Below are 72,089 nucleotides of genomic sequence, written 5' to 3'. Positions count from 1 at the left end.
AAACTACGAAAGATCAGAACGTTTTGGAAGACGAGACACCTTACCGATGCTTTTAATGAGTCTCCTGATGTTCTTAGTCAACTTAGATCCCCTACTGATTGTACAGAACGGGTTGCAAACTTTGACTAGAAGAAGACATACTACGAAAGCACGGGACGTTATACAATCCCTGATCCAGCTGTTCTTAGTCAACTTTTGTTTTGTTGGTAAGAGAACCGGGTAGGACACGAAGTAACGGGTTTAAACTGGATAAATTCAGATTCAACAGGGACATAGGCAAAAATTGGTTTACTAATAGGGTGGTGGATGAGTGGAATACGACAGCATGGGACGTTTTAGAGTGCCAATACAATTGTCACATTCAAAAATAGACTAGATAAATTCATGGACAGCGATATTAGGTGGGGTTAGATACACGGGAGCTTAGGGTCAAAGGAGCTGCCTCGTACAGGCCTACCGGCCTCTTGCAGACTCCTGCGTTCTTATGTTCTTATGTTCTTAACTTTGATCCCCTACTGATTGTACAGAACGGGTTGCAAACTTTGAATAGAGGAAGATATAATACGACAGCATGGGACGTTATACAATCCCTGATCCTGCTGTTCTTAGTCAACTTTGATCCCTTATTGATTGTACAGAACGGGTTGCAAACTTTGAATAGAGGAAGATATACCACGAAAGCACAGGATGTTTTAGAGAGCGAGACACCTTACCAATATATACAATCCCTGATCCTGATGTTCTTAGTCAACTTTGATCCCCTACTGATCGTACAGAACGGGTTGCAAACTTTGAATAGAGAAAAATAAGCTATGAAAACCACAGAACGTTTTAGAGGACGAAGCAACTAATACTTTTATGAGGCGAAGTTTATATTACACTCGCATTCCTTACTGAACCAAACAAGGTCATGAATTCTGAATGAAAATAATATGATACTACGCAAACACAGGGCATTTTTTAAGGACGAGACAGCTTACTTAGACTTTATTGAGGCTTCTGGTGTTTACATTGCTCTTAGATTTCTTATTAACCAAACAGGAAGGTCATGAACTTGATAAAAAATCATTGAAAAATATGATACTAAGCAAGCACAGGACATTTTCAAGGGCGAGACAGCTTACTTATACTTTGTTGAGGCTTCTGGTATTTATCTTCCACTTAGATTTCTTATTAACCAAACAGGAAGGTCATGAACTTTAAAAAAAATCAATGAAAAATATGATACTTCGAAAGCACAGGACATTTTTCAAGGGCGAGACAGCTTACTTAGACTTTATTGAGGCTTCTGGTATTTATATTGAACTTAAATTCCTTATTAACCAAACAGGAAGGTCATGAACTTTAAAAAAAATCAATGAAAAATATGATACTTCGAAAGCACAGGACATTTTTCAAGAGCAAGACAGCTTACTTACACTTTGTTGAGGCTTCTGGTATTTATATTGAACTTAAATTCCTTATTAACCAAACAGGAAGGTCATGAACTTTTAAAAAAATCAATGAAAAATATGATACTTCGAAAGCACAGGACATTTTTCAAGAGCAAGACAGCTTACTTACACTTTGTTGAGGCTTCTGGTATTTATATTGAACTTAAATTCCTTATTAACCAAACAGGAAGGTCATGAACTTTTAAAAAAATCAATGAAAAATATGATACTTCGAAAGCACAGGACATTTTTCAAGGACGAGACAGCTTACTTAGACTTTATTGAGGCTTCTGGTACTTATATTGCATGTAGATTTCTTATTAACCAAACAGGAAGGTCATGAACTTGATAAAAAAAACATTGAAAAATATGATACTAAGCAAGCACAGGACGTTTTCAAGGGCGAGACAGCTTACTTATACTTTGTTGAGGCTTCTGGTACTTATATTCCACTTAGATTCCTTATTGAACTAAACAGGAAGGTCATGAACTTTGAATAAAAAAAGATACTACGGGAGCACAGGACATTTTCAAGGGCGAGACAGCTTAATTATGCTTTGTTGAGGCTTCTGGCGTTTATATTGCGGTTAGATTTCCTATTAACCAAACAGGAAGGTCATGAACTTAAAAAGAACCAATAAAAAGTATGACACTGGGAAAGCACAGGACATTTTTCAAGGGCAAGACAGCCTACTTATACTTTGTTGAGGTTTGAGGCTTCTGGTATTTAAACTGACCTTAGATTTCTTATTAACCAAACACTTACACTTTGTTGAGGTTTGAGGCTTCTGGTATTTAAACTGACCTTAGATTTCTTATTAACCAAACAGGAAGCTCATGAACTCTGAATATAAAACATGACAGAACGAAAGCATAGAACGTTTTCAAGGGCGAGACAGCTTACTTATACTTTGTTGAGGCTTCCGGCGTTTATATTGCACTTAGATTTCTTATTAACCAAACAGGAAGGTCATGAACTTAAAAAAATCAATGAAAAATATGATACTGGGAAAGCACAGGACATTTTCAAGGACGAGACAGCTTACTTATACTTTATTGAGGCTTTTGGTATGTATATTCCACTTATATTTCTTATTAACCAAACAGGAAGGTCATGAACTTTGAATACAATACATGATAGAACGAAAGCACAGGACGTTTTCAAGGCCGAGACAGCTTACTTACACTTTGTTGAGGCTTCTGGTATTTATATTGCACTTATATTTCTTATTAACCAAACAGGAAGGTCATGAACGTATAAGCTTTAAATGAAAAAAATATGATACCACGGAAGCACAGGACGTTTTGGGGACGAAACAACAAATTATTACTGTTATGAGACTTTCGTATTTATATTGCACTGAAATTTCTGTTAACCCGCCCGCTGCGATTGGCACGGATTTCCCCTTCACTGGTAGCCTGGCAACACATACTCCCAGGTCTTTCTCTGCCTCTGTGGTGGATAGTGGAGTGTTTCCCATGTGGTATTGGTGTGCTGGATTTCCCCTCCCAAGGTGCATGACTTTATGTTTTTCTTCATGAACTGTAGCAGCCACTTTTTGTTCCATTCCTGTAGCTTGGTGATGTCTTCTTGTAGGATATCCAGTCAAGAGGTTAAGCAAAGAAGAGAGGTTATTTTTCTTGCTAAACCATTACCAATTATACTCCTGCTAAGTCTTCATTCATTCTTGCTAACTCCTCCTTTATTCATGCTCAGCTATTATCAACTTTATTTACGTCACAATTACTGGCACAAGTTTTTTTATTGATTTTCTTGACTTGAATTTTGAGTAGATAAATATGATACTGCAGAACCATAGGACGTTTTGAGGGACGGAACAGCTAACTAATAGTACTTATAAAAGGCCTCTGGTGTTATAATTCCACTCAGATTCCTTATTACCCAAACAGGAACAAACAGGAAGGCCCATGAACAAACAAACAGGAAGGGTCATGAACAAACAGGTAAGGTCATGAAACAACAAACAGCAAGGGTCATGAACAAACAGGTAAGGTCATGAACAAACAGGAAAGGTCATGAACAAACAGCAAGGGTCATGAACAAACAGGTAAAATCATGAACAAACAGCAAGGGTCATGAACAAACAGGTAAGGTCATGAACAGACAAACAAGAAGGGTCATGATCAAACAGGTAAGGTCATGAACAAACAGCAAGGGTCATGAACAAACAGGTAAGGTCATGAACAAACAAACAGAAAGGGTCATGAACAAACAGGTAAGGTCATGAACAAACAGCAAGGGTCATGAACAAACAGGTAAGGTCATGAACAAACAAACAGAAAGGGTCATGAACAAACAGGTAAGGTCGTGAACAAACAAACAGCAAGGATCATGAACAAACAGCAAGGGTCATGAACAAACAGGTAAGGTCATGAACAAACAAACAGCAAGGGTCATGAACAAACAAACAAGAAGGGTCATGAACAAACAGGTAAGGTCATGAACAAACAGCAAGGGTCGTGAACAATCAAACAGCAAGGGTCATGAACAAACAGGTAAGGTCATGAACAAACAAACAGCAAGGATCATGAACAAACACCAGGGGTCATGAACAAACAGGTAAGGTCATGAACAAACAAACAGCAAGGGTCATGAACAAACAGCAAGGGTCATGAACAAACAAACAGCAAGGGTCATGAACAAACAGAAAGGGCCATACATAAACAAACAGCAAGGGTCATAAACATACAGGTAAGGTCATGAACAAACAAACAGGAAGGGTCATGAACAAACAGCTAGGGTCACGAACAAACAAAAAAGGACCATGAACCACCAGCAAAGGTCATAAACACACACAGGAAAGGTCACAAACAAACAGTAAGGCCCATAAACAAACAGCAATGGTCATGAACAAAAACAACAAGGGTCATGAACAAACAGTAAGGCCCATAACCAAACACGAAAGGTCATAAACAAACATCAAGGGTCATGAACTTTGAACATAACATTTGGTGCAGCGGAGGAGCACATGACCTTTTCAGGGACCGGGCTTACTGCGGCTTAAATGAGATTTCCTGACACATGAACTTTTCTGGTGCCTCATAAAGTTGACAGTCCGCTCGGCACTCAGCAAGACCCTCACCGAAGCTACACAAATTCCCTCCTCTCGGTTCCTGGTTGGTATGATCAGACGCTTCCGCCCCTCACATCAGCTACTTCCAAAAGCCAAAAAGGAGATCAGTCGGGTTCTCATGAGTGGTATTTCAGGTGTATGGTGCAGAAGAGGGGTCACACTGCCACCAGGGTCATTAAACTACCCCTGGAAATGCCCACAACTCCTACGAAAGCCTTGTCAAATATGTGTTCTTGGGCGATGAAAGGTTAAGGAATATGACCCTTTGTCTTCAGGGGTATAGGACATAGGTGGAGGATATGGACGTAGGACATGGGTGTAGGACATGGTTGGAGGAAATGGGTGTAGGAAATGGGTGTAAGAAATGGGTGGAGGACATGGGTGTAGGAAATGGGTGGAGGACATGGGTGTAGGAAATGGCTGGAGGACATGGGTGGAGGAAATGGGTGGAGAAAATGGGTGGAGGAAATCGGTGGAGGAAATGGGTGTAAAAAATGGGTGGAGGAAATCGGTGGAGGAAATGGGTGTAGGACATGGCTGTAGAAAAAGGGTGGAGGAAATGGGTGGAGGAAATGGGTGTAGGACATGGCTGTAGAAAAAGGGTGGAGGAAATGGGCGGAGGAAATGGGTGTAGGACATGGGTGTAGGAAATGGGTGTAGGAAATGGGTGTAGGAAATTGGTGTAGGACATGGGTGTAGGACATGGGAGTAGGATATGGGTGTAGGAAATGGGTGTAGGACATGGGTGTAGGAAATGGGTGGAGGAAATGGGTGGAGGACATGGGTGGAGGGCATGGGTGTAGGACATGGTTGTAGGAAATGGGTGTAGGAAATGGGCGGAGGAAATGGGTGTAGGACATGGGTGTAGGAAATGGGTGTAGGAAATGGGTGGAGGACATGGGTGGAGGGCATGGATGTAGGACATGGTTGTAGGAAATGGGTGTAGGAAATGGGTGTAAGAAATGGGTGTAGGACATGGGAGTAGGATATGGGTGTAGGACATGGGAGTAGGATATGGGTGTAGGACATGGGAGTAGGATATGGGTGTAGGACATGGGAGTAGGATATGGGTGTAGGAAATGGGTGGAGGAAATGGGTGGAGGAAATTGAGTCTCTGCACATCCTAACTAACTTTCTTTACTTTTACTCGTATGTACTAAGCCCTTCTTCATTCTTGTAAGCCCTTCTTTATCCATTTTGCCCTTATTAACATTCTTTACTTCTACTAAGCCCTTCTAATTTGTGCTACGCCCTTCTTTATCAATGCTAGGTCCTTATTATTCACCTTCTTTACATTTACTAAGTCCTTCTCTATTCTTGAACCCCTTCTTTTATTCTTCTTACCCTGAACGCTCTTTACTTTTGTTATGATTTTCTCTATTCCTGTAAGCCCTTCTCTCTTCTTTCAAGGCTCTTATTAACTTCCTTGACGTCGAAATCATTGTCACATGTTTTTTTTTTAATTCTTGGCAAGCTCTTATCAACTGGTTCTGCTTAACAATTATTGCCACAAGTTTTCTTTACGTTCTTTCTGAGCCAATAATAACTTCCTTTACCTAACAATCACCGCCACAAGAGTTTTTTTATATCCATTCTTGCCAAGCCCTTATCAATTTGACGTAATAGTTATTGCCACAAGTTATCTTTACGTTCTTTCTGAGCGAATAATAACTTCCTTTACGTAACAATCACCGCCACAAGATCGCTTCAGGGTCGGTTCTCTTGCTGCTTCAAAAGAGTTAACGTGGATTTGTAAAGCCTCCGATTATACAGTTTCCTCCGCGGCCTCAAGAGCCACTCCACGATGATCAATACGAGTCCCGGGAGTCGAGTCACTATTTTTAAGACACTTGCCACTTGACTTTGATTCGAGGGGGCTGAAGTTGACTCAAGGACTGGCGGACTTGATCTGAAAACCGCCGTTATTCTGAATGCGAGGATAACTTTTGTCGCTGAGGTTTTACTGATTAATTTATTTGGGGTATCAGAGAAAATAAGTTAAATGGGAAGTTATTATAAACCAAAAACATAAAGGCTCATTACACCGCAGAACAACAACAACAACAACAAGAAAATTTGATAACGATAACAGTAAAGAAATCAAACTAAAATCACATCAGAAAACTCAACCTCTTTATTTTTTTTTCCTTTCCACCTCTTTCTATCCCATCTTTCAATCTTTTTTTAGCATAATTAAAGAGTATGTAAAATATCGGCATATAAAAAAACAATTGCCAGAATCCGATACGCATTGGCCGAGACTGAGTAGGCGATGCTGTTTACGAAGCTCATTTTTTAACAGTACAGAAAACAGCTCAAGGGCAAAAAAACAAAGAAAATAAAACAAAACCCCGCCAGGCGCTGCTCCTACAAAAGCAAACAGAAGGAGTGGTCAAAAGAAAGGTCAGTTTCGGATGGAGAGGTCAAGTTTGTTGCCGGCCGATTGAGCAACACTTGGGTACTGAAAAACACAAGCACAGGCGATTGAGCAACACTTGGGTACTGAAAAACTCAGCACAGACGATTGAGCAACACTTGGGTACTGAAAAACTCAAGCACAGACGATTGAGCAACACTTGGGTACTGAAAAACTCAAGCACAGACGATTGAGCAACACTTGGGTACTGAAAAACACAAGCACAGGCGATTGAGCAACACTTGGGTACTGAAAAACTCAAGCACAGGCGATTGAGCAACACTTGGGTACTGAAAAACTCAAGCACAGGCGATTGAGCAACACTTGGGTACTGAAAAACTCAAGCACAGACGATTGAGCAACACTTGGGTACTGAAAAACTAAGGACAGACGATTGAGCAACACTTGGGTACTGAAAAACTAAGGACAGACGATTGAGCAACACTTGGGTACTGAAAAACTCAAGCACAGACGATTGAGCAACACTTGGGTACTGAAAAACTAAGGACAGACGATTGAGCAACACTTGGGTACTGAAAAACTCAAGTACAGGCGATTGAGCAACACTTGGGTACTGAAAAACTCAAGTACAGGCGATTGAGCAACACTTGGGTACTGAAAAACTCAAGTACAGGCGATTGAGCAACACTTGGGTACTGAAAAACACAAGCACAGGCGATTGAGCAACACTTGGGTACTGAAAAACTCAAGTACAGGCGATTGAGCAACACTTGGGTACTGAAAAACTCAAGCACAGACGATTGAGCAACACTTGGGTACTGAAAAACTCAAGCACAGACGATTGAGCAACACTTGGGTACTGAAAAACTCAAGCACAGACGATTGAGCAACACTTGGGTACTGAAAAACTCAAGCACAGACGATTGAGCAACACTTGGGTACTGAAAAACTCAAGCACAGGCGATTGAGCAACACTTGGGTACTGAAAAACACAAGCACAGACGATTGAGCAACACTTGGGTACTGAAAAACTCAAGCACAGACGATTGAGCAACACTTGGGTACTGGAAAACTCAAGCACAAACAGGCAACTCAAGCACAAACAGGCAACTCAAGCACAAACAAGCAATCATCCCGTCTTGTAAGAGTAACAGGAAACCGCTCTCCGTCCCTTCAAACATGCGAAACGTCTAGCTAATCCGACCACGATCCATATACACAATAGCGTGACACCACGACCCATATGTAGGTTAAGGAGATAACTAGCATGTCTCTGTTGTCTCTCCTCGAAGCAGAGATGCTGGGAGGACTGAAGCATCTTAACACACACACACACACACACACACACACACACACACACTGCAGATATCAAACTCTCCCGCTTCCCCATAACTCTTTTTTTTTATAATGCATCACACACGTTAATTTACCAGTTTGAAATCGAAATGCGGAAACTCTCTCTTCCCTGTATATATAATCAGCTGTAAACCACGACTAAACACATGCTCCAAACACCCTTTTGTAATTCACCAACTTGCAATTATCCGTCTACGCACTTTGGACTAAATAGTACAGTTATCATTACTTTTATTAGTATTATAAGTCATTAGTAGTAGTATTTCCATTATTACTATTATCATTATTATACCCGCGCGTACGTTACAAGACAGTGTGTTATTACTTGCTGTCCTGCATATACTGTTAATCTTCTGTAACGCATTTCAAGGTTAATAAATCATGAGTCATCAAAGTGATACAGTAATGTCACTAACTTCAGCTCGTGGCAAGATTGACAATAAAGACAGAAGTTGCCACAAGTACCTTAAGGGAAATCAATGACCACTAAACTCACAGAAAACAAAAAAATAAAGTGAATGCGACTGGCTACAAACAGAGGACCGCTGTTTCGAAACTCGTCGCCCCTAGCCGGTAACTATTCATCTCGCCCACGCGCCATTTCGCCAACACTTCGCCTAAAGGTCAATACGCCTACATACACAGAGGATGCATCTCGCCTACATTACATCACATTCGTCATGCTTCAGCTATAACGAAAGGCAAACAAATAAACTGTCGGAATAATCACATGACAGAGAGGCAGTTTGAAGCCTCAATGACCGAGTTACCTGCCCATAACATTATCTTACGTGTCAATACGTCAACAGGCTTCGAAACTGATCATGTGGGTAACCTGGGTAACACTCTAAATTATGACCACTGCACTACAAAAGCCGAGTAAGGTCAGGGCATTACCTCAGCAGGACACAATACTGATAACCTATGGGCATTTTGCAAGACTGGGAGAGAGACGTAAAATCAAACTACGCAAGATACATTATCCCACCAAGCCGCTCTCATGACTGCAATATCAAAGAGAATGGTCACTGCCGTCATTCACAAGCCACAGCAACAGTCACACAAGCAAGCAATCAAGATAATTGTATATCTATAAAGTCTGTAGAATATGTTATCAGCACGACAGGGACGATAATCTGCCTTAGTTACCCCCATCCTAGAATAATACTCGCAATGGGGCACTAAAATGAATCGAAAAGACGAAGGCAGACCCCAAATACGTGTTTCGAGAGGAGTAGAAAGACCTTCACTACATGACAGGCTTATATAAACAAGTCTGCATATATTACTATCACCTGGCATGGACGTAAATCTAACCTAACTTACCCCGTCCTAGAATAATACTCGCCATGGGGTATTAAAGTGAACCAAGAAAACGTGGAAAGTGAAAAAAAAATGTTTCGAATGGAGTAGAAAGACCTTCACAACATGGCAATCTTACATAATCAAGTAGGTATGCATATATTACTGTCACCTGCCATGGACGTAAATCTAACCTAACGTACCCCATCTTAGAATAACACTCGCCATGAGGTATTATAATGAACCACGCAGACGGAAAACGCCCCAAAAAGTGTATCAAGAGGAGTAAAATACCTTCACAGCATGACAACCTTATCTGCATATCTTATCATCACTTGGCATGGACGTAAATCTAACCTAACTTACCCCACCCTATAATAATGCTCGCCATGGGATGCTATAATGGACCGATAAAACGTAGTAAGCACCAAAAAGTGTTAAAATGGAGCATAAGACACCTCACTACAAGATAAGCATGGACAATACCAGCATCTCTTATATACACCTGACAGGGACGCTAAGCTAACCTAACTTACTCCATCCTAGCACAACACTCGCTATGGGATACTGTAGTGAACCGATAAGACGTAGTAAGCTCCAAAAAGTGTTTAAAATAGAGCATAAGATACCTCACTATACAATAAAACCTGCATATCTTATAATCACCTGGCAGGGACGCTAATCTAACCTAACTTACTCCATCCTATCACGACACTCGCCATGGGGTACTAAAATGAACCGAACAGACGGAAAAACTCCAAAAAGTGCTTCAAATAGAGTAAAATACCTTCACATCATGACAAGCTTCCATAATAAAGTCTTAGAATAATACCCGCCATGGTTTAATAGCCTACCAATCTAATCTAACTTGTCCCATTGAAGAATAATACCCACCATCGTTTAATAGCCTACAAATCTAAACTAACTCGCCCCATAGTAGAATAATACTCACCATGGGGAAATAGCATAGCTGGGCACGATAACAGAAAACCTTATTCCCGATAACCGGTAACTGATAATGGAAAACCTTATCGGTGATAACCGATATTCGTTAACTGGAGACACAAATATAGGCGATAACCGATACCCGATAACCGATACAAATTCACAATTCCGATACTAGCTAGCGATAAGTCCGATAGGCGAAAACGATACTATATTGATATTTCAAATAAAAAAAAACATAGATGAATTCTAATTTTCATTATCTGTATTTTAGAAAACTTACAAAACCTGAAAACCACACGTTGACACGTACCTATGGACGGTAATACTACAAACGCCTGAACCGGTGTTGTTTTATTTGGCGTCCCCACCTAAAGCTATGTCAAAAGCGCTTTTGTTTACAAACACTGGTCTCTCGTGAACTGCGCATGCTCAGCCCAGCAAGCGTAGACCTGAACAGTCTCACAAAGCTTTTTAACCGTAATTGAGAGTTGCTGGAAGGCTGAATCAGACATACAGTACAGCTACCACCATCCCCGCTGTTTCTACAACGACACTGTACGAGTTGTATTTATATGTACAGAGTGTCGTTCAAGAAACAGCGAGGATGGTGGTACTGTATGTCTGATTCAGCCTTCCAGCAACTCTTAATGCGTTAAAAAGCTTTGTCAGAATGTACAGGGCTACGCTTACTGGTCTGAACATGCATAGTTCACGAGAGACCAATGTTTGTAAACAAAAGCGCCAGCTTTTGACGATGGGACACCAAATAACACAAAACCGGGTGCCTTCAATACCATGGCATGCTCACACAAACGAATATGGAATATCAAATTTGAGGCAGTGAATAATCATTTTGGGGGCAAAGTTAAATGATTGTTCTCTTTGATATATTGATTTTTGAGTCTAACATAAAAAAATAACCTAGTGTTTTAATGTTGATCTAAGTATGAAATCTCTTCACCGAAGATATTCCATACCCCGAAGTTTTTTCATACAACACCGGGCGCCCGGGCCACGCATGCGCAATAGGGAGGAGACTTTTTTCTGAGAGGCGGAAAAAAGTAGCGATTATCGCTAGTTTGGTTACAAAAGTAACGAAGATACCGATATATATTTAAATAAGTAGCGGATGGCCGATAACCCGATTTTGTTATCAGCGATAAAGTATCGCGATAACTTATCGCGATAACGCCCAGCTATGGGAAATAGCCTATAATACTACTCTCTATGGGGTATAACAACCTTAGATTTAATAATACTATGGGATAACAACCTTGAATAATACTCGCCATGGGGAAATAGCCTATAATAACAATGAGATAATAACCTATAATGATACTGGCCACGGGTTAATAGCCTATAATACTCGCTTTGAGGTAATACCCTATAATAATGCTTGCTGAAGTAATAGTAATAGCCTAAGAACCATTTATTAGGCTGCGTCGAGGTCTCCAGTAGCCATATTAATTTACTTTACCTCCCCCCCCTCCCCCCCCCTGTTTCGCCTTTCAACAGGTTATGCAAGGAAAAAAAATAGAACAGAAAGACCCCAAATATAATTAACACGCTATAAAGGAAATAAATATATACCGACATGTTATTTACCTTTCATTAGATTTCGAAGTGATGATAAAGGAATATATACAGAAAGAAAAACACCAGAAATAAGAAACAATAATAAAGAAAATAAACACCACAAACAGAGAGGAAAGGAAATAAAGGAAATAATTAAATACCAACAAGTTATTTACCTTAATTAGCGTTCGAAATGGTGATACAGGAATAAATACAGAAAGAAAAACGCCAGAAATAGGAAATAACAAAGAAATTCCACTCCAAAAACAGGAAGGAGAGGAAATAAAGGCAAATTGAACGTGTTACTTACCTTGGTCTCCTTCTTGTCATCCTTCATCCTGAGTGTCCAGTTATTTTCACCTTTTCTCCTCTTCTAAGCACTAACACGCATCCAGTTCTTCACTACAGTATATATAAGACCTAAAGATTCACGTGGTTCATAAATAATAACTGTCATTTTCACCGTCATCGCATAATACCAAAAAAACATGAAAATAAACTCATCCTTCATCCTGAGTGTCCAGTTATTTCCGCCTTTTTTTCCTCCTCTAAGCACTAACACGCCTCCAGTTCTTCACTACAGTATATATAAGACCTAAAGATTCACGTGGTTCATAAATAATAACTGTCATTTTCACCGTCATCGCAAAATACCAAAAAAACATGAAAATAAACTTTGTCATCCTTCATGTGTCCGGTTATTTCCGCCTTTTTCTCTTCTTCTAAGCACTAACACGCCTCCAGTTCTTCTCTAAAGTATATATAAGACCTAAAGATTCACGTGGTTCATAAATAATAACTGTCATTTTCACCGTCATCGCAAAATACCAAAAAAACATGAAAATAAACTCAGCCTTCATCCTGAGTGACCAGTTATTTCCGCCTTTTTCTCTTCTTCTAAGCACTAACACGCCTCCAGTTCTTCACTACAGTATATATAAGACCTAAAGATTCACGTGGTTCATAAATAATAACTGTCACTTTCACCGTCATCGCAAAATATCGAAAAAAGTAGCGAAAATCTTAACACTCCCGCCGTGCACCCGCCATGAAAAGTGTTGCCAACTTCCCGCTGACCCTTCGTTATCTTACTTTTTTTCTTAACTTAGAGAGACTTATATTTGATTTTATTGGTTGGTTTTGTTGTAGGGGATAGACGAGTATGTTGTTCGAATAGATTTGTGAATGAGTGAAGAGATATGTACACGATTGAACGTTTTAAGAGGTTTATTTTGTTTTCTTCTTAACTTAGAAACTTTTATGTGGTTTTATTGGTTGATTATGTTGTAGGGAGTTCTAAAGTATGGTTTCAATAGGTTAGTGGATGTTTGGGACAAATTAAGCAGATATATAGTTGATGAAGATACGATTGTTTTAAAAAAGGAGGTTAAGCTCTCTCAACCATTTCGGGGCTACATACCTACACTTGATAAGGCTTTCGTAGGTATTGTTGTTAATTTCATGGGTTGTTTGGTGACTCTAGGGATAGTTTGTCAAGGCTTCTGCACCGTCAATGTGAAAAACACTCATGAGAGCCCGACTCTTCTCCTTTGAGGCCCTTGGAAATAGTTGTTGTGAGAGCCGAAAGCGTCTGAGAATACGGGATAGGATGCCTGACCTCTTGTAGTCTTATATTCGTGTGCATCGCTGTGTGTGTGTCTATGAAGATCTCAAGCCTGTAATTCATTCTTGCCCCCATCTTCCCCTCCGCTAATCTTGCACACACCTCCCAGCACACCTGTCTTTGGTGGGCGCCCTTCAAATGCAGCCTCTGTGCCTGTCAGTCTAATTCGTTCATCACTCTTTCCACAGCTGTGTGTAACGCCAAGCTTCAGTACACCAGAACCTTGATAATTCAGCATCTTCAACACAAGCCATTGCTCATGAAAAATTTTGTGACAGAAAAAACACATATATAGCCTACATAATATTAACTTCATATGAAAAAGACTGCACATTAGATTTGCTAAAAAAAAATTTCAATGCATTTTTTTTCATTATATCTATCTATCTTAATATATATATATATATATATATATATATATATATATATATATATATATATATATATATATATATATATATATATATATATATATATATATATATATATATATATATATACACACATAACAGAACTACAAGACATTCAACCCCAAAATCAGGGATCAGATTGCAGGTAAATGTCTAAATTCAACATAAAAATTTTCTATTTATTAATGTAGTATGAATATACCTTACACCAAAACTGAAAATCATTAGTTACTGCCTTCATGAACTTAATAACACTCAACTTTTGTAATAAATAAACATTTTCCCGATGGCACAGTGTTACAATGCATTCTAGTGAATCCAATGTCAACGTGCTGTGAACTAGGGTTCAAAGATTATGAAATACAAATATGAGTGTTTCTAAGTAAGGTTCATCAGTGCATTTTGTCACTACAAAGTTCATCAAAACTCTTTAACAAATAACATGAAATGGTTAAACAAACAGACAGAAGGCTCACTGCAAGCAGACACGTCTATCCGATGAAATCAGAACACTACGCAAAGCCTCGAGCGTTGGCACATGGAATGAGAGACTACACTACCTGTGGCCGCCTTCCCCGGCACACAACACAAAGTCACAAGCTGTGGGAACACTTATATCTCTCTGGTTTTCCACCAGAAAGTCTTAATTTCACTCCTACAGAGTACACAATAATAAATTAGTTTTCCATTAATAAAAAATAATCTTAATATTTCATTAGACCTAGAATTCCCTTTCACTGGGAATGGGATGCATTCATTTATCATGAGTCATTCACAACATAACACAAAAATGTACATCAAATCCTACCACAACAGGACTTTTGATATTCTATTCAACTATTTTCAGGGCATGAACTCTTACAGAACCTTTTGTGTCTCTGCCAATGCATTGTAATTCATATTCACTACACTGACCACTCGGAAACATTACAAATTCATACCATTGTCAGCTCTGTATTTAGTAATTTATTCTATTGCTAGAATAAACTGTGTTATCAAATGTTTATATGTAATTCTGTGAATAACTAAAGGAACAAACACACCACTAACTGGGTACTTGTTGTTTTCCTGAGTCTGCACTCGCTGGCCGGGCTACACTCCACACTGGGACCATCATGCTCCTGTGGCCAGACAATGACACCTTCCCTAGGCAAGACCTCCTTTGCTCACTATTCATAAATCACAACACAAATATTTTCTGACGAGGTTAACATGACTTCCAGCCAAGATTTTTTTTCTTCTTTTTCTTATCATCAAGACAGATCTCAGTTCCCCCCGAAGAGAACACATCCACCATGACTAGCATCACCCGACCCCGCCACCAGCAGCTGTGTCCAGCTCTATCCCAAGTCATTTATTACAAAAGGATGTGCAGCCCACAAGATGCCGGCCAGTCTACATAATTACATTCTATGAATCTATACAACCTACTCCCGAAACGTTCATTCAAATTTGCTAAAATCATCCAACGATGGGCTTGTTCCACGTATCTACCATTTTTTGTAAAACATTTCTTGCTTGTCTTCTGGAATCTAAATTTATCTAACATGCTGCTGCTTTCTTCATACTTTTGTCAGGATCCTAAAAAATTAAGAATGCAAATTCTTCTATGTACATCATCCTGCCTACTAAACTTATCTTAACATTTTCACGTCTACTAAACTTATATTTTATGAAAACTTTGAAGTGTGTTCCAACCCTTCTTTGGTATGCCTTGGCAAGCAAAGGTGAAAGGAAAGTAGATATAAATGACAAAAAAATCAAAATGCTATTTATCTAACATCACCTACACTTCTATGAAGTCTGGCATGCGTGTCACAAAACAGAATGGTGGAAGGAGATACTAAATGCTAAATGGGTGTTGCAGTTTGTTTGCCAAGCGAGGTAGAGGAGCACCACCTAAAGAAGCAGATTTGACTGAGCCTGGTGCATGCATTGCCTTGCTGTGGATGGAATGAAATGCACCACAGGACAGCTCAAGTCTAGCTTATGAACAGGGAAACAAAACACATGACATTTGTAGGTATCAAGTATGTCTACAGCGTTCTAGCACAACCATGGTACTGGAACTCAGCCAGTGAGGTGTACTACTTGTTCCTAAAAGCCTGAGAAAATAATATTTAGAGGAAAAGTCATCAGTGTTAGGAAAATAGACACAAGAAGCAAGTGATAACTGTCCTAGATAGCTCTGAGTTAACCTTCCCTTAGTGCACAACCCAGAGAGATACAGTTGAGGGGGCAAAGGTACAAGGGTAAGGCTTTGCTCCGAGAAGCCTGTGGAAATCAAGTGTGCAAGAGAGTGAAACAATGATTATAAGGATTGGTAGAATGTTCAGGTCTTGTTCTCCTGCCTGTAGCATCATCAGAAACGATCACAGCATCAGCATGCTTCAAAAGACAAGTGTTTTACTTTCCCTGACAAGGAAAGTCTTTTCTTAGGAAATAAAAATCATATGTCCAGCAGCCAGCAACAAGTTTGAGTCCTGCCTTCCTTTTCCGAGTGGGTAGTTGTGGGTTTGGCAGCACTGCTCACCACTCACTGCCATCACCACAGTGGCTCATCCTTCTCCCAATTGTGTTTAAGGTCTGCCAGCACTCAAAGCCTTAACATATATTCTTGATGTGATGCTGCACTAGTTTGTACTTTTCAAAATAATACATACACCTCAGAACTATCTAGTTGTCTTTGCACCAGCTGCAAACAATATCTCCTTACATTTTTGTGAAATTTTGCAAGTTCTTAATATCACAACAAAATCACCATTCAGTGAGGTGTCCTTCTGCTCTTGGTTAATTATGAGATGAGTTAGATATAACTTAAGATTTATCACTGCACAATCTTTTAACTAATCTAAATAAAAGTCTTAATAAGTTTAATGTTGACTGGTAGCATGCTTTTTTCCATAAAAAATATTAATCATATAAACTTATCGGCAAAACTAAAGTCTAAAAATGAAAATTGAGATTTCCTCTCAAGGCAGTAAAATTCTTCATGTTTATCTTATGATGATAACCAACACAAGATGGTGTGAGCCTCGGGATGAAGATTGCAGATGCTGCCACACACGATCCACTGACTTGACCTCAGAACTAAAATATTTGAAATACAATTTACTTTCAGTATCTCCAAGACTAAGGATATAACCTGTGAGTGTTTCTTAAACACAATGCACTTACACCCCAGGAAATGTCACCAAATAGCAATGGCACAGAGAATGTCATGAGCTATTACCCATCACCGGGCCAGACGGCAGCTTCCACTGTGCCATTACAGAGAAGCCCTTCCTGAGTGTCCTCAAGAGCTGGGAACAAGTCTATGTTTGCCAGAGGTGTCCCCAGGCTTTGGGTAAACCCGAACCCTTTGAGACCTGCGTTGACGGCCAGAATACACTGACCTCCATGTGCATGCTGCTACCCACGAGGTGCTGTGTGTTCCCACAATGCAGGAGGGAGTGTGGCAATGCTCCACTTTTGGTGTCTTGTTTCCACATCACTGAGCCTAGACCCTGGAGCCATGCCAGGGGGGATCCTGCATAACTAGAAAAGCCAAACTGGTGACTGCATGTATAGACTGGGTAAATGGACCATTTCACAAAGGCAATCTTTCCCTTTTTAAATACTTTAAACATGGACAGCCTTACAGCTGCTTACAGGAAGTATAGCAGATGAAAATTATATAGGTGAAAATCTAAAGATGCAAAATATCCATGATAAAAAAGTATAAATAAACATGAAATGTAAATGAATAACTCAAGAGTATTAAGCAAAACAAGACACACGTGCCAGCTACTGAATCGCTAGCAGGAGTGGGTATGTTAATCATTGTGCTCATTTTGAAAAGGTAACAAGGACACCACATGATGGAATACTTGTCCACTCAGGCTGCCGGTGTCCCTGGGAAGTCCTCTTAACACACAGCATGTACTACTTAGCTCGCACAATCCAGCTCAGAAAACTATGATCAAGGTAAACATAAAAGGATGTTAAAAAGGTCTGCCATGCAAGTCAAAATTTCTTTCTTTTGTAATTAGAAGTCGGTACATTCACTCACCTCCTGCTTTGGACAACAAGGTTCACACATTTCCTCTATCCCTTGCATTAGACATAAAATTTAGAACACCACTTTTGAATAGCACTGTGCTCAAGACAACCAGACCCATCCTCCAATGTTACAAAACCAATAGAAGCTTGTCATAGCATCACATGAAAGAAAGGTTTGGAAAAATTTCAGTTTCAACAAGTTATTCAAAACACAGCATTGAGATTGTTACTGCTGACATGCACATCAGGTAGAGGAAAGCAGTCCATTTCAATAAATCATTAAGTTATTGTAGGTTATTTATAAACAAAAACTTAAAAATAATAGTGGCTTTAAGATTCTAGACTTCAACTTACTGCATCAACTAAATTTGAACTGAAGACTCATAATTTTGCCAAGTTGCAGGCACCGAGAAGCTTAAAGTTGTACAGAAATTTATAAAGACAGTAAGTTATTGTAGGTTATTTATAAACAAAAACTTAAACATAATGGTGGCTTTCAGGATCTATAGACTTCAACTCACTGCATCAACCAAATTTGAACTAAAGGCTTGTCATTATTGCCAATTTACAGGCACAGCAAACCTTAAAGTTGTGCAGAAAGTGTATACTGTCAGCAGCAACAACCGAAGATCAAAGACTAAATACACATACAGTTACAACTATTCCTCAAAAAATAGCCTTTGGTCTCTTACTGAAAATTTGGCTTATGTAGAGAAATATTTTTAAATGAACATAGACTAATGCCCTGAGTCTGCTGAATTATCGAGGTTCTGCTCTACTTGCCTCCTGCTTGAAGCCTAAGAATCTCCTCTTGGAATATTTCACACAGTCCAAGTTTGCTTCTTGTCATCAACATTCCTGAGTTCCTTACCAGCACTGCCCTCACCTTCTCTCACAACCTCCATCCCTCTGCCACTTCCTTGCATGTTAATACTATAATCCATCTCCTCGCTCTAGTCCCCTGTAACACCACCCATCATCCTTTTATTTGTTCTTCAGATGGATGCCTAGTGGTTTAAATGTGTTTATTCTGGTTACTGAAGCATTGGCAAGCAGAGAAATATATATGTACTTGACAGCAAAATGCTCTCCTCATTCAGATGTAATGAGATGTTGATGTTGACTGCATAGAAAACCTTTAGCTGGTCTGCTAAGGAGGTGCATTGAGGGTGCCACAAGCAAGCAAGAGAGTCATTCAGAAGGGAAGACACAGTTGCTCTTGAAAAATATATATCACTGCAATTTTATCAATCAGTTTATTGATATAGGAAAATAACACTCCTGTCCTAAACTGATCAACACTAAAGATCATTCATCATCTACCTCATTTGTCCCATTTTATCGAGCATTCTTGAAAAGTCTATTCCAGACTAATGGAAACAAAATTCCATTCCCTATCTTGTAAAATACATAAACTATTATCTTGAAGTTAAGTTTTTAAATATCAAACTTCCACTTCAGGAATGATTATGACAAGCTTAGCTGTTGGCGTCCCGGTGATCCAACAACGGCGGCTCCATCCTATCATTTTAAAAAACGAGAAGCTATGTGTCAGGCTCGGGGTCGTGGCTAGGGCGAGTCAGTGGAGGGGCCGGGCTCTAAGCGGGGCCTCTTACTCCTGGGGGCCTCCTCCTCATTGCTGCCGGAGCCTGTCTCACGCTTCTTCTTGGGGCACTAAAAGGGAAAGCTAAATTAGAGGCAGACTTTGACATCCTTATATAAACATTCCATGAAAGTCCTTAACCCGGTAGCAGAGATGGGTCACACTTCTGGTTTTGCCACGTACCAGCGACGGGCCAATCTTTAGGCTCCACATAAACCACCGGAAGTAAAGGGTGCACAAACTGATGATGAATGCATTGATATCTATTATATAATGATTTGCGTGGATGATGATTTTTCTCATTAATTCCCTTAGAGGAGCCTTTAAGAAACATGATCCCTGCAGCTACTGGGTTAAGGATTCACATGCAGCATGGTCCTGATATGCAACTTATTTCATTACAGTAAGTCATTAGTACAAAACCGTTTACTTCACCTTCTTTTCCCACTGCTGGTGAAGGTACCGTAAGAGGATGTTTGTCTTCTCTGTTACAACTGTTGGGTACAAAAGGAAACAGTTAGGGATGGAATTATAAAACTAAAGTAAAAACATACATTAATTCTCTTCTTAAGCAATAAAAGTGTGATATGAAACCTGCTATCAACAACTATTACTTCATGTTAGGAAGCAATGGCAAGTTACAATCAACAATAAGGTTAGGGACTTAAGAAGTATGGAAAGTGGGATGGCTTAGGAGGAGTGAAATGAGTGGAGGATTGCGAGCGTGTCAGGGCGGGACCATCAATGAAACAGATCAATGGAGTGGAAGAGTAATGAAGGGAGTTGGCAGGCATGGGGTTTAAATGTGATGAGAGGGAGTGCCACAAAAGGGAACAACTGGAGACACTTCTGCCTTGGCCACCAACTTGGAGAAACCTCGTGAAAGGATACGTCATCAGTGCTATGGATAGATGGATACAATCTTTCACATTGCAAGTTTACTTTTTACAAGATAATGGTAGATGAGTGGAACAGGCTCGGCAGTCATATGGTGAGTGCCAATACAATAGTCACGTTAAAAAATAGATTAGATAAATTCATGGACAATGACATCAGGTGGGGTTAGGTTCACAGGAGCTTGGTCCACAGGAACTGCCTTGTACAGGACTACCGGCCTCTTGCAGACTCCTTACGTGCTTATGTTTTAATATTCTCTTTACTTTTATCTTTTATAGGAGCGGCGAGTAGCGGGCTTTTCTTTTTTGTACTCTTTTTATTGCCCTTGAGCCGTGTCCTCTGATGTAAAAAAAATAAATAAATAACCTACAAAAATTAGGAAATTCAGAAAAGTGACAAGACAAAACTTGAGTGCTACCATGGATGACTGGCACTCTTTACTAGACTGGCTTACCTATAGTGAAACCAGATTGGCAAGTCCGTTTTGGCATGCACTCCGGCGAGCTCTTCCTCCCCTTTGCTCTGCCACACAATCCCAACACCTAGTTTTTTCTCTTATAAGTTATCTGTAGCTAATATATGAGAGGAAGAGATACATGTTGGATTGAGTGGCGGAGCAGAGGGGAGGAAGGACCCGCGAGAGCCAACACCAAAACGGACTCGCCAATTTAGTTTCCCTATAATCATAATGAAACTTCAGAATGTTTTATAGCAACTGCCTATGTAGTCATTTCCAAGTTGATTTACAGGCTCATGAGGCAGATACTCTCCACTATCAACATGCTTTCCCTAGTTATGTGTATACAGTAAAACCTCATCATTTGTGCACTCACCATTTGCGCCCTCGACGTTTGCGCACCTTCAGAGCACCCATATGTGTGCTAATGGTGAGGTTTTACTGTACATACAAAATACATTACTTTAGCAAACAAGAAACAGGGTAGGGCTCAGAGACATTAGCCAGTATTTTTGAACATATCAGCACTTCAGTCCCCTGTTCATAAAGTCTCTCTTAGAAGTTGCTGGGATTTTCATGGACCGTTTTGTGATGCTGGTGATAAGTTTTACACGACTTCTGAATTATGAACAGGAAAAACACCCATGAAAACCCGGTTCATTTTCTCTGAGGCCTTTACACATGTTTGAAAAGCCTCTCGTATAAGTTGCTGGGCTTTTCATGGACCATTTTGTGATGCTAAGTGATAGTTTTACACGACCTCAGCATTACAAACACGAAAAACACCCATGAAAACCTGGTCAGTCTTCTCTGTGGTCTTAAAAAATAGTCTTAATGGGAGACCGATACATTTAAGAACATGGACCTATTTCCACCCTTCCATATATTAGTGTATGATGTGTGGGTTTGTTTTGGTGCACATTTCACTCTTTCATAATTGACCTCTCTTTCGGCCACCTCTTCGGATTCTTTATAGGAGCAGCAAGTAGCGGGCTTTTTTCTTTTTTTATTATTGTTTCCTTTTTTCTGCCCTTGTGCTGTCTCCTTTCCTGTAAAAAATAAAAAATATAAAAATATAAAAAAATAAAAAGTTCCATTATTCACTTGGCCCCGCGCACCTTGCTATCTACCAGTTCTTTGCCGACCCTCTTGAACGTGACTCTTGTGAAGGTGGTGTGGAGACCTAACGACTGAACCTAACTAAACCACTGTATTAAAACCAGGGGCTAAATCAATCAGGTAAAACAACTCAATAATGCATCTCGACTAATATTTCTACCTAAAATGATCACGTCACCTATCACGCCTCCACTGGCAAGCACCTGTACAGTGACCCCGAGTAAAGCACAAAGGACTTACGGCTGGCTCTTTCCTTGCACCTAGTACAGAAACTTGATACAGTGTGTAGATCAACTCGGTGTGAGATAAGCTTAAGGGAGAGATGGAGGTGGTGGTGAGGAAAATTACTCTCTGTACAGCCCAAGACCCTTACTTTCTTGTGAGTCGGGGCTGTCCGTGGTTGGAAGGTAGACGGGCGGTTTCTTATAAGAGGTTCGTCCGGTGGGGTCCCCTTGAAACTTGGTAAAATTCTTCTCATTGTAAACCGGCAGTCCCTTGAGAAATGAGGCAGCCTGAAATATATACACACCATTAACCCTTGACTGTGGATTTCCTGCAAGAAGACATCACCAAGCTACAGGAGTGGAACTAAAAGTGGCTGCTGCAATTCAATGAAGAAATAATATGTAGGGTCGTATTATAAGACATTTAATCGCCCAAGAACACCTATTTGAGAAGGCTTTCGTATGAGTTTGGGGCATTTTCAGTAGTTTTATGACCCTGGTGGCAGTTTGACCCTTATTCTGTACCGTGAACCTGAAGGAACACTCATTAGAACCCGAATGACCCCCTCTTTGGCCTGTAGAACTAGCTGATGTGAGAAGCAAAAGTGTCTTATAATACCTACCATAAAATCATACACCTTGAGAGGGGATATCCAGCATACCAGTAACACATGGGGGACACTCCTCTATCCACCACAGAGGCAGAGAAAGACCTGGGAGTATGTGTTAACAAACTACCAATGAAGGCGGAATCCGTGCCAATTGCAGCGGAGGGGTTAAGAATACTAAGAACATGTAACAGTGATGTGGCCATTTATATTAATCCTCAAACCCTCCATGCAAATCAAACAAACCCAGAGTATAAGGTAGGAAGAATCTGACAGCAAAAAAATATATTAGTGAAACAGCTGAGTGTATAAAACTGAAAATGATTGGCATATGCAAATCAGGAATGACGAATCTGTGAGTATATACATAAATTAAAGTCCATTTTAATTCTATATGTAATCAAAGATGTGTTAGTATTGAATGCAGGTACTGTGAAGCATGCATGTGTGTGTGTGTCCTGTGAATGATGGAGGAAAGAAAGGCAAGAATTATGACAATACGTGAGAACCTACATTAGTATTGGGCTGTTTCCTTCACCTTGAAATGCTTGATGTTAAAAAGTCAATACCAACCTGTTAACTCATTAGGCATTGTTTTTGTCCCTCCTTTTTTGTTCTTCTCTTTACTTTACTCTGTTAGTGCGTGTGTGTGTATGTGTGTTTATAAGAGGGGTCTGGAGGTGCATGGGGAGGGAGAAGAAGGGGAGATAGGGAGAAAGGGAGGTGTAAGGAAAGGGTGGTAAGAAGAGATTTGGGGGTTTCTCACTATTTCTTTATTTTCATTTTCATGTCTGGTCATCGAGGAGACTCAACCTCATAACTGCCTGACCTCTCATAAGCACCTCATACCTTATACCTCCTCCACCTCATCATACTCCACCTCATTTCTCATACTTACTCCATCCCTCACACTCACTCCACCTTATCCCTCACACTTACTCCACCTTATCCCTCACATTTACTCCACTTCATTCCTCATACTTACTCCACCCATTTAACAAGGCTTTCGTAGGAGTTTTAGGCATGACCAGGGGTAGTTCTATGGCCCTGGTGGTAGTTTGACCCTTCTTCTGAACCATGAACCTAAAATACCACTCATAAAAAGCCAACTGATCTCCTTCTTGGCCTTTGGAAATAGCTGATGTGAGATGCAGAAGTATCTAAGAATACCAACCTACTGTATATCATATTCTTCCCTTGATGCCCTTCCATAGATCCTAATAATAATAATAATAATAATAATAATAATAATAATAATAATAATAATAACAACAATAAGTGGGTGCGGTTCTAAGAGGTGAGTAAATCAGGCGGGCGGGTGAATATACAACTTATTTATTCATATTTTCAAGCCCTTGGTCTGTGTCATCCCTTACGTATTAATTTCCTGTGACTCACCCTCTTTGTTCTTGCCTCATTGAACACATACAGGATTACAAGTCAAGTCTGTAGCATCCTGTCCTTAGCAACTATCATATCCTTTTTAATACTACAACTTTTGAAACTATCTTGTAGCATCCGGTCTTTTTTAATCATATCCTTCTTAATCCCTTGGATGAAAATTTCCTACATGAAGACATCATCAAGCACAGGAATGGATCAAAAAGTGGCCGCTACATTTCAATGAAGAAAAATGTAAAGTCATGCACCTTGGGATGGGATATCCAGCATACCAATGCCACATGGGAAACACTCCACTATCCACCACAGAGGCAGAGAAAAACCTGGGAGTATATGTTACTAGGCTACCAGTGAAGGCGAAATCCATGCCAATAGTAGCAGACGGATTAATACTGTAACTTTTGAAACAATCCAATCTTTTTAATCCTGCTAATGTGTTGTTTATTTTCTTATTTGCACATGGAACTTCATCCAGTAATATATTCCTTTTATCAATTGCTCTGTCCAGAAAGCTGAATTTTCTCACATTTTTCTTTTAAACTTTTCTTTTAGTGTTTTTTGCCGACCTTCTTGAACATGACTCTCCAGATGTGTTTGAACTCTTGTGAATTTGGTGTGGAGACCTAATGATTGAACCTAACTAAACAATTGTGTATTAAAACCGTATTTACTGAAGTACATAGAAGCTGTAGAAGGAGTGCACAGAAGAGCGACCAAGCTGGTACCAACACTGAAGGAATTGAGCTATGAAGAGAGGTTGAGGAAACTGAAACTACCCACACTATCATATAGAAGGGCACGAGGCGACATGATAGAAACATTCAAGATCCTGATGGGAGTGTATGATCCGGAAGTATGCCAAGATATTCTTGTGCTATGGGAGAATGGTAGAACCAGAGGACATCCTATAAAAATAGTGAAGAAAAGGTCAAAGTTGGATAAAAGGAAGAACTCTTTTTGTAATAGAATAGAAAATAATTGGAATGCACTACCCCGGTATGTGATACTCTAAATCAGTTATTAAATTTGAGAGTAATTTAGATAAAGCATGGAGTAGCCAAGAGTTATTATATAACTATAGAGCCAAAATTCAATATAATAATATCATTCAAATTGACACCACCACCACCACCACTTATTCAGTTCAAAGTCCAGAGCTGGATACACAGGCCTAAGCTGGGCCTCTTCCAGAAGACTACTGTGAGTTACTGTGAGAAAACCAGGGGCTAAATCAATCAGGTAAAACAACTCAATAATGCATCTCGACTGTAATATTTCTACCTAATACGGTCACGTCCCTTTTGATATTTACTTCAGCCAACCAAACCATCACCATCACCATCCAATATATCGTCCCTGGGAATATGGAGAATAGCATAGTAAAAGGTCTGCTAGTCATCTTTCTTAATTTTGTTTTGTCCCCGCAGTTGGAGACACACACTCACACTGAGTGGTGCTGCTCCATTCTCCATTGGTCAGCCCCTTTATACTACATCAAATATAGGATAAGAAGAAGGACCAGGCCTTTCATTTAACCACCAGTACAATAGCCTTCTCTGCCACTACATATAACAATGACACAGTGCAAAGTGAAGCACAATTTTTTTTCAAACGTATTAAACTTAACAAATCTAACAAAACTAATTTTAACCTAATGTAACTTAACCTGACCTAACCAAACCCGATGTAACTTAACGTAACCAAACCAAACTATTTTCCCTCCCATTACTGCTTATAAACACTACAGAAGACACACATGGGTACAGATTCATTTTAGTACCGTGCCAGTATTTCATTACCTGCCTTATGAAACATCACTAACTCTTCATATATCTTTTCTACAAATGTTCAATAATCATAGAAATGCTTTCAAAATCCAATTCAAGGACTCTTTATTGTTGAAAATAGGGGATAATATTCACGAAAGCGTAGCCTCCCTTGACGGCGGCCGCAGCGATGGTGCCGCCGCTGCAGCCACAAAATAGCTCGCAGAGGGTTTAGGGTGGGGGAGCATATTTAAACTACTCCAACCGAACTTTACAACCTGCTAATGGGGGGCTTTGCCCCCCTCGACCCCCCTTCTAACCAGGGGGGGCTGCGCCCCCCCACTGGATCCCCCCACATGTATATGTGACTATTTCTGCGAGGAGGTATTTCTCGCAACACAAGCTGCACCGCAGACGCGGCCGCCGCCAGAGGAGGTTACGCTTACATGAATATTATCCCCTCTTTCCAACAATAAATAGTCCTTGAATTGGATTTTGAAAGCGTTTCCATGATTGTTGAACGTTTGAAGAAAAGATGTATAAAGAGCTAGTGATGTTTCATAAAATAGGTAATGAAATACTGGCATGGTACTAAAATGAATCTTAACCCACATATGGATGGAAACAGGCAGAAAATAAAGGAAATAATGCCATACCATTAACAAAACAATACCAAACCAATACGGACGACAACTTGTAACACCACCACAGGCCCTCTCCCCCCCTATCACCCCTATTTCCCCTCCCATGATCACTTCTATGGGCCATAGAAGACACTAATACTTACACAAATAACCAGAAAAGACAGAAAATAGGGCAAAACAAGACATCAAAATAACCAATACACATGAAGACGTCACACCACCACCACTCCTATATGAATTTTCCTTATTTCCCCCTCCCATCACCACTTCTATAGGCGACAGGAGGCACTAAAAACAATAGAAATGTTAAGGAAATCCAGTAAATAAGGCAACACCAATACCACAACAATACCAAACCAATACAGACGAAAACTTGTATCACCACGTCAGGCCTCTCTCCCCTCCTATCACCTTTCTATTACCACTTACATACTCTACAGGGGACACTTATCTGGCTGGAAATAGGCAGGAAATAAAGTAAATCAGGCCATACCATTACCAAAACAATACCAAACCAATACAGACGAAAACTTGTACCACCACCACAGGCCTCCTTCCCCTCCTATCACCCTTCTATTACCACTTACATACACAACAGGAGACACTTATCTGGCTGGAAATAGGCAGGAAATCCATTAAATAAGGCCATACCATGTCTGAGCGCCTGTGTCGTGTGTGGAGGGCGGCCGCGGTGTGTGTGGAGGCAGGGGTGGGGGGTGCCAGCTGCCAAGGCCCTCCCGGAATACTACGCCCACTGTTGCCACATCCGCCGAGGGAACAGCCTGCAGATTTTGGGACCTATGTTTCTGGGCTTATGTTAATTTTCTAGGGCTCCTATAGCCGGTATATTTAGGTGCTTTCGACTCTTACATCAGTTATTTCTACCGTAAAAGCCCCCCCCCCAAAAAAAACAGTCAGAAAACTATATCTATATATGGCCGGAATGGCCCACAAGTTGCCACAACAACTGCATGTATAATATATGGCTCTACAACAAATAATAGATTTCATTAACATTTTCGATCATTTTCATTGTAATATTATATATATACCACGTACCTTGCACTATAACCAACATCATCCCCATACCATATATATATATATATATATATATATATATATATATATATATATATATATATATATATATATATATATATATATATATATATATATATATATATATATATATATATATATATATATATATATATATATATATATATATATATATATATATATATATATATATATATATATATATATATATATATATATATATATATATATATCCTGTAGATTTGTACCAATATTTCTAAATCTATCACATGTATCACTTTTCTGGGGATTCATATCTTCATTTTCATTGTATTACCATCATTAATTAATACTACCATACCATGTGCCAAATGTTCTGGAGATTTCGTACGAATATTTCTGGATTTATCTCATTTTCTGAGGATTCTGACTTTCATTACAATTCATTCATTGCAATAATCATTCCATATAATACAAATTGTAATATTTTGTCCCAATAAATATATCCTGGAGATTTGTACGAATATTTCTGGATTAATCATATTTTCTGAGGATTCTTTCATTACAACCTAATACAAACTTGAAGTGATATACTTTGCCCCAGTGGAGATTATGGATTTATTTAAGTCTCATGAGGGTTAATTGATATAGCCTATTCATTGCAATCAATCAAAAACGCAATATATACTAGTGTACGTATATATATTAGACTTTTTTTGAGGAACGCACCCTGAAAATAATTCTTTAATATTTTTTTTTCTTAAAAGCTCCCCTAAATTTTGCTATGGTAGGTACCTACGTGATATTCTAACTCCAACCCCTAAAAAAGTACGCACGCAAGCAATAAAATAGTAATATTGTAAACACAACCAGACTGACAAAAGGTCCAAATGTCAGTAGATCTCCAGACATTTCCGAAGATCTGGCAACTCTGTACTACGCTACTGTTGCCAAATACCTTCACCCGCCACACCTGTCATCATCATTAATTACAACGAGGGGATTTGATACGCTGGAAATTGATCAAGCGTATTTTTAAATGAAGCAGAGTTATTAGATAGATGCAGAATAAAAAGAGATATGGTCTACTTGAATGTAATGCCGACCCCAGCCTCTTACCATATCACCAATCTGGAGGATGTTAGAAAGTGCATGGAAATAATCAATAGAATACTTAAATAAAGCCGTATTTAATGGAAAACTGAATAAAAAGAAAGGAAATGATTACAGGTGAGCCTTAACCCTTAAAAACCACCCTCATTCTGGTTATTATTGTCAAGTACCACCAAACCGCACAAGTTAAAAATATCTTCCTTTCAGTCTCAAGCTTTTCAAACACGTACATTATTATTTCTATCATTCAACAACCTCGCAAAGCCCATTGAACATCCTCTTAACCCCACACCCATAAGAGACAAAATTTGGTTCATTCGTATCGGGCACCCATTACGACTATTTTCCAAGGCCACAGAGAAGATCAACCGGGTTTTCATAATCATGGGTGATTTTCCCGTTCATGGTGGTGCAGGTCATGTGAAACTGTCACTAATATCACAAAACAGTCCATGAAAAGCACAGGGAACTTCTACGAGAGGTTTTTCAAACAGGCGAACTGAGATGCGGATACGGATACGAATACGAGACAAACACTACTCGACATTATATTGCACGGACAGGTGAACAGAGATGCGGATACGGATACAAATACGAGACAAACACTACTCGACATTATATTGCAAGGACAGGCGAACAGAGGTGCGGATACGAATACGAATACGAGACAAACACTACTCGACACTATATTGCACGGACAGGAGAACAGAGGTGCGGATACGGATACAAATACGAGACAAAAACTACTCGACATTATATTGCAAGGACAGGTGAACAGAGATGCGGATACAAATACGAGACAAACACTACTCGACATTATATTGCAAGGACAGGAGAACAGAGATGCGGATACGGATACAAATACGAGACAAACACTACTCGACATTATATTGCAAGGACAGGTGAACAGAGACGCGGATACAAATACGAGACAAACACGACTCGACATTATATTGCAAGGAAAGGCGAACAGAGACGCGGATACAAATACGAGACAAACACGACTCGACATTATATTGCAAGGAAAGGCGAACAGAGATGCGGATACGAATACGAGACAAACACTCCTCGACATTATATTGCAAGGACATCCACATTCACTATACATGGTCAAAGAATATCTGTTCATCACTCCTACAGAATCAAATGGCTTTCTTGTGTACTTACTTTGAAGAGCTATCGCCGCGTGTTCAAGGAGAGGCGTGACGCGGGCCATCAAGCTTTGTTTCTGTGGCCGCTACTCTCACGCTTCTGCCTCTCTGATCATCTATTTCCGAGAGTTGAAAAGGAGGTTATTCGGGTTTTGATGAGTGTTTTTCACGTTCATGGTACAAAAGAATGGTCAAACTACTATACCAGATTCATGAAACTACACCTCTGGAAATGCTCAAAACTCCTAGGAAAGCCTCCGGGACGCGCGCACCGTGCTTAACATGTGCTTGATTTTTTTTTTTTTTTTTTTTTTTTTACGTCTTGGCCTATTGCGCCGGTAGGCTTCTTCCCGGTGGATCCTGATGGTCGGTCCAAGGCTTCTTCCCGGTGGGGCCTGATGGTCGGCCCAGCCCGTTCTGGCGCAGGCGAGTGTTTATAGTGGCGCCATCTTGCATTGGCTCATGCTGCCCTCCCGGAGCTCATCCTTAATCCTAGAATCTAGAGTCCGGGTTGATAGGTGGTCTTCTGAACAGCATGTGGGTAGTTTTAAGCCACTCGGCGGCGGCTGAAAAATCCCAGCTTGGTGGCACCGGTCGGGAATTGAACTCGTGTCCTCCTGAACGCGGGGCCGTCTCGCTATCTGTTCAGCCACCGCCTATATAGCTTCAGAATATGACCTCCAATAGGCCCGTATTATCAGACGCTTTCGGCTCTCACAACAAATGCTTCCAAAGGCCACAAAGGAGATTACAGGCTTGGGTTAAATTACTTTTTTTTTTGCACTCGAGTCCAAGTACGGTTACACTACGAACGCTATCATGAATCCAAGTACGGTTACACTACGTACGCTATCATGAATCCAAGTACGGCTACACTACGTACGCTATCATGAATCCAAGTACGGCTACACTACGTACGCTATCATGAATCCAAGTACGGTTACACTACGTACGCTATCATGAATCCAAGTACGGCTACACTACGTACGCTATCATGAATCCAAGTACGGTTACACTACGTACGCTATCACGAATCCAAGTACGGTTACACTACGAACGCTATCACGAATCCAAGTACGGCTACACTACGTACGCTATCACGAATCCAAGTACGGCTACACTACGTACGCTATCACGAATCCAAGTACAATTATAGTGACTCAATTTTGTAGACGAGGTCAAGTCCAAATACGAGTTCTTTCATAATGTACTCGAATCCAAGTACAATTACCTACTATTTACTGATTTAACCTTAAGACACACCTTCGTTAAGTCCTCATCCTGACCTCACCTCCACCCATTCAGTTATCACCGAGCGTGGGTATAACTGCAGCATCATCTCTACGACTATCTAAATTATGAACCACACGTGGATATGAGAGCGATAATTTGTAAGTCAATTATCTCTGCGGTGATGCGTGCTGCCTCCCCAAACCACGCCATTCATTCCACGCGTTGCATGTACGGTACGAGCCATTGTAACCATGTGCTAGCTACGAGTCAGGTTAACTTTTCTTAATCCCTACAAAAGAGACGTGAGAGTGATAATTTTTTTTTTTTTTTTTTTTTTTTTTTTACGTCGCGGCCTATAGCGTCGGTAGGCTTTTTCCCGATGGGGCCTGATGGTCGGCCCAAGGCTTCTTCCCGGTGGGTCCTGATGGTCGGCCCAGCCCGTTCTGGCGCAGGCGAGTGTTTATAGTGGCGCCATCTTGCATTGGCCCATGCTGCCCTCCCGGAGCTCATCTTTAATCCTAGAATCTAGAGTCCGGGTTGATAGGTGGTCTTCTGGACAGCATGTGGGTAGTTTTAAGCCACTCGGCGGCGGCTGAAAAATCCCAGCTTGGTGGCACCGGGCGGGGATTGAACTCGCGTCCTCCTGAACGCAGTGGTGTTACTCTGTCGATTCAGCCACCGCCTCCAAGCAAGTCTTTAATCACCCAGCCCTCTCTTCATTTCTAGTAATACCTGATTTAACAATGGATATTTTAAGGTTATATATCTATCCAAAACTAAAGCATAGACAGATCATCATCCTTTCTACTACAAAATGGGGAGACTATGGCTACTTTCAAACCCGCCGCGGCCAGCCCAACCTATTGATGCCGCCGCGGCCTCAACGCCCGCCTCAGGGGAATTTGTGAGCAGAATAGAGTTTTTCAAATAGGAGACATCCATTGTTGTTACGTCAGGTATTACTCAATTTCAAGATGGATAAAGAATACAGATTAGTTGTCTCGAGATTTTATTTATTTATTCATTTATTTTTACAGCAAAGGAAGCAGCTCAAGGGCAAAAAGAAGTAATAATGAGAAAAAAGCTCAATAAACACTGACCCTATAAAAAATGAATTCAGGAGAGTGGCAAAAAAAGGAGGTCAATTTCGGGGGGTGAGGTGTCTCGGTACCAGAAGAATATTTCGTTTCACTGTAACTTAAATAAACACTTGCCGACTGCCATACAAAATACTAGGCTACATAAAAAGCTATTGCCTCTCGTATTAGCAGAAACTGATTCACCCGCGGCCTCAGGGAAAATAGTGAACCGAATACAACGTCATTCAAACAGTAACATGCACCCAAAACCTCAAACTACCGTAATACAGCTACATAAAAAAGTTAGCCTATTAGTTAAGCAGAAATCAACACTTATATACCACATGCATGCCAAGTTGCCAACCCCTCGTGTTATGCGTTTTTATGACAAGTTTTGGGAGAATTAACGCGATGTAAAAATCCAACACACTTCTTACTGAACGCGAACAAAATCCCATTGACTAAATTACATGTTGTTCTTATGGGGAAAAGTTTAAACTGGTCTCTTCAGGAAGGCAACGCTAGTATAAAAGATTTTGGCCTATATTCCTAAGCATTTCGACGCCTAAGCTCACACAGTTGATAAGGCTATCGTAGAAGTTGAAGAGATTCCCATGGGTAGTTTAATTGTCTTTAGGAATAGTTCAACAAGACTTCTGAAGCCATGGACGTAGAAAACACTCATGAGAAGTTGAAGAGATATTGAAGAGATTCCCATGGGTAGTTTAATTGTCTTTAGGGATAGTTCAACAAGACTTCTGAAGCCATGGACGTAGAAAACACTCATGAGAAGTTGAAGAGATATTGAAGAGATTCCCATGGATAGTTTTATTGTCTTTAGGGATAGTTCAACAAGACTTCTGAAGCCATGGACGTAGAAAACACTCATGAGAAGTTGAAGAGATATTGAAGAGATTCCCATGGGTAGTTTTATTGTCTTTAGGGATAGTTCAACAAGACTTCTGAAGCCATGGACTTAGAAAACACCCATGAGAAGTTGAGGAGATATTGAAGAGATTCCCATGGGTAGTTTAATTGTCTTTAGGGATAGTTCAACAAGACTTCTGAAGCCATGGACGTAGAAAGCACTATGAGAACCCGACTTAGTTATCTCCTTTGTGGCCCTTGAAAATGATTGTACATACGTACCTGAAAAGTCTGAAAATACAAGCATGACACAACAGACGGAAAAGATGAAGCAAATGTTAAAACGTATGAATTTCTAAACAAAGAATATGTTAATTGTACCAAGTAGAAGATCGAATTGGTTACGTATATACTGTATATATTTCATTCCACAGAACTTTCTTGATTCAATATATTTTTACTATAAGAATATTTGAATGACCGTAAGTCCCAAAGGTGGAAAAAATAATAATACAACTGAATTATCTTTCCCTAATCTCTCTAACTTCCGCATAAACAGGGATCTGCGACAAAATTTTAGCGATAAGATAATGTTTTGTGGCTTTTATGCTTTGATATATCTTAATAGTAACCATCATACGCTACAAGAAGACGCCGATCTCGACAACGACTAAGAAGGAGAAGAAGAAGAAGAAGATAATAATAATAACAATGATCATAATAATAATAATAATAATAATAATAATAATGACACTAATACTGATAATGATAATGATAACGATAACGATAATGATAATAATGATAATACGGATAATAATAATAATAATAATAATAATAATAATAATAATAATAATAATAATAATAATGAAGCTACTATAGAGTATATAATTCATTACCACCAAAGTATGCTTTTCACGTTTAAATGGAAATCTTTTATATACGAGCATAAATACCAATATAATTTCCAGGTAACATCAGAAATTACACCTAGCAGCAATTTCTCCTGCTTTCCGTAGGTGAGCAAATATCAGTAAGCGAAAAAGTTATAAATATTCAAATTTCTGTTTACTCAGGTATATCTGTAGAAGGGCAGGTTTTTCTCTCTAGCTGGCAACACTGGTAAATGTGCCGTGAATCGCTCCAAAAAGTCGCCCAAACCCGCCAAACCCAGCCACTAAAACAGCCCAAACGTCACATGCTGGGCCTGTACACAAAATGCCGTACAAATGTATAGATGTATATGGGTAAATGAGTAGACATGTATATGTAGGTGAGGATAATGTTCAATAACAGAAGACGGATCGATAGAAAGATGTTGAGAGCTTGCTACAATAATATTTTCGAATCAGAAAATGGGATGGCATATTTTTCGTTTTATAACAATATACTTTTACTAAATTCAGTTCTGCAGTCGAGCGTGTGTAAACTTTAAAGTTGAGTCACATTAAACAATTATTATTAGAATAACTTTTTTTTAATTAAAGACACCGGCGTAGTCTGACCTATATGCCCCAAAAATGTTTATGGAATAGCCCCGACCTCAAAAAGTTTTTATATATATATAAAAATAAAAATATCTAGAAATATAGGCTAAATCTCACGGAACAGATTCGGTCTAGCTGATCCTGTCCGGTACACGTTCCTATCACGTATTCGCGGCCACACCTCACTCTGGTAAAAACTTAAAGATTATTGATTGGGGCGGACACCGGGCTAAGCTGCCAATGTATGAAGATCCTAAATTGATCAAAGACACTATGGATTGCCCCGCCCCGGCCTTTCCCCGTAGCCTATATTCTAAACTCCTTGACCAACGCGTGTTTCCGAGCGTAACCAAGGATACAAATCGGATATAAAGATACACACGGGATACAAGGATACAAATAGATGAATTGTTGACCGTTGTTCCGCACTTCTCCGAGACAACCTTCGCGCGTAGCTACCCACAAGATTTGGCGTAGCTACCCCGGGGACTATGCGTAGGCCTATTCTACCCCCGTTTGAGAACCACTGGCCTTGTTCTACAATATTAATAATCCAATAAAACGCTTTCTAATGTAACAATCACGGCCACCCACTTTCACGCACAATCTTCACCCTTAATTTGTCACTATTACCAATCCAATAAAACGCCTTCTAATTTAATAACCACGGCCATCTACCTTCACGCACAACCTTCACCCTTGTCAATACATACCTCTTCTCCCCTGATGGAGGCTGACGTGTGGCTGCGTCGATCGCTGAGGCCTGACGAACAACAACCACGAGTTCCGAAGCCAACCATTTTGATGTTTCACCATGCCCACGAAACGACCACCTCATGCACAGGTATTGCCTCTCTGCTGATGAGTAGGCCTACACTACGATTAGAGCATATAAAGGTTTTGGTAATGAAGCTAGAAGTGTGTTAAAATGACCTGAAAACACATTAGATTCCTCAACACACCTCACAGTCTCCCGTTGGCAGACAGAGGAGCACTAGTTCATGATTCTGTCAGAGTCCAACTGCCTCGGGTCGACCAATTATAACCGTTCTGAGCTCACATAGGCCAGGTTGATTATATACCGTCTCAGAAACAAAACACTAATACTGCTCTTCAAGATTATATCAGCTATCGCGGTACCAGCAACATATGCATCAAATGATTCAGTTTGCCTCGATTCAATGACGCGACTCACTCGTTCCTTCTCCTCGTCAACTCTTCCTTTTAGTTGCCAATTTGACTTTGAACTATCCGGGCTTTGCTGTCTAATGCCGAGGTAACTATGCTTTATTCTATTTTATACGTTAGATTTAAATGTTAAAAGTGACTACCCTTTTACCACCCCAAACACAAACTCTTTAACCCCTTGACTGCAGATTTCCTACAAGAAGACATCACCAAGCTACAGAAATGGAAAAAAAGTGGCTGCTACAATTCAGTTAAGAAAAACGTAAAGTCCTGCACCTTGGGAGGGGATATCCAGCATACCAATACGGTATACCACATGGGAAACACTCCATTATCCACCACAGTCAGAGAAAGACCTGGGACTAAATGTTACCCGGGCTACCAGTCAAGACAAAATCCGTGCCAATCGCAGCGGATGGGTTAATATGTTTGTTACCAGAATATTAAGTCATGTGTCACGAAGAGCTTTAAAGTACTGCTCCCAGAACTTAACCTTCTGGGCACACCCGCCACACCGCCACCCACCCAGCACATGAGCAGGAACACTGATAAATGACAGCTTTGAGGAGGACTGCATGTGGCTGCGTGGTTGATGCTGCCTAGCGAACACGAACAAGCCATGAGTTTCAAAGCGTCGATCGAGCGTTGGGGACAATGAAAGAAGGGTAAAAAAAACTTTCTATTAATCACTTCACTTACAATGGATTATCTGATAAATTGATACACAGACTAAAAAACTAACATGTGGTGAAAGAGGATACACTTAACAATCACAGGGAAATAGCGACACCCTTCGGCATTTGAGGATAGGAAATGCATCCGTGTTGACTCCAATTTCCAGAACAAGGGTGAGGTTATTTGCCTTTGATTGCCAGATTGAACACAAGGTAATATTCATGACTAAGCACATTTGGGGTGTATAGTGTGTGCCTGTCATGCTGGTGATGGTGGCAGTTGTGTGTGTGTCAGGTCTTAAACAGCCGCACACTACACACCGGAAATGTTCATTGCTGATAACAGTACGAGATGGGAATCTATATGACTTGAATGAACTGCTTATTACATTATATATCTAATACTGTGGCACATTGCAAACTAATAATATAGGGTGTAAATACATGTCTATAAATGAGGAGGGAGGTGAATATGACAACGAATCATTTGGTGTTTGTTCCTTTGTCCTCCATGATTCCGTAAAGCTGAGAACGGAAAGGAAAGGTTTGTTTTTTGTCGCCATCCTTCACGCTACAAACGCAGACAGAAAATGGCAATCAAGAAGACATAGTTAACGTAAAAATGCATCTCGATATATGTATAGTGGTATCTCACTATGGCTTGCTACTCAGTTTGTACATAGTATAAGAAGCTTTACTAAAAATCTATACAAAATCATATCTACTTTATAAGAGGGTCTAAGCTATACTCTTCTGGGCTCCGTACTTCAAAGCATCCATTCCTTATTCCATATATTGAGGATGCCACACTCATGGTTCACTTAGCACATGCAATACAAAAGCGAAGAGGGATGCTTCTGGGGTAACCTAGGCTCTGGCAAGTACCACAGACCTCAGTTTTTTGTTCCCTGTGGAGCCTGCTGGTGACACCGAACATCTGACATGGGCTACAAAACCTTAGCAATGGGAGAAGCATTCTGATACAAAACATACAGTGCTTGGTAAAGGTGTGCGTTGCCTTGCTTGAGGCGCCACACAGTTAAGGCATAAAGAGAATGATGGTTTTGTGGGTGAGATTTTATCCAAGTATGTGGCAACTACATGACATCACTGCATCCGTCAGCTGTCATCAGCCACCTCAAGGCCACCCACCGCTCACCTATGGGCTGTCATGGTGTTCGGTGGTCTGCTGCGACTTGCTCTGCAGCTGTGCCTTGTTTTTTGTTCTTATTAGAGGTGATTGTGGCGTCACATTGTTACAGCGCCTACTAGGGAGCTAAGCAGAGAAACCACTGCTCAGATCGTTGCTGTAGAGGAGGCAGGCCACCAATCTAAGGAAATGATTGAGTTGGTGGGTGCAGCGAAGTCGACAGTGAGGTGAGGAAGTGCTGGGTGTGTTTCAGAAGGGGAAAACAGTGGTAAGACGCATTCACAGAAACCTCCGTCTGGTCATCCCAGGAAGACTTCAAGTCTGTGAAGGCTCTAACCCGACGGATACTCTCCAATGAACGTTTTAGAAAGTTCACAGACCTTGAAGAAGTCTTCCTGGGATGACCAGGCCAAAGTTTCTGTGATGGCATCTCACCAGTGTTTTCCTCTCTGAACCATGCACAGTGCTTCCTCACTTACGAGTTTGCCACACCCACTAACTCAGATATTCCCTTGGTTTGGCGACCTGCCTGCTTCATAGCACTGACCAATGGTTTCTGAGCCTAGTGACACCACAACCACCACTAATAAAAAGCAAGGCATGGCTGAGGAGCAAGACGTGGCAGACCACCGATCACTGTGACAGCCCGGAGGTGACTGGCGCCTGGTCCTGAAGTGGCTGCGGACAGCTGACGGATGCAGTTATGTTGTGTAGCAGCAGCAGACTTCAGTCTAATATCTTTCACCTACAAGGCCACCATTCTTTGTTTGCCACAAGTCTGCGACGCCTTGAGCAAAGCACCGCATACTTTTGCCGAGTCCTGTACACTGCATGATTGATTGAAGTCTTGTATGTTCATTATGTGATTGTCCTTAACAAGGAAAGCTTATAAGTCTTATTTAATGTATGCTACAGGCATCATCTCTAGTATACAAAGAATCACTAATACAATCAAGCTAGCAGAATGGTAAAAAACATGATGGTCCAGTACCAAAACACTGCATATGTGAAGATCACATGCTCAAGTGAGCACACACAGATGGAACATGACAGCTTGATGGTTACCATATACTCAGTCTTTACAAAATATTAAGAGAAAAATCATTATTTACATTCATCATAGCTATCATCATATGTTGTATTCAGCTGATAATGTTACGTCTTAATTATACTGACTACCCTGACATTTTGTGCTGCAAAGATCTTCAGCTCCGACCACTGAATCTCAAGTCAGTTCCTTACACGCTTACCTAGAGCAAACAATCCAAAATCCACCAAACATTAAATGCACAATACAAAACTTAGCAGAAGTATAACAAGAGCTGCCTCAGCAGACCAATGCAACTATACTGTGACTACAAAACTTAGAGGAAGAAGTAGCTGCTGCAGCACCTGAGATACAAACATCATAAAATAAGAGGCCTCTTAGGACAGGGGAAAGAAAAGGAAGTCAAGAAATTTTAATAAACAATTTTTCCCATTACACAAAAACACATACTTTGAATAATAAAAAACCTTGGCCAAGATTAATGAAATTTCACTAATCAGTTCAATTCCCAAAATTACAAAGTTTCAAATTCTCACCCTAGTAATGAATCATCTCCCTCAGCGTGAGGACAATAAATAAACAGCAGTGAGTCACTTTTACTCATATCAAGGAATTGCCTCACCGCTGGCCAGGACTCCACCCTCCCAGGCTGGCACGGGATGGCCTCACCAATGCCATGATTTAGTTACTCATGTACTCATACTGACATGAACTCATCCTTCCATAAATTATAGTTAATCATACTCTTTGATGTGGTAGTGTGGGTTTAGTTTTGCATGACACTGGCCTACAGATCAGTGTCATACCAAGCTGCCATTTGATTGTTGTCTCGAGGAGGCTGTGGAGGTATCTGCTGGTCAAATGTTAAGTCTGGGTGGCCTTGGTGCCCTGGCGGTAAGTCTCTGGGGTCTATAGGGCCATAGTTTGACCCGGGGCCCCCATGCTGGGAGCCAATATCCAGGCCCTGCATCGAGTCCACAGGCACATGGTCATAGCCGCCTGCAAATTATTTATATATTAAAACAGAGTCACTATCCCTTACATGTGACACAGAGCATTTGAGGAAAGAATTCAGATTATTTAGGGTAAGAATTGCATTGGCTGGATTTCCTTTTATCTTGCTTTTCCAGCTTGACGCAGGCTGGTGCAGGGGAATTTAGGGAACTAGTGTTGAGCCTCCACACTCCTGTCACCTCCAACATGGCCAGCTTGAAAACTCTTGCTGCCTGCTTGACTGATATGAGGTTTTCTGACTAGCGAACTGATGGCCTCCTTTATCCAAAAATACTGAGGGGGAGGGATGCTCCTTTACCTTCTGCATTAAATGAATCCAACAAGTAACACAAAATATTTTAGTACCAGGCCAGGCCAAATAGCAGGTGGGGGTTGATGCCTCTACTGTGTTGTGGGTGAAATGTTAAACTTCTATATTAAAAAAAGATAAAGAAAAGAACAAGAAAAGGTATTAAGGTGTCGTAACATCTGTTCTGGTTCCAAAATTGTTTCAAACAATATTTCAGTATTCTCAGTTTCACAGCAACGGTTGTCTTGCTTTCATGCCAATTTCCATACAATTTAGAATGTACAAACCACATGAAAAATAATACCAATTCTGAATTTTGACTTCCCAGATCTTTTATATTAGCCACCAATGAACATCTTTATGGAACTGAATGTCTATAGGAGAGAAGAGTGCTTCCAGTGTGCACAGAATTCTCCTGAGTCATTCTTGTATAATGTTCAGCTTGACTGTAAGAGCATCAGGGGCTTCAAGCTGACCTACAACAGCCAGCATTTCATGGACGCTCATCTGTGTGACAAGTTCTTTAAACCATCAGAAATATTGCCTTGCAGGATTGAAACTCTTGTATATATCAAAAGGGGGTTTATTTCTCCCTTGCTACCTCTATCTCTATCTTCTCCCTAAAATATATATTGTAGGCCTTTTTCCCCATGCTGAGAGGCTGAAACAAGTAAATAAACAAAATATGCCTGATACCAAAGCTCTTAAGGTAAGGGATGATCCTGTAACACACACACACTAGGATGGAGGACGGGGAATGAGGCCCCGGCAACAATTTATGTTTTGAATTTTTTACCTCTCATCAAACTTATCAAATTGCAATTTTTGCTTGCCTCCTCGCCTTTGCCAGCAACAGGGTCACAGAGGAGGAGGAGAAGGAGGATGGTAATGATGATAGGAATGATGATAATGATAATTGTGATGATAAATGAAGGAAGGCTTGAAATCAAGAACTTAACAATGGGTTGAGAGAGCAGTCTCCTTATGTGAGGCATCTCCTAGAGTAGCAGAGAAAGGACTGATTCAAAGGCTGTAAATCTTAAGCAGTTTTCCTTTGGATCGAAGTGAGCTCTTACCCCAGTGAACCAAAAACCCTGCTGTGCTTGTCACAAACTTATTGTAAAATATACAAATCAAAGGTTAAACAATAGTAAAAAATTATAGAGAAGATGTAAAAAAAATTCATAAAACTTGCACACATATGATTTATAATACAACATGATGAATTGTGCATCTAAAGCTGAAACGAAAACCAGTGATAAGAAAAAATGTATGAAAATATAACAGAGATCTTAAGTATCAAATAAAATGTATACATGATGAAATTAAGTGTTGAGTTTGAAAATAAGTGAGCTGAAATATCAAAAAAGATAATCAATACAACATAATGATGGCTGAAAAATATTATTCTTTTTAAAAATGGGCTGAAAAGTTAAACCATAAAATAAAGATTAAAAACAAACTGTTGGACCTGCAGAAGTTGATATATTTAAAGCATCAAACAATAATGTAAATGTGATTGTTAAAACAGAGAAAAATAATACCAATGAAGAATAAAAACACGGAAAAAGGAAAAAACAAGTAATGGTGAGTGGTGGAGGCTCAGGAAGAAGAAGAAGAGGTCAGGAAGAGCAGAAAGCACAAAAGTAGCAACAAAAGAAAGCAAGGGAAGCAACAGAGCAGCAGATTTAAAGATGAAAAGGAGTCAGTTAGCAGAGAGGGATGGATAAGATGAATGCCTTTGACTACTTTGTTAAGGTTAAAGATAACTACAAGGACTTCACACACAGATAAAGTACACCCTCAAAGTATGACGGGAGTATAACATAAGAACCCTTGCACCCAAAAACATTCCACTATTTCAAAATCCAAAGAGATGGAGTTCACTTGTTTAACCTGGAAGCAGCGACGGGCCAAATTTGTGGCTTTCCTGTGTACCAGCGACGGGCCACATTTGTGCCATGATATAAACCACCCAAACAGATATATAATCTGATCACAAATGCATTGATATATATTATGAAATGGTTTGTGTGAGGGGTGATTTTTTCTCATTTTTCTCGCTTGGAGGGACCATTAACAAACATGATCTCCGCTGCTGCCGGGTTAAAAAGACTGAACATGCAAACAGTATTAGAGCCTTTAGGTCCCCAGAAATGCTCTATCCAAACTATGCAAATAAGTGGTGAAGGGAAATATTCTTTGCAAGGTCAATAACAGTTGATGACTCCTTCCACTGGCATATTTTGAGGTCTTTCTTCAAGGGAGTTTCTGGTCTACCTCCCCATCTCTCAGTCATTTGATTTGATTTGATTTGTGAAGGTTGCCAAAAATGTGCACCACGAACATGCACATTACTTCCTAGAACACCCAAAAGGTATAACACTCTTCTGGTTGATGTGAGTGACCCAACAGCTTCTTTGGTTACCACTCCTCAGCACACTTCCTGAATACACAAGCTGGGGTAATCAGCTCCCTTTTAATAAGTAAATCTTAGATATAAATCTCACAGGTTCAAATCATCGGCTGGGGCATAGAAAGCCGGCACCTGAAATGCCCTCACCAAACATTTTCAAGGAACAACCAATGAGCTGAAGGGGTGAGTAAAGGAGAATAAATCAGCAGTCATTCCCATGGCAATGGCGCCACACTAAATAAAACATCCATTGAAGTAGTGATATATAAATGTTAACTGGTCTAGTTTTTTCATCGTCACCGTGCTCTCAAGTCCCAAATGAAACACCTGCACCATTTGAACTGTATACAAAATATCTTTACTTATGTCTAGTGTAGCACTCTGTGTCTGGCACAGTCCTAATCCCAGAGATGCAGTTACCAGTTCAATTTGACAAAAATGTACGTTAGGACAGTTATCTAGACAATGGAATAATGATCTACACACCATTTCCCAAACATATTCCGTGGTAACTTACACTGCTATCTTGAAAGCTAAACACCAACTAATATTCTAAACAGCAATAATCTTTTGAAGGAAGGACCTGCTATTTCCTTTGCTGCTACAAACTAACATTCAACAAAGAGTCACTGCTGTCTTTGTTCACTACAGGATCCTCCACATGCTTGCCACTAGAGACACCATGTCGAAAACCATAAAAAGAAACATAGACTAGGAAAAACTTATTGCTTAAAAATCATGATCAACAACCACAAATCAGAACAGGTCCGCCACAACCCAGCAGACCTCGCGGCTTTGGGTCGTATTAAATATTTCGGCGCCCAAGTACACATATTTGACAAGGCTTTCGTAGGAGTTTGGGGCATTTCCAGGGCTAGTTTTATGACCCTGGTGGTAGTTTGACCTTTCTTCTGTACCAAGAATCGAAAGAAAGACTCATTAGAACCCAATCAATCTCCTTTTTGTTTTTGGCCTTTGGAAGTAGTTGATATGAGAAGCGGAAGTGTCTTTTAATACCGACCTTTGTCCCGCACTAATGACAGGAAACACCGGTCTGGGGAGTGCTCTGATATGCCTTCAAAAAGAGTGAGGAGAGGATCATGTTAGGAGCATAAGGACTAGTTTGTATAGTACTCATTACCTTGGTAGTTCGGCCCAGCGTGGCCACTGTGGACACTAGGAGGGCCTTGGGCGTACATGGGGTCATAGTGGCCTTCTGGGGGAGCTATGAAGTCCTGGAGGTCCGGGGGCATGGCGGCCATGTCTCCCTGCCACATGGAGCCGTCCTCGCGGAACAGGGAGTTGGTCAGCTCCATGCTCAGGCGCTTCTTGTAGTCCTGCGGCTTGTCCTCCGACATGCGGAACAGAACAGCTGCGGCGTAGGTGGCTGGAAGGGTGTCACAGTGATTGATCTTAACTGTGGATTGTGATTGAATTCTGCACAATAAGCAACTAAAAAACATGAAAAACATTATTATTATTATTATTCTAAGATACAAATAAGGTAGAGAGGGAGGAGCAGGGACACTATAAACTTAGGGCAACAAATATCCCAAAATACACAACTAAACAAAGATGAAAAATCACATGTCTAGAACCGTTTTACTGCAGAGTCCTTGAATCTATCACAATATTTACTTACCTAATGCTTTAACCATAACTATATTAGTCATATGATAAGGTTAAAATAAACAGAGTCATCAGCAAATCTGCAATGAATCTCACAAGACAATATCAAGTCCGTGCCCTCAACTCACCAACTCCTTCATTGCGCGAGTGGAGCAGCTCGGTGAGGGGCGCCGTGGCTCCTTCCTGCTCTATCATCTCAGCGCCCTCCTTGTCCGCTGCCAGCTCACAGAGGACGCCGGCCGCCACACGCTCAATGTTCTCAATGTCATTGTACAGCAACTGAGGAAGAGAGGGACACAGCCTTGTAACTCATGGCCCTCAATGAACGAATAACCTCTGACGACTATCATAACTGCCTAACTATCTTGGTCAATGCATATATTTCCCCTTCTTTATATAATTTTAATACAACTGCATGAGCTAACCAGTAGAGATGATATTTTGTACGAAGTAATAAACTGAATCACGAGCTTGAATCACCACAAACATGCAAGCTAACCTGTACGGAAAGGGAGATGAAACTCCTCACTTACGCACAAGGTAGCCTGAACATAGATGGGGATAAAGCTTATATGGTCAATGAACTGAACGACAAGCCTGAATTGCAACAGATAGGAGCTAACAATAATGGGGACAAAACTAATAATCATCCTTAAAACTGAGTGAGCTAACCTGCAGGAAGATGTGGATGGCACTTTTTTTTTTATGGTAACAAATGAAGCGCTATAGATATGAAGCACCACAAGCCTGAATCACAACAACCCCAAAAGCTAACCTAAATAAAAATAAAGGACAACTCTCCTCAGTAATACACAAACTGACCTGCAGAAAGATAAGGACAATTTTTCTTCTTGTTGACGTTTATTTTGTTTTGTCTTTTACGGTAACAGAAGAACCACCCCAAGATTGAATCGCTACAAAGATATGAATTAACACAAACAAAAATAAAGGACGAAGCTCCTCATCAACACCTAAACTTACCTGCACAAAGATGGGGATGACGTTGAGGCCCCGGATGATGGCCCGGTTGTGTGATTCGCGGGCCAGGATGTGTAAGGCACCCACGGTTCCTTCCACGATCTCCTCCATCCGCACCCCATCAGCATAGGCCCCGATGCTGCCCGACCCACCGCTCGCCACTGACGAACGTTGCTGCGAGAGAGAACCCCATTAGAGAAGTTGTGGCCCTACCGTGTACCAGCGACGGGACAAATTTTCGCCATGATATAAACCCCAAAAAATAGATGATGCATAAACTGATCACAAATGCGTTTATATATATTATGAAATGGTTTGCGTGGGTTATGATTTTTTCTCATTTTTCTCACTTAGAGGGGCCTTTAAGAAACATAATCCCTGCAGTTACTGGGTTAAATGAATCCCACACTATATTATTGTATATGACACTAATAACATTGAGCTTCAGGGTCTGCAAGTATAAAGCACAACATCCACCTACCCTCTGTGTGTCCTGGAAAGCCCTTATAAGCAGCTGCACCAGTCTGGGGATGGCCCCGGACTCCCGCAGGGGGGCGTGGTTGGCCGAGCAGAGGGCCAGGTTTCGGATCAGGCCAATGACAGCCTTCACCAGGGGCCAGCGGGAGGGGGGGTGCAGGAGGTTGACGATGACGGGGATGCCATTCTTGAGGCGAGCTGCGTTCTGGGCCACCTCTGCGTCTGGGTGCCGGGCCGTTAGGTGGCGGAGAGCACAGACCTGCGAAACGACATTTTATCATTATTTTTTTTTTACAACAAAGGAGACGGCTCAAGGGCAACAAAAAGTGTAGAAAAGAAAAAGCCCGCTGCTCACCACTCCCACAACAGACAAAAGTAGAGAGTGGCCGAAAGAGAGGTCAATTTTTTTCTTTACAACAAAGGAGACGGCTCAAGGGGAACAAAATGAGTAGAAAAAAAAAGACCACTACTCACCGCTCCCACAACAGACAAAAGTAAAGAGTGACCAAAAGAGAGGTCAATTTCGGGTGGAGAGGTGTCTTGATACACTCTTCTTGAAAAAGGTCAAGTCATAGGCAGGAGGAAATGCAGACGAAGGAAGTCAATGTTACCTCTTTCCTTTTGGCCTAAGTCTCATTTAAGGTCTTAGTTAACATATACATGGGTAAGTGTATCCCCTTCAGTAACATGTATAAATGGGAAAGTGAATGCTCAAATATAACTCTGCTGCACTGTGGTTAAAGTAAGTCTTATTTCAGTCTTCTAACTGCACCCATTTCAAGTCTCCACCCTTTGCCTACAGAAAATGAGGTACTGGATGAAGATAACCAGCATTGCATATTAGGTCTTTTTTTCCTTTTTTTACAGTTGCAGAGTCAGATCAAGGGAAAAATAGATGAATAAATAAATAAATTACACTAAAAAAACACTAACCACAGCTCCAGCAAAAGAAAATACCAAAGAGTGGCCAGAAGAGAGGATCAGTATCGATTGGTGAGGCATCTGGAACTTAACTCTCAGGAACAAACATACCAAGAGTGAATACATCAACCCTCAGTACTCACGGCAGGCTCGGTGATCTCCTCCCTCTCTCCAGCGCTGTAGATGGTGGCCACGAGAGCCTCCACTCCGCCAACCTGACAGACCGTGATCTTGTTGCGCTGGTTGTTGCAGGTCAGGTTGGAGAGGATGCCGGCAGCACAGGTCACAACGTTGATATCACTGGCACGCAGCAAGTGCACCAAGTTTTGTAGAAGCTGGTCCATGCTGTCCTGGAGGGGGGAAGAAAAGGGACCTCAGTGTATGCTTTCGTATGGATGTACAGATGGTGATATGACTATAACCCTAATGCATGGAAACAGCTTTAACTTTTGGGGGTTGTATTTCCAACCTCAAATATATGCTTCAATAGATCTTTAATATATAGACGACTTTGGCTTTAACCAGCTGACTGTGGATTTCCTACAATAAGACATCACCAAGCAACAGGAATGGATCAAAAAGTGGCTGCTACAATTCAATGAAGAAAAATGTAAAGTCCTGCATCTTGGGAGAGGATATCCAGCACACCAATACCACATGGGAAACACTCCACTACCCACCACAGAGGCTGAGAAAGACATGGGAGTATATGTTATCAGGCTGCCAATGAAAGCCAAATTCGTTCCAATTGCAGCGGACGGGTTAGAAAGGGATGTGAAAGGGTAAGTGGTACTGAAGGGATGTAGAATGAAACAGAGCAGACTTAAGAATCTAAAGTATGCACATTATTAAGTTTGCAGAGTATGAAGAGACAGACAGAAGAGTTTGGAGTGCTCAGAGGACAAGTTACCTTATCCATCCTTCTATGCACAATTTTGGATGAATACACAAATGATAAGTAACGATACAGTATGAAATATGAGCGCCTTAGGATCTAAACTACATATATGGCTAAGTTTGTAATGTGAGAAGATAGACAGAAGAGTGTAGAGTGCTGCTGTGAAGACAAGTTTCCTTTATCTATCATAAATATCACTTGTACGCACGACTTTGGTGGCAGCGTCCGAGAGGTTCCGCAGGGTCCAAAGGCAGTTCTGAACGAGGCGAGTGGACTGGTGGGTGAGGTGCATGGCCAGCGCCTGCATCCCGCCGGACTCCACGATGGCCGGCTTGTTGCTTGAGCACACCGACAAAACTGTGAGGAGGAAAAGTGGAGTGTTAAGATTTGTGACATTGAAAAAACGCAAATAAAACTGTTAAATATTGTAACCTAAGAGCATCTGAGATAATGAACTCAATTGTTTTTTTTCCTATCTTCCTTAGCTTCTGTAAAGACTAAGTGATTTTAAAATAATGAACTAGTTTTGTTTCTGCCATTTTTAGCTCCTGTCTTTCTCTGCATATCTCATTTTTCCCCCATTCAATGAGCAAAACAACTAACAAGTAAGCAGTTTTAACTTTTAACAAACTTTGAGAAAGATTAAGAAAAAGAACTTTCCAATAAACTTCCAAAATTACTTTCTATATCTTAATAAATCAATATTATCAACCTTACTAGGTGCCCCTTTCCATGTTGTATCTATCCTACCTTTGAGAACTCTTGAGGTAGTCCAGAGCAGCTTCTCATAAGTGTAGGAACGTAGGATGCGCACCAGCTCCTGCGGGCCCTGGGAGGCAAGGATGATGAGCTTGGACTCCTGGTTCCCGTAGGCCAGGATCTGCAGGCAGTCGGTGACGATGGCCAAGAACTTGACATTGTTGCGCTGCAGGAGGGCGACCATCTTCTGGAGGCCGCCCGCCATGCGCACGGCCGTCTTGGAGCCCTCCTGGTGCAGCAGCAGGTTGTGCAGCGTGGTGATGGCGTAGAACAGCACGGACTCCACCGGTGAACTGAAAGGCAACGCTCATGTCAAGAGTTTTTACAAAGAACTTCGAGGAATGTAAACAGGTTAGCTATTTATCTCTTACAACTACCCAAGAGCTTGTCCTCAGTATTGGGTATGCAGGCACACTAGTGATAAATACCAGATGACACACACAGACTTAACACAGCAATATGAGTGCAGTTAAAGACATGAATGACACAAGCAGACATGGTAACACTGCCTACCCAAGACATTTATCCTCACTATGTTGAATGAAATCACGAATCCATACTAAACAACAGGCCAGAGATGACACACAGAGACATAACACTGGCTTGAGAATATCTTGTATGAGTGAGATAAAAGTGACTCAAGCAGACATGGTAACACTGCGGACCTAAAAAGCTTATGATCACTGTTTTGTAAGAAGGAACACAAATGATAGGCCTGAATTGACACACACACACACACACACACACACACACACACACACACACACACACGACATGATCCAGCAATAACAGTTTAAGGACACAATCAGACATGGTAACACTGCCTACCTGAGGAGCTTCACCAGAGCAGGGATGCCGCCCGACTTGAAGATGGCCAACAGCCCCTGACGGTGGTGCGAGAGGTTGTGCAGCGCCCCAACTGTCACCCGAGTGGTCTCCAGGTCATTGGAGTTGGAGAGGGCGCGCACCAGGGCCGCCACCATCTGCTGGGAGTTCATGATGGCGTGGCGCGAGGCTTCCTTCTTGCTGAGGCGGTGCACCATCATGGCGGCCTGGGACACTACAACCTGGTCCTCGTCGTTCAGAAGTTTGATCAGCTCGGGGATGGCGCGGGTGGCCAGGTCGGCGTCATCCTGGAGGGCACAACAAAGGGAACGGTCACTATAAGAGGTAGATAATTGAATGTAAAGGGAAAATGAAGGGAATAGTCATTAGAAGAGGTAGATAATTGAATGTATAGGGAAAATGAAGGGAATAGTCACTAGAAGAGGTAGATAATTGACTGTATAGGGAAAACAAAGGGATCTGTCACTTCGAGATGTAAGGAATCAAATGTCTGTGAAAAGGAAGTTATTACCACTACCTCAAGTGTGTACATGGAAGCAAACTTAGCAAGGAAACTCTTAAATGCTATATTGGATCTTTAAGACAAAAGTAAATTAACTAATGCATACCTATCTACTTATCTATGTATCTATATCTGTTTCTCCATCTATTTATTGAACTAACTACACTTCTCAATTCTTAACATACTTTTTAATAAGACCTTGATGTATCCTATTTTTGCACAAACTTTCTGATGTATCTATGTATCTGTTTCTCCATCTATCTATTTAACTAACTACACTTCTCAATTCTTAACATACTTTTTAATAAGACCTTGATGTATCCTATTTTTGCACAAACTTTCTGAACCAATAGGCTTTAGCACAATTACCTTTACTTTTACAATACAACTAACTGGATACGTTTTGCTCTCATTGAAAGGAGACAGAACATCACAACCCAGATCACCCAACACACACCTGGTAGTTGATGAGGTTGACCACGGCATGTTTGAGCATCTGTGAGGGCTCGGCCAGCCTCTGCACGGCGGTGGGCTGCTGGGGGTCAAACTGCGTCGAGGGGATCTCCATGCCCTCGTCCAGCGTCTCCGGGAACATGGCCGCACGCACTCGCTGGGACCTGGTCTGGTTCAGCTGCTGGTTCATGTCGTCCACCTGGGAGGGAGTCGTCATTAGCTAACCATTTATTTATTTTTATTTATTTTTCTTTAACAGCAGGAGAGGCAGGTCAAGGGCAAAGAACAAAAACAGGAACAAAAGGGCCAATTAACCTGCTGACAGTGGATTTCCTATAAAAAGACATCACCAAGCTACAAGAATAGAACAAAATGTGGCTGCTACAATTCAATGAAAAATGTAAAGTCCTGCACCTTGGAAGAGGATATCCAGCATACCAATACCACATGGGAAACACTCCACTATCCACCACAGAGGCAGAGAAAGACCTGGGAGTATATGTTATCAGGCTACCCGTGAAAGCCAAATCCGTGCCAATCGCAGCGGACGGGTCAAATATGAACACAAAACACTATATAAGGAATTCATGAAGTCATTGGCATTGGTTTAGAGGCTTACTAACCCATCATGGCAAACTGTGAAAATGGCTCTAAAACCCCCTTCCAGACCCACCTGCTCAGTCGTGAAGGCCGCCTGGTTGAAGCCTTGCTGGGTCTGCCCCTCTATCCACTCTGCATCCATCTCCTCCTCCTTGCCTGAGAGGGATGGCGCGTTGGTGGTGGCCCCGGAGTGGATGCCCGAGTCACTCATGTAGGCGTTTTGCTGCCACATGGCGATCTGCTCTTTGGGGTTCTGTAGAGGCATGTCTGCTGGGTTGTGGTACCCGCCTTGTGACACTGAGGACAAGGAAACGAGGTAAGGGTGCGGAAGAGGAGAAAACAAGGACCAGGGCTTTTTTTTATTATTGTTTACTTTTTTTGTGCCCTTGAGCTGTTTCCTTTATTGTAAAAAAAAAAAAAAAAAAAATTATATGAAGAAGAAAACAAGGTAATGTGTGTATTCAGCTATAACAGGTGGAAGCCATGAGGGAGGAGAGAGTATATGATTGTAAGGAGTGGGAGGGACATGGCCTATCCAAACCCATGAGTAAAAATAAGGACACTAAACAAGGAGAAGCAAAGATCATACACTATAGCTGTGCGTGGTATAATGAATGAAAGGATAATGATGTGGAGAAAAAGAGAAAAGAAAAAACGGGTAAAAAGAAAAGATGTGGATGAGAAGGAAACAAGATAATGGATAAAATGAAAAGATTATAATGTGGAGAAAAAGAAAAAAGAAAAAATGGGTAAGAAAAGATAATGTTGATGAGAAGGAAACAAGAAAATGGATAAAATGAAAAGATTATAATGTGGAGAAAAAGAAAAAAGAAAAATGGGTACAAAGAAAAGATAACGTGGATGAGAAGGAAACAAGATAATGAATAAAATGTGGAGAAAAAGAAAAAAGAAAAAATGGGTACAAAGAAAAGATAATGTTGATGAGAAGGAAACAAGATAATGAATAAAATGTGGACAAAAAGAAAAAAGAAAAAATGGGTACAAAGAAAAGATAACGAGGATGAGAAGGAAACAAGATAATGAATAAAATGAAAAGATTATAATGTGGAGAAAAAGAAAAAAGAAAAAATGGGTACAAAGAAAAGATAACGTGGATGAGAAGGAAACAAGAAAATGGATAAAATGAAAAGATTATAATGTGGAGAAAAAGAAAAAAGAAAAAATGGGTACATAGAAAAGATAACGAGGATGAGAAGGAAACAAGATAATGAACAAAACGAAAAGATAATGATGTGGACAAAACCAAAAAAGATACGGGTGGAATGAAAAGATAATGTGGAGAAAGAATAATTTCAAGGTGGATAAAAAGAAAACCTAATGTGGACAAGAGGGAACAAGGTAGTAATCCCGTGGACCAAAGGAGACACACTTCACTCCAATGTAATTCACTCTAGCTAGGCAGTGTTTTGTTTGGGCTTAACTGATACACTGACCCAGAGCCGCAGCGCCCACGTCTGAGGTGTGCGTTAGCGTGCTCTGGCAATTTGCCGTCACATAGCACACCCGATTTCATGGATGATAAACTACAGCCCACTGATAGAAAACAGCCGTCATTGCCAATTTTAAGCAGACAGCAATGGTGAATACCGTCAATTACAGATGATTTTGAGTTGCAAATTATTAATACTGTCACACGGCTGTTTTGTTTTTATAAGGTCACGGATCGTAATTACTAAATCGCTGTGGCACTGTCCTCTGTGGAGAAAACTATAACGAAACAGCTGTCTGCAACTATTAAAAACTTAAAACTCAAAATCAACTATAACTGACAGTATTCATCATTGTTGCTGCACAATACTGAGACCGACAAGTATTTTCTTTGAGTAGCCTATCATTTATTAACCATTAAATCGGACACACCGAGTGACAGCAGGTTGCCAGAGTACAATAATCCACACCTCAGACTTGGGCGCTGCTACTTAAGTGCTGTACCTAAGCCAATAAAAAATGAGTATTCACTCCAAGGAAGGTACAAATCTGTGTCAACTAAACTAATGCCCTGCACTAGTGGGTGGGTGTGGGGTGGGAAGCAATGGTGTGGGGCAGGAGGATGGGGTGGGTCAGGAAGCAGTGGGTGGGGTGTGGGGTGGGAGGGATGGGGCTGGGTCAGGAAGCAGTGGATGGGGTGTGGGGCAGGGAGGGATGGGGCTGGGTCAGGAAGCAGTGGGTGGGGTGTGGGGCAGGGAGGGATGGGGGTGGGTCAGGAAGCAGTGACTGGGGGGAGGGATGGGGCTGGGTCAGGAAGCAGTGACTGGGGTGTGGGGCAGGAGGATGGGGCTGGGTCAGGCAGTGGGTGGGGTGTGGGGCAGGGAGGGATGGGGCTGGGTCAGGAAGCAGTGGGTGGGGTGTGGGGCAGGAGGGATGGGGCTGGGTCCAGGAAGCAGTGGGTGGGGTGTGGGCAGGAGGGATGGGGCTGGGTCAGGAAGCAGTGGGTGGGGTGGGGCAGGAGGATGGGGCTGGGTCAGGAAGCAGTGGGTGGGGTGTGGGGCAGGGAGGGATGGGGCTGGGTCAGGAAGCAGTGGGTGGGGTGTGGGGCAGGGAGGGATGGGGCTGGGTCAGGAAGCAGTGGGTGGGGTGGGGCAGGAGGATGGGGCTGGGTCAGGAAGCAGTGGGTGGGGTGTGGGGCAGGGAGGGATGGGGCAGGGTCAGGAAGCAGTGGGTGGGGTGTGGGGCAGGGAGGGATGGGGCTGGGTCAGGAAGCAGTGGTGGGGTGTGGGCAGGAGGGATGGGGCTGGTCAGGAAGCAGTGGGTGGGGTGGGGCAGGGAGGGATGGGTAACAGGAAGCAGTGGGTGGGGTGTGGGGCAGGGAGGGATGGGGCTGGGTCAGGAAGCAGTGGGTGGGGTGTGGGGCAGGGAGGGATGGGGCTGGGTCAGGAAGCAGTGGGTGGGGTGTGGGGCAGGGAGGGATGGGGCTGGGTCAGGAAGCAGTGGGTGGGGTGTGGGGCGGGGAGGGATGGGGCCATGCCTCCACACACACATAAACTGTTATTAATGCTTCAATCAGTAACGCCACTGCTGTTACTCCTCACACCAGATGTCTATAGAGTCCAGATCTATGTGTTAGGCCTGCAGCACACCACACACACCGCCTTGTTAACACCCGTCACCATGTTAAACAGCGGTGACTTGACCCCTCCAAACACTGGTTAATTTATTAGGAGGCAAAGTCTGTGAGCTGTGAAAACCAAGCCAGAGACACACCAGTTTCCACACCTTGGTTATACCTTATCTGGACACCCAAAAGCTGTGTGCACCTGAAAACCAGACAGATAATGAAAAGGATGAATCACATTAGGCAGCACAGACAAAACTGAAGCCCACCCTGACCAGACTCTGCCGTGAAGTGCTCAAATGAACGACACAAATGTAGAAATGATGCAACATATATATAAATGATGGTACTTTTATCCAGAAATTATATTGTGAATCTTCTCTTTAGCACAGAAAAGCCAAGTTACTGTGAGTGTGTGTGTGTGTAGCGATGTAGCACAGACAAAACTGAAACCCACCATAGCCAGACTGTGCCACGAGGTGCTCTACTGAACGACACAAATGTAGAAATGATGCAACATATATATAAATGATGGTACTTTTATCCAGAAATTATATTGTGAATCTTCTCTTTAGCACAGAAAAGCCAAGTTACTGTGAGTGTGTGTGTGTGTAGCGATGTAGCACAGACAAAACTGAAACCCACCATAACCAGACTGTGCCACGAGGTGCTCTACTGAACGACACAAGTGTAGAAATGATGCAACATATAAATAAATGATGGTATTTTTATCCAGAAATTATATTGTGAATCTTCTCTTTAGTGCAGAAAAGGCAAGTTATTGTGTGAGTGTGTGTTGTGGTGGTGAAACTGAGAAAGGGACACAAGAGGATGACTGGCAAAATTTCTATTGGTCAAGGTCGGTTCATCATGTACAGCTTGAGCTCCAAGACGCTGGGTAAATCCTCCCTTAACCCAGTAGCAGCAGGGATCATGTTTCTTAATGGCTCCTCTAAGCGAGAAAAATGAGAAAAAAATTATCACTCACACAAACCATTTCATAATCTATATCAAAGCATTTGTGATCAGTTTATGCATCATCTATTTTGGGGGGTTTATATCATGGCACAAATTTGGCCCGTCGCTGCTACACGGTAAAGCCACAAATTTAGCCCGTCGCTGCTACACGGTAAAGCCACAAATTTAGCCCGTCGCTGCTACACGGTAAAGCCACAAATTTGGCCCGTCGCTGCTACACGGTAAAGCCACAAATTTAGCCTGTCACTGCTACACGGTAAAGCCACAAATTTAGCCTGTCGCTGCTACACGGTAAAGCCACAAATTTAGCCCGTCGCTGCTACACGGTAAAGCCACAAATTTAGCCCGTCGCTGCTACACGGTAAAGCCACAAATTTAACCCGTCGCTGCTACACGGTAAAGCCACAAATTTGGCCCGTCGCTGCTACACGGTAAAGCCACAAATTTGGTCCGTCGCTGCTACACGGTTAATAGCCTTACCCTCACACTCATATATCTCATCATAATCTTCCTTTAACCCGGTAGCAGCAACTGACCAAATTTGTGGCTTTACCGTGTAGCAGCGACGGGCCAAATTTGTGCCATGATATAAACCCCAAAAATAGATGATGCATAAACTGAGCACAAATGCATTTATATATATTATGAAATGGTTTGTGTGAGTGATGATTTTTTTCTCATTTTTCTTACTTAGAGGGGCCTTTAAGAAACATGATCCCCGCAGCTACCAGGTTAATAGCCTAACGCTCACATATCTCATTATAATCTTCCTTTAAAATTCAAGTCTTACTCTCATGCTCTTAGGCCAGTCCATCTTTACAATAACTCTTTGGAAGATAGACATTCGAGGCATTTGCAAGACTCTTTGAGGGAGCATATTCTTACCCATGGGTCAGTGGTCTATTATGTCATCACCACTAAACCATTTTCCTATTATACATGAGAGATGCGACCCCAGAGTTGACCAGTAACCCACCACACCACATCCTAAGAGTGCCCAGAAAACACTCTCATCTCCTCAACAGGTCAGGAACGATGCAGCACACACTACAGTAAATTCAATGACATCCTCTATCCCAACTCTTCTGACTTCTCCTGGCTTAACAAACATTCCTGAGTCCCATAAAAACAAACTGTCTCCTATCCACAAGTCAAAAAAGATGCATCACAAACTACAGTAAACTCAATGACACCTCTATCCCCAACTCTTCTGACTTTTTCTGGCTTAAAAATATCACTGAGTCCCATAAAAACACACTGTCTCCTCTCCACAACAGTCATAAGATGCATCACACACTACAGTAAACTCAATGACATCCTCTATCCCCAACTCTTATGCCTTCTCCTGGCTTAACAAACATTCCTGAGTCCCATAAAAACACACTGTCTCCTCCACAAGTCATAAAGGATGCGTCACACACTACAGTAAACTCAATGACATCCTCTATCCCCAACTCTTATGCCTTCTCCTGGCTTAACAAACATTCCTGAGTCCCATAAAAACACACTGTCTCCTATCCACAACAGTCATAAGATGCATCACACACTACAGTAAACTCAATGACATCCTCTATCCCCAACTCTTCTGACTTCTCCTGGCTTAAAAACATCGCTGAGTCCCATAAAAACACACTGTCTCCTATCCACAACAGTCATAAGATGCATCACAAACTACAGTAAACTTAATGACATCCTCTATCCCCAACTCTTATGCATTCTGGCTTAACAAACACATCCCAAAGACTCCCTGAAAACACTAATCTCCTCAACAGGTCCTGAACAATGCATCACAAACTACAGTAAACTTAATGACATCCTCTATCCCCAACTCTTATGCATTCTGGCTTAACAAACACATCCCAAAGACTCCCTGAAAACACTCATCTCCTCAACAGGTCCTGAACAATGCATCACAAACTACAGTAAACTCAATGACACCCTCTATCCCCAACTCTTATGCATTCTTCTGGCTTAACAAACACATCCCAAAGACTCCCTGAACACACTCATCTCCTCAACAGGTCCTGAACAATGCATCACAAACTACAGTAAACTTAATGACACCCTCTATCCCCAACTCTTATGCCTTCTCCTGGGTTAACAAACATTCCTGAGTCCCATGAAAACACACTGGGTCGTATTTTAAAACATTTCATCCCCCAAGTTCACATATTTGACAAGGCTTTCGTAGGAGTTTTGGGCATTTCCAGGAGTAGCTTTATGACCCTGGTGGTAGTTTGACCCTTCCTCTGTACCGAGAACCTGAAAAACACTCACGAGAACACAATTCATTCCCTCTATGACCTTTAGGAATGGATGATGTAAAGAGCGTGTGTCTTACAATACCAGCCACTGTCTCCTCTCCATAACAGTCATAAAAGATGCATCACACACGACAGTTAACTCAATGAATGCCTCTAGTCACCCCTAACTCCAATGTCTTCTGCCTTAAACAAAACCCTGAGCGCCATGAAAACACTCGTCTCCTCTCCACAAGTCATAAAGGAAGCATCACACACGACAGTAAACTCAATGAATGCCTCTAGTCACCCCTAACTCCTATGTCTTCTGCCTTAAACAAAACCTTGAGCACCATGAAAACACTCATCTCCTCTCCATAACAGTCATATAGGAAGCATCACACACGACAGTAAACTCAAAGAATGCCTCTAGCCACCCCTAACTCCTATGTCTTCTGCCTTAAACAAAACCCTGAGCGCCATGAAAACACTCGTCTCCTCTCCACAACAGTCATATAGGAAGCATCACACACGACAGTAAACTCAATGAATGCCTCTACCCCTAACTCCAATGTCTTCTTCCCCCTTGAACAATACCCTGAGCACCATGAAAACACTCGTCTCCTCTCATTTTAACAAGTCATGAAGGATGGGTCACTTACAGGGTCTTGCTTGCTGAGGCATCTGATAGCTCATGGCGCCAACACAGCTGGCCTCACTCTGAAACACAAGAAAAAAAGTTATATAGAGTAACAAAGCATCGATACTAGACAAACAAACTACTGCACAGGAGTGGCGGGGTCAATAAACAGGAGTTGTGTATGTATAGGAGTGAGTTCTTCTTATCATTCTGCTGATCTGTGAAGTTACTAGCATCAGAATTATAAAGAGAATCCCAATGAAGTGAAGCATACCAATCAGGGAAGGATCACAGCTTGCAACACTATCATCTTCAGGGCAAATAATATCTTTTGAAGGTGCTTGTTTGGTGGTTTTAACATCCTATACGGGTCTACTTTCTCTTTTCTCTCCTCTTTTCTTCTTTTCTTCCATTCTTTTCCTTATATTCATTTTCCTCTCCTCTTCAATCCAGCCTTTCCTTCACCTTTCTTTCCTCTCCATTCCCATCCCTTTCCTCTCCTTTCCTTCCCCTTTCTCTTCTTTTCTCTCCTTCCATTCCCATCCCTTTCCTTTCCTTCCCCTTTCTCTTCTTTTCTCTCCTTCCATTCCCATCTCTTTCCTTTCCTTCCCCTTTCTCTTCTCCTCTCCTCTTTTCTTCTTTGCTCTCCTCTCTTCTCCTCCAACTCAGACCCATCTACATCACAGGAACCAACCTACACAACCCATCAGAGCTCCCACAGACAGTTTTATCTTATTCAGGGTAATGTTACGGTTCTTCAAACAAACACGAAAACGAAGTCATGGAGGTTACGATTACGAGACTGAATATCCAACTGTCATTAAGGAGGTGGCTAGATGGACCATGCCTAGTTTGTAGTACAGAAGACACCTTTTGCCCAGGATCTTGTCAAAATGGTCACTTAGCCTGGTCTCTCTCGCCACACTGCTTTGGCTAAAACTTGGGTCATTGATGAAGACTTGGGAATTTGAGCCTAACATGTATCTAGATAGGCTAAAGTTTATACAGTACAGAAGGCACCAAGTCCACACAACTATCTCTCGCCCAGAATCTCGTCAAATGGTCACTTAGCCTTCTCTCTCTCGCCACACTGCTTTGGCTAAAACTTGGGTCAACGATGAAAACTTTGTAATTTGAGCCTAACATGTATCTAGATAGGCTAAAGTTTATACAGTACAGAAGGCACCAAGTCCACACAACTATCTCTCGCCCAGAATCTCGTCAAAATGGTCACTTAGCCTTCTCTCTCTCGCCACACTGCTTTAGCTAAAACTTGGGTCATTGATGAAGATTTAGCAATTTGAGCCTAACATGTATCTAGATAGGCTAAAGTTTATACAGTACAGAAGGCACCAAGTCCACACAACTATCTCTCGCCCAGAATCTCGTCAAATGGTCACTTAGCCTTGTCTCTCTCTTGCCACACTGCTTTGGCTAAAACTTGGGTCATTGATGAAGACTTGGGAATTTGAGTCTAACATGTATCAAGATAGGCTAAAGTTTATACAGTACAGAAGCCACCAAGTCCACACAACTATCTCTCGCCCAGAATCTCGTCAAATGGTCACTTAGCCTTGTCTCACACACCACACTGCTTTGGCTAAAACTTGAGTCATTGATGAAAACTTGGCAATTTGAGCCTAACATGTATCTAGATAGGCTAAAGTTTATACAGTACAGAAGGCACCAAGTCCACACAACTATCTCTTGCCCAGAATCTCGTCAAATGGTCACTAAGCCTTGTCTCTCTCGCCACACTGCTTTGGCTAAAACTTGGGTCAACGATGAAAACTTTGCAATTTGAGCCTAACATGTATCTAGATAAGCTAAAGTTTATACAGTACAGAAGGCACCAAGTCCACACAACTATCTCTTGCCCAGAATCTTGCCAAATGGTCACTTAGCCTTGTCTCACACACCACACTGCTTTGGCTAAAACTTGGGTCATTAATGAAAACTTGGGAATTTGAGTCTAACATGTATCTAGATAGGCTAAAGTTTATACAGTACAGAAGGCACCAAGTCCACACAACTATCTCTTGCCCAGAATCTCGTCAAATGGTCACTTAGCCTTCTCTCTCTCGCCACACTGCTTTGGCTAAAACTTGGGTCATTGATGAAAACTTTGCAATTTGAGCCTAACATGTATCTAGATAAGCTAAAGTTTATACAGTACAGAAGGCACCAAGTCCACACAACTATCTCTTGCCTAGAATCTCGTCAAATGGTCACACAGCCTTGTCTCACACACCAAACTACTTGTAGGCTACAGGAACAGAATTTAACCACTTACACTGGTACTAATACAAGCTACCATATGTACAGGACTCGAATTACAATGTGACTTCATGATGCAAACAACAGTTCCCGCCCACTTTCAGAGCTTGGCGATTTGAGCCTAATATGAGTCAGCAATGAGCTATGTAATAAGTGCTGAGTCATTGCTATGTGAAGCCAGTCAAAGGATGCTGGCTGGATACCTCAGTGACATGTTGTAACTAAAAACTCACACCACATGGTTGACTGATCACCTCTCCTATAGCAACACACACCAGTCCGGTTTGTTTCAGTTCGTGGTCGGGAGTTTCGTCTTTGTAATGGAATATAGAAACACACACCAGTCCGGTTTGTTTCAGTTCATGGTCGGGAGTTTCACCTTTGTAATGGAATATAGAAACACACACCAGTCCGGTTTGTTTCAGTTCATGGTCGGGAGTTTCGTCTTTGTAATGGAATATAGAAACACACACCAGTCCGGTTTGTTTCAGTTCGTGGTCGGGAGTTTCGTCTTTGTAATGGAATATAGAAACACACATCAGTCTGGTTTGTTTCAGTTCATGGTCGGGAGTTTCGTCTTTGTAATGGAATATAGAAACACACACCAGTCCGGTTTGTTTCAGTTCATGGTCGGGAGTTTCGTCTTTGTAATGGAATATAGAAACACACATCAGTCCGGTTTGTTTCAGTTCATGGTCGGGAGTTTCGTCTTTGTAATGGAATACAGAAACACACACCAGTCCGGTTTGTTTCAGTTCATGGTCGGGAGTTTCGTCTTTGTAATGGAATATAGAAACACACACCAGTCCGGTTTGTTTCAGTTCATGGTCGGGAGTTTCGTCTTTGTAATGGAATATAGAAACACACACCAGTCCGGTTTGTTTCAGTTCATGGTCGGGAGTTTCGTCTTTGTAATGGAATATAGAAACACACACCAGTCCGGTTTGTTTCAGTTCATGGTCGGGAGTTTCGCCTTTGTAATGGAATATAGAAACACACACCAGTACGGTTTGTTTCAGTTCGTGGTCGGGAGTTTCGTCTTTGTAATGGAATACAGAAACACACATCAGTACGGTTTGTTTCAGTTCATGGTCGGGAGTTTCGTCTTTGTAATGGAATATAGAAACACACATCAGTACGGTTTGTTTCAGTTCGTGGTCGGGAGTTTCGTCTTTGTAATGGAATATAGAAACACACACCAGTACGGTTTGTTTCAGTTCATGGTCGGGAGTTTCGTCTTTGTAATGGAATATAGAAACACACACCAGTACGGTTTGTTTCAGTTCATGGTCGGGAGTTTCGTCTTTGTAATGGAATATAGAAACACACACCAGTCCAGTTTGTTTCAGTTCGTGGTCGGGAGTTTCGCCTTTGTAACGGAACTCACTGAGGTATATAATAATAATAATAATAATAGTAATAATAGTTCTTCACAAGTAGTAGTATTAATAGTAGTTCTCCACTGTCTGGGTCTTTCATTTTCCTTCTTTTTTGATCTTTTCTTCCACATTATGTCTCTTTTTCCTCTCCTTTTCTTTCATTGTTTTTCTCTTTTTTTTGTCCACCTCATCCTTCTTGTTTTCCTCATTTTCTTTTGTTCTTTTTTCTCCTTTCATCCAACCCATGTTTCTTGTTTCCTTCTTTTACATCGTTTTCTTTCCTTTTTATCTTTTCGTCCACCCCATGTCTCATTTTCTTTCCTTCTTTTTTCTCTTTTCATCCACCCCACACATCTTGTTTTCCCTCTTTTCCTTCTTTTTTTCCTTTTTTCATCCATCCCACATTTCGTTTCCTCCCTTTCTTTCCTTCAGTGTTCTCTTTTCATCCACCTAAACATTACACAAGGAATTTTCATAGTCTTTGGCACTGGTGTGGGAAATTACAAACCCATCACGGCAAACTGTTAACCCGTCCGCTGCGATTGACACAGATTTGGCCTTCACTAGTAGCCTGGTAACATATGCTCCCAGGTCTTTCTCTGCCTCTGTGGTGGATAGTGGAGTGTTTCCCATGTGGTATTGGTATGCTGGATCTACATTTTTCTTCATTAAACTGTAGCAGCCACTTTTTGTTCCATTCCTATAGCTTGGTGAGGTCGTCTTGCAGAAAATTCGCAGTGAAGGGGTTAAAATCATTAAGGCAAGAGGGCAGGCCTGGGTTGGTAACAGCTGTGAGAGGAGGATAATGCACCCCACTGAGCCTCACTATTATGGGTTCAGGATGATGTGAAGACCCAGATACATAAACTTCCACATGAGTGACATTGAACAAGGTTATGACCCTCAGCCAATGTTGCCAGATTGTCGTACTCAGCTGCTCGTATTTTCGGACTTCCTACCCCAAAACTTGTCTGGGCTTCAATGCCGAAACTCATTTATAGTTATTGTTAAAAGAGTTAGATCCTGATGTTCCTTGGCAATAGTTTGGCATCAGAAACTGGTAAATACTATGCTCTGAGTACGACAATCTGGCAATGGTGCCCTCAGCCAGATAACTTTCCCTCTCCCTCAGAAAGAAATATTAAATACTATTAGTTCTTAAGCATGACAGCCTCCAGCAAAACTTTAGTGGTAAATATACACACTGGGCAGCATTAACATTATTTTTACATAAGCTTCCCTCACCAAAGACATGCTCTGTGTACGTGATTCAATTTGATGTCGCCAGGGTTGATTTTAGTAAACTAACCTTTAATTCAATACCACAATAACCGCAATGATAGATATGTTACACTGGGCAGCATTAACATAACTTTGACAAGAGCTCCTCTCACACAAGGCAGGATTAGTTTACAAGCCTGAACTTAAAGTCACCAGGGTTGATTTGCAGTAAACTAACCTCCTACCACAGAACCGCAATGAAAAATATGTTACACTAAGCAGCATTAACATAACTTTGCCGCAAGCTCCTCTCACACAAGGCAGGATTAGTTTACAAGCCTGAACTTAAAGTCACCAGGGTTGATTTGCAGCAAACTAATCTTCAACCACAAAAAGACGCAATGAAAAATATGTTACACTTGGCCGCAGTAACAGTACAGTGACACAAGCTACTCTCACACAAGGCAGGATTAGTGTACGAGTCTGAACTCAATGTTACCAAGGTCGATCTGCAGTAAACAACCTTCAATATGAAAAATCTGATTATGAGCTTCGCCAGGTTTAAAGGTTTATCCACTTTGAATGTTTTTTTTTCCCTTGTTTTCCGTGTCCGTGTGAATGACTTTAAATGACCTGTGCAGCTTCATTGTTCTGTTGGCTTATTCCACGCTCGGCACGAAGGCATACACTCTGTTATTATTTATTCTAACCTGATGAGCTTAACCCGGTAGCAGCGACGGGCCAAATTTTTGCCATGATATAAACCCCCCAAAATAGATGATGCATAAACTGATCACAAATGCGTTGATATATATTATGAAATAGTTTGCACGAGTGATGATTTTTTCTCATTATTCTCGCTTAGAGGGTCCTTTAAGACACATGATCCCCGTAGCTACCGGGTTAAATCTTATTACCATCATGTGTTTTTTTCTTTTTCGTGTGTGAGAATGACTTACACGGCTTCACCGTTTTGTTTGCTTATTCAGATTCAGCACGAAGGCAAACACTATCCTCATGCTTGTTTCCACTCTCTCCCTGCAGCCATGAACAATTGTGACCTATCCAAACCTGCTTTAACCTTCGTAGAACCCACACACATTATACTAACATGACATCAAGCCTGACTTTTTTTTTCAGTAGAGGCGTTAAGAAAGGCAGAAAAAAGCAGAACCAAAAAAGCTTTAACACTTGGTTGCAAAATTCTGAAAAAACTGCAAGATGGATCAATTTTTTAGTGCCTATGGATGGAATATGAATGCAACTCTGATATTTTTCCATCTTTCTTTGCTTACTTCTTACTACACTTTCGCATTAGTTTGAGACCGTAACACAAGCATCGTATACACATTTATCGATGTATAAAACACACAGTGCTATCAAAGTAGAAAAACCAACACACACACACACACACACATACTTTCCCTCAAACTGTCGTGGGCGTTCTTCGTTTTCTTTCAGCGTGATAGAGACCATTTCAGGCTAGATAACACGATAACACAAAGATAACAAGCTGACCCCCTCGCCCCCCCCGCCCCCATAACACTATCTTCCAAGCCCCCTCCTCCATGCACCCTACCCCAACCAGTAACCTCCACCACCCCCTTAACTTTCTCTCATATTTCACCTTATATTACACTAACCAAGGATGATATACATGAAATACCAGCACCAGAAAGAAGATTACTGATTGAACTAAAGATGGGTGGGTAGCAATGGTAAAATAAAGCCTTAAATAACGGAGAAATGAGTGAAAATATATGAGAAACAATGTATGACCTCACCAGTAGCCTCTGTCTTTCCCTTCCCTTTCTCTCATATTTCACCTTGTATTACACTAACTAAGGGTGATAAACGTGAAATATCAGCACCAGAAAGAAGAGTAATAATTGAACTAAAGATGTGAAACAATGTATGTGACCTCCAGTAGCCCTCTGTCTTCCCTTCCCTTTCTCTCATATTTCACGAAAGAAGAGTAATAATTGAACTAAAGATGGATGGGTAGCAATGGTAAAATAAAGCCTTAAATAATGGAGAAATGAGGGAAAATATATGAGAAACTGAATGCATGACCCCACCTAAATAAGGATGATAGACGTGAAATACCAGCACCAGAAAGAAGATTAATGATTGAACTAAAGATGGATGGGTAGCAATGGTAAAATAAAGCCTTAAATAACGGAGAAATGAGTGAAAATATAAGAGAAACAATGCATGACCCCACCACAACCTCCATCTTCCCCTTCACTTTCTCTCATATTTTAGCTTATATTACACTAACTAAGGGTGATAGACGTGAAATACAAGCACCAGAAAGAAGATTAATGGTTGAACTATAGATGGACGGGTGATAACAGCCAAAAAAAGCCTTGAAATAACGAAAAAAATGAGTGAAAATGAGAAATTTGAGTGTATGATCCTACCACCTAGCTCCCCACCTCCTCATAAATTACGTCATAACACAAAAACTCAAGCCTAAGAACACAAAATACTAGCAAGAAAGTAAAGATTAATGATTCTGCAGTTAATTGTTGCGTAGTAATGGCCAGAAATGCTTTAAAATTACGTAGAAATGAGTAAAAATGTAAGAGAAACGAGGGACATGACCGTAAGTGCCCCAACCTATTCTTGTGTTATTTTACCTTTTCTACACAAAAACAAAAGCCTAAGAACACGAAATACCACCAACAAAGTAAAGATTAATGATTCCACAGTTAATTGATGCGTAGTAATGGCCAGAAATGCTGTGAAATAACGTAGAATTGAGAGAAAAATTGAGGAACGAGGGACAGGACCGTAAGTACCCAAACCTCTTCTTGTGTTATTTTTACGCTACTACGCAAATACTCAAGCCATAGAACAAGAAATACTAGCGTCAAAGTAAAGATTAATGGCTCTAAAAATAATAGATGCGTAGTAATGTCCAGAAATGCTTTAAAATAACGTAGAATTGAGAGAAAAATTGAGGAACGAGGGACAGGACCGTAAAGTACCCAAACCTCTTCTTGTGTTATTTTTACGCTATAACACAAAAACTCAAGCCATAGAACAAGAAATACTAGCATCAAAGTAAAGATAAATGGTTCTAGAAATAATAGATGCGTAGTAATGTCCAGAAATGCTTTAAAATAACGTAGAAATGAGTGAAAATGTAAGAGAAAATAAGGACAAGACCATAAGCCACCCAACCACTTCTTGTATTATTTTACGCTATTAGACACAAACAATAGCTTAAGAACACGTAATACCACCAACAAAGTAAAGATTAATGGTTCTACAGTTAACTGATGGGTAGTGATGGCCAGAAATGCTTTTAAATAACGTAGAAATGAGTGAAAATGTAAGAGACACGGACAAAACCATAAGCCACCCAATTTCTTCTTGTATTATTTTTACGCTATTACACAAAAACTGAAGCCATAGAACACGAAATACAAACATCAAAGTAAAGATTAATGTTTCTACAGTTAATTGATGCGTAGTAATGGCCAGAAATGCTTTAAAATAACGTAAAAATGAGTGAAAATTAAGAGAAACTGACTGATAAGCGCCACCTAGCTACCCTGGTCCTTCCTCTCTCTTCCTCATATTTCACCCCAAAACACAGTCAACCAAGCTACGAACACACACACCAACATCATCAGGGGAAGGAGGAATGACCGTGGGCGTGACACAAGGATGAAAACGTCCGGAAATGCCTTAAATGACGGAGGAATGAGTAAAAGGATGAGGAAATGCAATGAGCTCTCTCTTACCCTCGCCCTCCTTCCATCCCTCTATTTTACCTCATAACACGCAAACGAAAGGGGATAAAACGTTAACTTAAAAGACCAAAACAAAGAATAATAACTACTTAAAATACTGAAAGCTTAAAAATGTCCTCCAAACGACTTAAAATGAAGAAAAATTGAGAAAATGATGAGAAAATGATATATGCTCACTCCCACTCTCGCCCTCCTTCCATCTCTATTTTACCTCATAACACGCAAACGCAAGGGGATAAAACCTTAACTTAAAGACTAAAATAAAGAATAATAACTACTTAAAATACTGAAAGCTTAATAATGTCTACCAAACGACTTAAAATGAAGGAAAATTAAGTAAAATGATGAGGAAATGGAATATGCTCACTCCCACTCTCGCCCTCCTTCCATCTCTCTATTTTACCTCATAACACACGAACTCGAACAACTACAACGTTAAAACATGTACCAAGACAAAGATTAATGACTATTTAAAGCATAGGAGCCTTAAAATTCCCCCAAAAAGCTTTAAAATGACGAAAAGACGAGAAAAATGATGAGGAAAAGAAATGAGTTGTCCCACCCTTGCCCTCCATCTAGCTATATATTTTACCACATAACGCACAAACTAGAACAATTACAACGTTACCACAAGAACCAGAGCAGAGAATAATAACTACCTAACATACACATACCTAAAAATGGCTCCTAAATGCCTTAAAAATAGGAAAAAATTATGAGGAAACGGACCGACTCTCTCCCATCCTTGCCCTCGATCAACCTAGAAATTTTACCACATAACGCACAAACCAGAACAATTACAACGTTACCACAAGAACCAGGGCAAAGAATGATAACTACATAACATACAGGAACCTTAAAATGGGCCCTAAATGCCTTAAAAATAGGGGAAAAATAGAAAAATGATGAGGAAACAATGACTCTCCTACCCTCGTCCACTCGCCACCTTTCTATTTTACCTCATAACGCACAAACTAGAACAATTACAACGTTACCACAAGAACCAGGGCAAAGAATGATAACTACCTAACATACAGGAACCTTAAAATGGGCCCTAAATGCCTTAAAAATAGGAAAAAAATAGAAAAATGATGAGGAAACAATGACATTCTCCCACCCTCGTCCACTCGCCACCTTTCTATTTTACCTCATAACGCACAAACTAGAACAATTACAACGTTACCACAAGAACCAGAGCAAAGAATGATAACTTCCAAACGTACAGAAACCTAAAAATGGCCCCCAAAAGCCTTAAAAATAGGAAAAAATGAGAAAAATAATAAAAAAATGGCATGAGCCTTCCCACCCTTACCCTCCATCCAACACTTACATTTTACATCATAACACAAAAACGAGAACAATTAGAACGTTAACACAAACATCAGGATAAAGATTAATGACTATATAGAGCACAGGAAGCTTAAAACGACCCCCAAATGTCTTAAAAATAGGAAAAAAATAGAAAAATAATAAGAAAATGGCATGAGCTTTCCCAGCCTTGTCCTCCACCCATCCTTATACTTTACGTCATAACACACAAACGAGAACAATTAGAACGTTAACACAAACATCAAGGTAAACATTAATGACTATATAGAGCACATGAAGCTTAAATCGCCCCCCAAATGCCTTAAAAATAGGAAAAAATGAGAAATAATAATAAGAAAATGGCATTAGCTTTCCCAGCCTTGTCCTCCATCCATCCTTATACTTTACGTCATAACACAAAAACGAGTACAATTATAACGTTAACACAAACATCAGGATAAAGATTAATGACTATATAGAGCACAGGAAGCTTAAATCTGCCCCCAAATGTCTTAAAAATAGGGAAAAAATAGAAAAATAATAAGAAAATGGCATTAGCTTCCCCAGCCTTGTCCTCCACCCATCCTTATACTTTACGTCATAACACACAAACGAGAACAATTATAACGTTAAAACAAATTTCAAGGTAAACATTAATGACTATATAGAGCACAGGAAGCTTAAATCTGCCCCCAAATGCCTTAAAAATAGGAAAAAAATAGAAAAATAATAAGAAAATGGCATTAGCTTTCCCAGCCTTGCCCTCCACCCATCCTTATACTTTACGTCATAACACACAAACGAGAACAATTATAACGTTAACACAAACATCAAGGTAAACATTAATGACTATATAGAGCACAGGAAGCTTAAATCGCCCCCCAAATGCCTTAAAAATAGGAAAAAATGAGAAAATATAATAAGAAAATGGCATTAGCTTTCCCAGCCTTGCCCTCCATCCAATTATATTTTACGTCATAACACACAAGCGGGAACAATTGCAACGTTACCACAAACATCAGGTTAAAGATTAATGACTATATAGAGCACAGGAAGCTTAAAACGCCCCTTAAATGCCTCAAAAATAGGAAAAAATGAGAAAAATAACGAGTGATCAGTGGTACCAACCCTCGCCCCTCCCCCTCGGCCCCTCTTAACAACAAACACAAAACCTTAAATAAACATCAAATTCACGGGTCAGACGCCACTTTAACACATCACACACGCGGCTCACCCTTTGTCACGGGCCTCGGCGTCTCCTGGGCACCTAAAATCCTCGGTAAATGGAACAAACAGATGAAATAAAGCGAGTCCTCCACACCTCCTCTTACTACAGCATCGATCCAGCCACTGAGCCGCGGTGGCCGAGGAAGGCTCAGGTGCACCCTCCGCCGCCCCAACTAGTCCCTCTCACACTGTTTTAACACTCTGTCTCTCTTTAAAATACTCTACATGTTTTGAAAGTAGTGTATTTGGGTTTATTTTAGGTTTGGTTTAGTGGTATGAGCCGTGGGAGGCTGTATAGAGATGGTTGTTGGCTGTACGGGTGGGCAGGTACCGGTACCGGCTGTACGGTACCGATATGTCTGGTACCAGTACCAGACATATCGGTACCGGAACCAATACTAACCTGTCGCTCACGCCAGTCCCTCAGCTTTTTTTTTTTTTTTTTCCATCAAAGGAGTCCGTTCAAGGGGGGAAGGTTTTTTTTAAATAAAGACTTTTAGGGTCATTATCAGGCCGACATAGAAATCACAGGAGGAGCTATAACGCCCTAGCCCCCCTAGAAATTATACGACCCTGATTATAATTATTTTTTTTAAAGTTCAGTTCTGCTTGATTTCGCGGGGCTTTCATGCACGAAGAAATTTTGAGTGAAAACCTTCCATCGGTCTTGATCTTGATCTTGATTAATAATGCGCAGGGCAGCCGTACAGGGGCATAACACGCATATTTGTGTTGGCTGTTGGGGGAGCCGAGTGTGCAGGGGAGGGAGGTGATCAAGTGTAATCGTTAGTGTTGGTGTGTAGTGGTGGCGAGGGAGTCTAAAATCTGTTGAGGGAGGTTGTTCCAGTCACGTATATATGGTGCGTGGAAAAATCGGCCATTTATTTTCTTCCATGTACCAATAAACAAAACAACGAGAACGCTCAACTACATTTTTTATCAGCAACAGCATCACTTCCTGTACTGAAGTGTGATTGTTACAAGTCCCGGAGAAACGCGGGGAATTTGTGATAATAGAAAGAATAGTTCAAGCCTCGTGGGTTCAAAGACTAGTCGGTGGTGACACCCGCTGGCCGGCACCTCTGAATACACCCCGCTGTGTCAGTATCATCATCTAAGGTGGTAAGAACAATATTTTCAGCCAGTACTCACATGTCAGTGACGGTACCTCCCATCAATACTGAATGGATGCTCGAAACTGGCACCACCCACAGGTCCCGGATCTACCGGTACCTGAGTTTTCGGTACCAGTTTTACCGGTACCTGCCCACCCCCATCCCGAGGTTGTTTACTGCTTCTCAAGGGGATGAATTTCGTATTATTTCATCTTTATGCATCTCTTAAACGTTCTGTATGTATTAAAAGGTTTATATTTTGAGTTTGGTTTATTGTTAAGAGCCGTAGTAGTTGTCAAGGGATGAATTTCAGTATCCGTCCATCTATCTGTAATCCTAAAATGGCCTCTGTATATTAAAAGGGTATATTTTCTGTCATTTTTACTGTGGAGAGATATATAAGGCTGCATAATGGGTCTTCGCTTTTCTATTTCATTTTTACTTCTATCATCCTGGAGACCTGTCAAGGGATGGAATTTTTAACATCATTCCATCATTCTGGAACTCTAAAATGTTCAATATATATAAAAAAAAAAAAAATGTGCTGTATTCTAAGTTATTTTTGCTACAAAGCGATATGGGAGGCTGCATAATGGATCCCTGGCTTTAGTTTAATTATATTTATTTATTTATTACTTTTTGCTATGGTTCCGTGTACGTTAACTTCCGCTGTTGTTGTTGTTGTTGTTGTTGTTGTTTTGGTTGTTGTTTTGGCAGTTGTTGTTGTTGTTGTTTTGGTTGTTGTTGTTGTTTTGGTTGTTGTTGTTGTTTTGGTTGTTGTTGTTGTTGTTGTTTACATTTGCTATATTTCCGTGCAAGAGATGAATTTATTATCAAGCTATCTTTCTACCTCTTCTAAAAACTACAATGACTCTTACAAACGTTATAATGTAGGGTTTGCTTAATAATACGGACATCTGTATATACTTTTTTTTTTTTTGTTACCTCTCTCTCTCTCTCTCTCTCTCTCTCTCTCTCTCTCTCTCTCTCTCTCTCTCTCTCTCTCTCTCTCTCTCAGGTTCATTGGGTATAGGAGTACAAAGTGAAATCAGTGGAAGGAGGAGGAAAAAAAGATGAAGGACGGGAGAGAGAAAAAAAGGAGGAGGGAGGAAAAGGACGGGAGAGAAAGTGGGGCAGAGGAAGGGTAGAAGGAAGGAAGGAAGGAAGAGAAAAAAACGAAAGATTGAAGGAAGGAAAAAAGGAAGGAAGGAAAAGAAAGGAAGAAAACGTAAAACAGAAAAAAAGGATAGAAGGAAGGAAGGAAGGAAGGAAGGGAAGAGAGAATAAGGATGGTGGAAAAGAAAGGAGGAAAAAGTAAAACAAACGAAGGAATGACTGAAGGAAGGAAAGATAAAAGGAAAAAGATGGAAAAGAAAGAATCAGAGAAAGTGGAGCAGACGAAAGAAGAAAGAAAGGAAGGAAAGAAAGAGAGAAACGGATGAAAAAGAAAGGAAGAGAGAAAGGAGAAAAGAAGAAGGATAGAAGAAAGAAAGGAAAAAGAAAGAAAGAAAAGGATGGGAAAGAAAGGAAGAAGAAAAAGTAGAACAGAAGAAGAAATGAAGAAAGGAAGGAAGAAAGGAAGGAAAGAGAGAGTGGAAGAAGGAAGGAAGGAAAAAAAGAGGAGAATGGCTTTTGCAGAGTTCACTAAGTAGGAAACGGAATGATAAAAGCAGAAAGAAGAAGAAGAAGAAGAAGAAGAAGAAAGAAAAAAAACAAGAGAAAACAAAACACGCGTATATTCAAAACAAAAGTAGATAGACAGATAGATAAATAGATAGATAGATAGATAGATAGTAGTAGTAGTAGTAGTAGTAGTAGTAGTAGTGGTGGTGATAGTGGTGGTGGTGGTGGTGGCGGTGGGCGAGGTTGAACCATTCTATTGTGTGTGTAGGTGGGTGGGTGGGTGATGGGGAGGTAAGGGGGGGTGTGGAGTGGGTGGAGGAGCTGTCATGTATAAGTGGATAAGGGATAAGTGTAGGTGGAGTACGCTCTTCTTCCTCTTCCTCTTCTTCTTCTTCTTCTTCTTCTTCTTCTTCTTTTAAGTCGTTTTTTTTTCTTCCGTTTTGTCTTGTTTTGTTTTTCCTATTTATTTATTTTTTTCCTTTTCAATTTTTCTAGTTCCTGTTCTTCTTCTTTATCTTCTTCTTCTTCTTCTTCTTCTTATTATTATTATTATTATT

General features: G+C 41.0%; 2 protein-coding genes across 4 annotated transcripts; both read right to left on the bottom strand.

Moving 5' to 3' along the window:
* Positions 1–18,119: 18,119 nt before the first annotated feature.
* Positions 18,120–27,662, bottom strand: LOC127002779 (DET1- and DDB1-associated protein 1-like). Its single transcript, XM_050868970.1, has 4 exons — positions 27,532–27,662; positions 22,611–22,749; positions 20,200–20,258; positions 18,120–19,835 (listed from the first exon to the last, which is right to left on the bottom strand). Exons 1-4 carry the CDS (start codon positions 27,532–27,534, stop codon positions 19,731–19,733), a joined length of 306 nt encoding a protein of 101 aa, XP_050724927.1. The 5' UTR covers positions 27,535–27,662; the 3' UTR covers positions 18,120–19,730.
* A 9,037-nt stretch (positions 27,663–36,699) lies between these two features.
* On the bottom strand, positions 36,700–68,957 carry LOC127002778 (armadillo segment polarity protein-like). 3 transcript variants are annotated; one of them, XM_050868968.1, is made up of 14 exons: positions 68,802–68,898; positions 57,641–57,698; positions 53,922–53,962; positions 50,761–50,984; positions 50,092–50,286; positions 49,115–49,419; positions 48,278–48,579; positions 47,736–47,884; positions 46,773–46,979; positions 45,713–45,967; positions 45,235–45,405; positions 44,382–44,532; positions 43,766–44,011; positions 36,700–39,904 (listed from the first exon to the last, which is right to left on the bottom strand). In XM_050868968.1, exons 4-14 carry the CDS (start codon positions 50,950–50,952, stop codon positions 39,693–39,695), a joined length of 2,385 nt encoding a protein of 794 aa, XP_050724925.1. In that variant the 5' UTR covers positions 50,953–50,984; positions 53,922–53,962; positions 57,641–57,698; positions 68,802–68,898; the 3' UTR covers positions 36,700–39,692. The 3 variants fall into 3 exon arrangements, with proteins under 3 accessions (XP_050724925.1, XP_050724926.1, XP_050724924.1); XM_050868969.1 differs by having other exon boundaries at positions 53,933–53,962; XM_050868967.1 differs by lacking the exon at positions 53,922–53,962 and having other exon boundaries at positions 68,802–68,957.
* Between the last annotated feature and the right edge of the window lie 3,132 nt (positions 68,958–72,089).

Source organism: Eriocheir sinensis, chromosome 24 (assembly GCF_024679095.1).
Source record: "Eriocheir sinensis breed Jianghai 21 chromosome 24, ASM2467909v1, whole genome shotgun sequence".
NCBI classification, from domain to species: Eukaryota; Metazoa; Arthropoda; class Malacostraca; order Decapoda; family Varunidae; genus Eriocheir; species Eriocheir sinensis.
The sequence above is the reverse complement of the archived record's forward strand: the minus strand, read 5'-3'. Positions and strand labels throughout refer to the sequence as shown.

Bases quoted from the DNA above. Each gene is read 5' to 3' on its own strand.
- LOC127002779 (XM_050868970.1), bottom strand. The intron at 20,259-22,610 runs GTAAGGGTCTTG...TGTACCCAACAG, and splicing joins CAGCCCCGACTCACAAGAAA to TTGTAACAGAGAAGACAAAC. The intron at 19,836-20,199 runs GTGAAGTAAACG...TTTCCCTTTTAG, and splicing joins ACCAGCAGTGGGAAAAGAAG to TGCCCCAAGAAGAAGCGTGA.
- LOC127002778 (XM_050868967.1), bottom strand. From the start codon at position 57,674: ATGAGCTATCAGATGCCTCAGCAAGCAAGACCCT. The intron at 45,968-46,772 runs GTGAGTACTGAG...GTCGTTTCGCAG, and splicing joins AGGAGATCACCGAGCCTGCC to GTCTGTGCTCTCCGCCACCT. The intron at 45,406-45,712 runs GTAGGTGGATGT...TCTCTCTCGCAG, and splicing joins CTTTCCAGGACACACAGAGG to CAACGTTCGTCAGTGGCGAG.